Below are 62,409 nucleotides of genomic sequence, written 5' to 3' on the forward strand. Positions count from 1 at the left end.
GATGAATCAGTCATCACAGATTACATACCAAAGGAGTATACATCATCTACAAGCTGGTTTAGATCACAAAGATCTAAACCCTAGCTTTCTCTCACTAACACATAGTCTCTCTCTCTCTAGAATTCACACCAGGAGGATGAACGAGTGGGAGAGGTGCACCAAGCTACAAGAGTTTCACAAAGCTTTCTCTAAATCGTTGCCCTAATCTACACAATACACACATATATATAGGCTAGGGACTAAACCTCGGACAAACCAATTCTACACCAAAACTCAGACAAAAGTTCTCCCTAGGAACTTCTTGGGACAAATTGTCCCTAGGAACTTCTTGGGACTAAGTTTGGACACTTGTTCAATAAAGACCCTAAATGTTGGAAGCCTTGCACTTATCACCAAAAGTGCATTAACAAACTCCCCCTTGATCAATGCAGGTCTCCATGTGGTCTTGAATTCTTCGTTATGGTTGACTTTAACTTGGACTTCTGCTTTGGTTGACCAGAACTGATAAGCGACAGTTACCCGGCAGGAACTGCACTTACATATATCATACTACTTTCTAGTATATTTATGTTCTATGTATCAAAACTCTTGCAAAATTATAATCATATCGATCTCTTGAACAAGTTATAAGATGCTCATTAACAGCCAAACTTTAGTTTTGGCCATTGTTTTTAGCCACTTTGCCTTATGTAAGTTGATCAATCTCTCAACTCTCTGAAAAATTATACTATACAAAAGGATTGTCTATAAATTTTATAGTCTAGTTAATCCTATAAGAACATAGGCCACTTATCTTTATGTGAAAAATTATACTATACAAAAGGATTGTCTATAAATTTTATAGTCTAGTTAATCCTATAAGAACATAGGCCACTTATCTTTTTGTAAAAACTCACTCTTGTGTGTGTCTCTCTCTATATATGAGATGGGTTAAAATGAGAACCATCATGAGTTGCAAGAACCGTGAAAACTGGGCCATCCAAAAGGTTTTTCCGAAGTTTTTTTTCTCAAAAGTCATAACAAAAATCACTTGTTCTGAAAAAAAAAATTAAAATGCCGTATACCCACATTTACATGAGGCGTAAAAAAATATTTATTTTCGTACAAAATTTACGCCCAGGCGTAAAAAACTTGCATCAGTCAAAACTACCAAGTCGACAATTTTTTTTTACAGATGTGTTTATAATGCTTTCATCTACGTTTGTGCAAAAAAAAATCTGGCCCAATTCACGCGGGAACAAAAAGTTCTCTCGGTTCTCGCAACTCGTGGTGGTTCTCATTTGAACTGAGCCCATATATATATATATTCGATACATGTTACTAAATTGACATGCTTAATTTGTTACTTAGGTATTTGTGGAAACAACAATGGCGTCGACAACATAAAAGTGGATCTTGCATCAACCAATCTCAATTATCATGAAGTAAATCAACGAGCATCTACAAGCTATCCAGATCGTGGAGACTATAACGATGGTATTTGTGTCACCACGTGGGATGGTTGTGGAGGTCCAATAATTTGCTTTTGTTGCGTAAGTCCACACGGTTATTGTGTGCCGACCGAAGAGGAATGTGAAAAAATATGTAGTTAAAGGAAAAGATGTTATCATATGGTAATTTATATAAATTTAAATGATGGCTTTGTGTTAATCACATGTGATGTGTTATTTTTAATTATTCTCTTCCGACTCATTTTATTAGTAAAGATTAATGTTGATAAACAATTTAAACTAGTATTTTATACCCCGCGCATTGCGGCGAGGCAAAATAAATTATGCAGCATAAGCATACACAACGGAAGTTTGGTTCGTATTTCGTTACGGTATTGACTTGAGTAAAAGATGAATGTATTTTTATAATCAATTTTACTCATCTTTTAAATTATATTAACTAGTAAATTTCTCCGCGCGATGCAGCGGTTCCAAATGTAAAGTAACTCTAAATTTTATCGTAAAGACCTGAATTGTTTCTCAACAAAAGTTACGTCAATACGTAGATAAACTGAAGATGTACATAAAAATAAGCACGGTAACGTATTATATGTCGCCCAACTTATTTGCGAAAGAAATTTAAATCGAACACCAACCTGATCTTATACCGACACGTACATAAAAATAAGTAAAATTTTCTGTTTTTTAAGTTAAAAATGGTACCGTGTTACGGTGGCACCGAAATGTAAAGTAAGTCGAATTTATAAAGTCTAATGAAAACATATTATATTTGACCCGACTTGTTGTAAAACAAAGTTTATGTCAAAACATAGATCAACTCAAAACGTAAAAAAAAAGGCAAAAAAAACATATTATATCTGAGCGTTCTCATTTTCAAAGAAACGTAATGAACTTGAATTTATACCGATACATACATAGATATAAGCATATTATAATTTTTTTAGAAAGTTGAAGGGTTGTAATTACCAATACTAAATGTTGAAGAGTAAAAAAATAAAATAAAAGAAAACTTACTAAAAGACAAAAAAAAGAAAATTATAAAGTTTTTAGAAAGTTAAAGACTTATAAGTGACAATAGAAAATGTTGAAAGGTAAATACTAAAATAAAAACAAACTTACTAAAAGACATAAAAAAATTAAGAAAGAAATTTAAGTGGAACACCAACCTGAATTTATACCGACACGTATATAAAAATAAGTAAACAAAATTTATGCTTTTTAAGTTAAAAATTGCACCGCGCGTTGCAGTGGCACCGAAAAGTAAAGCAAGTCGAATTTATACACTCTAATGGAAACATATTATATTTGACCTGACTTGTTATAAAACAAAATTTATGTCAAAACATATATCAACTCAAAACGTAAAAAAAACAAAGTATATCTGAGCATACCCATTTTCAAAGAAACATAATTAACTTGAATTTATACTGACACGTACATAAATATAAGCATGTAAAAAATATTATAAAGTTTTTAGAAAGTTGAAGGGTTGAAAGTACCAATACTAAATGTTGAAGAGTAAAAAATGAAATAAATAAAAACTTACTAAAAGACAAAAAAATTATAAAGTTTTAAAAAAAGTTGAAGGGTTGTAAATGTTAATAGAAAATGTGGAAGGTAACGATTAAAATAAACAAAAACCTACTAAAAGAAAATAAAAAAACAAAAAGGTGTCACCCACCCCTTATATAATGGGCTGAATTACCATTATAGCAACATGAAAACAAATTCTGGAAATATAACCCACCCCAACAAATTTAAATGTGAAAAGGACAAATCTTACTACTTCACTGAATTTAATTCAATGGTAACATATCAAACTTTATGAAAATACTAGAGGGATGATCAGGATACTTTACTTTACAAAATATGATATATTTTCTATTATGTTTTCATATATTAGGATGAGTTCAAATCAATACAAACAATTAATTGCACTTATTAGAAAAATAAAAAATTACATTTAAAATGATTTTATTTTTTGAAGATTGATATATTTTCTATTATGTATTCACATATTAGAACGTAATAAACCAAACCTATACCAACTGAATTTACTGTTACAACACGCAAGAGAATTCCACTAGTTTGTGGTTTATAAAACATATATATTCAAGCTTGATTCGTATAAAGTTACTTAGAAAATCAAGTCAAACTAATTTCAGCACGTTTGTTCTACAGAATTGAGTTAATTGCCCGGATGGTCCCTGTGGTTTTACATTTTTTCATGTTTAGTCCTCATCTTTTGGAAATAGCAGGTATGCTCCCTATGGTTTGTCATTTTGTTACTTGGATAGTCCCCTGACATTACCCAAGGACTATCCGAGTAACAAAATGACAAACCATAGGGAGCATACCTGATATTTCCAAACTAACTGACATCTACTCAGGGGACTATCCGAGTAACAAAATAACAAACCATAGGGAGCATACCTGTTATTTTGAAAAGATGGGGACTAAACGTGAAAAAACGTAAAACCACAGGGACCATCCGGGCAATTAACTCTACAGAATTTGTTGCTGCCACTTGGCTTCAAATTTTGAACATCAACGACGTCGTTTATTAATTGTGCATACCAGCCACTATAAAAGCATGCTGCATGCAATCAACGACGACGTTTGGCATTAAATTACATTCAATTCACATAATCACATCCATCCAATAAAATCTTGTAACAAGCATCAAAACATCCTTTGCATCAAGCCTATGTATTTAAGGAAGGGTTTTAAACCAACAAAAACACCACACCAAAAATGTCTGATATGAAGAGAATCAAGCTCGGATCACAGGGACTCGAGGTTTCAGCGATCGGATTAGGTTGCATGGGCATGTCGTATGCATACGGTCCTGCAAAACCCGAACAAGAGATGATCGAACTCATCCACCACGCTGTTAACTCTGGCGTCACTCACCTCGATACCTCTGACGTCTATGGACCTCACACCAACGAAATCCTCATCGGCAAGGTAATCCGATTGTTTGTACTTTTATAGTTATTAGTGGCAGAACCAGAACTTTTTTTTGGTTGTGGGTCGTCATAAGGTTCTTTTCTCCTGTGAGACAATCGTCCAAACTTATATTTAAAAAAAAACTAAGATCTTGATGTTTAAATAAATTTTGGTGACTGGTGTAGTAAACCCTCTTGACCCGTGTCTGGTAAGATGATTGACCATTAGCGGAATCAGGACTTTTTTTTAGTCTGTGAGGTCATCATAAGGTTCTTTTTTCTCTCCTGTGAGGAGAATCGCAACTTATTTTTTTTAAGTAAAAAATGATTTTATTTTAAAAAAATTAATAAATTCCGGTGACCGAGGGGTCACCCTCTTGATCCCTCTGGTTTCGCCATAGCTTTGTTTTTATTTTTCTTTTTGTTAAAAAATCAGATTTTATATTTAAAAATTCAATGCATTCCGATGAACGGGGCCAACAGACCCTCTTGACCCCGCTCTGGTTCTTTACGAACAATGTCGGTGTGATTTGGTTATGGATTTGATTTAATTTGTGTGTAAAGTAATTAATGATATGGTGTAGGCGTTGAAGGGAGTTGCTAGAGAGAAAGTTGAAGTTGCTACCAAGTTTGGGCTGAGATTTGGGGAGGGATATGGTGAATTGCAAATCCATGGGGAACCGGAGTACGTTAGGGCTTGTTGTGAAGCGAGTTTGAAGCGGCTTGGTGTTGATTACATCGATCTGTACTATGCTCATCGTATCGATCCAAAAGTGCCGATCGAAATCACGGTTTGTTTTGCATTTTACTTATCTTAGTGTCTTAGCTTTTAAACATAAGTGTATATTGAACACTAGGTTGAAAACTCATGTATTATATGAGTTGATTAAATCCAACCTAATAAAACCATTGTTTTTCAATGAAGATTTTATATGTTGGATATTATTCCATATATAAATAAGCAAACTTTTTGTGCATAATCACTTATAACATGTGCTTTGAGAGTTTTTCAAAAAAAAAACTTGATTTTTTAATTTTAACCCAAAGGTTTTTATCTTTTGTAATTTTAACCCTACATAATTTGTTTCTTAACTTTAACCCAAAAATTTCATTACTTTTAATCCAAATGTTTTTACCTTTTGCAATTTTAACCCTACATAATTTGTTTTTTTAACTTTAACCCAAAACTTTTCATTATTTGCAATTTAACTTCACAACTTTTGTCACTTATACTTTCATCTTTGTCAAATTTTCGGTTTACGTATAGTTCTTAATTTTTCGAGTTAATACGACGCAACGTACAAATGCGGTTCAACTTTTTTATGTTTTGTTTCAAAATTTGCAAGTTAATACGACGCAACGTACATGTGTGGTTCAACGTTGTACCTCTATTTTTCATGTTTGACAGGTTTGTCGCAACACGCAGACCCTAGGTCGAGTCAGTGTTGGTGGTCGATAACGGTTGTGTGACATTAGTACTATTTGACACCGTTTCACGCCCCCCCCCCCCCCCCCCCGGCAACGCGACGTGTGCTTTGGGGGTTTTCCAAAGAAAAAATCATTATGCATATGGTTGTCGTAACCTTGGCTTTGGAGGTTTCCAAAAAAAATTGATTTTTTTTTTACTTTTCACCCAAAAGTATTTCATAAATTACTTTTAACCCAAAACTATTTGTTTTTTTACTTTTAACCTAAAACTTTTTATTTTTTGCAATCTATCCTCACAACTTTTTTAATTTCAACTTTGGTCCTTTACAGTTTTCATTTTCCGCAAATTTTTCGCTTTATGCTTGGTTCTAAATTTTGTGACTTAACACATCGCAACGTGCGTCTTTGGTTTAACTTTTTTATGTTTCGTTCTAAATTTTGCGAGTTAACATGACGCAACGTGCGTGTGTGGGTGAACGTTTTTACATCGTCTATTTTTTCCCCGTTTGACAGGTTTAACATAACGTACGGGTCCTAGATCGACTTAGTCATAACTAAAGAATCCCCGCCGCATTGCGGCGGGTCTCAGTTCTAGTTATTATACATTTGTAAAACAAAAATAATAAAACTTTAGGAATTATAAATAATATATAACGAAGATTGAAAATTTTTAATAAAAGACAGTAGTTGAAATCTTATGTTTAGTTACTATCAATAAAATATTATATTATAATAAGATGTATCATATTTCTAGATATTTAATTGTTTAGTTTAATTTTTTTTTTTTAAATCATTATCATTTAATATGAGAGAGAAATATTTAATAAGAGAGAGAAATTCAATTGTTTAGTTTAATTGGTGTTTAAGAGACTCAGAGCATTCTCATCCAAACCACTAAAAACTGTGTGAGGGGTTTTTAAAATATAAGAAGTATAAAAAGTGGTTGTGAGTGGAGGAGAGAGAAAATGTTACTGTTCATCTGTATATTTGGGGGGACACTGTTCACCCCCTATACTTTTTTAATATATATTGAAAGTGGTTGTGAGTAGAGGAGAGAGAAAATGTAATATATATTGAAAAGGAGAGAGAAAAAGTATTTGTTTTTAGTGGAAATATAGTGATATAGGAGTTGTTTTTTAGTGGAATGTATGTATATTTTTAGTGGATTGGATGTGAATGCTCTCAGGTTGGATTCCTTTCCTCCCTATTATTTTTTTACGGCACCTGGTGATGATGGAAGACTAAGCGAATAGGTGGAGATCGTTATTTCGATCCTTGAACTGAGCGAGTTTTTACCTCACCGCACTGTCGTGCCTTCGAGAGAGTGTTCACGGGCTTCGGCCATAGGAGAGGGTTTTCCCCAGTTCGGATGCAAGTGTATCCCGATGTGGTAAATTTCGCCAGCAGCCCATTTGGAGGATTCGTTGACCGTTCAAAAAAATTGGAGAACACAATATGTGATCTCGAGAGTGATTATAAAACTGGTCTGGCTGATTGATCGGACAGGTTGGACCGGGAATCAGGCATGGAATTGGTTCGGATAAGCTTGATCCATTTGAATTTGAATCGGCCAGTTAACAGTTGGTCTGGATTACCATTTTTTTAGTTTTTTTATATTATTTTTATCTCTAAAACCTCATTTTCAAAATAATTTAGTACTCTCTAGTTGATTTGTTAAGTCCAAAGTTGCAAAATCACATCAAATACATATAGTATTTTGTTTTTGTAATAGATTTAGTTTTATGTTATTTGTGACATGATCTCGTTTTTTTTATTCCGGTCTGACTAGTTAACTGATAACACGATCAGACTAGTTTTGAAAACCATGTCTCAAATCAAAAACACATGGAGTGCTATGGCTAAGTATTGTTTAAATGAAAATATAAGATTTCAAGGTGATATTTAATCAAAATGATATTTTTGATAGATGGGAGAGCTAAAAAAACTTTTTGAAGAAGGTAAAATAAAATACATTGGTTTATCTGAGGCTAATCCAGCAATCATCAGAAGAGCACATGCTATTCATCCAATCACAGCTGTACAGCTGGAGTGGTCTTTGTGGACTAGAGATGTAGAAGAAGAGGTTATTCCTACTTGCAGGTAATTAACCCATAATCAGCTTTAGTTAGTTACTAATATTATCAAGAAAATGAGAAATTACTAAGGCCGTTCATTATTCTGGTTAACCGAATAGCCCCGACCCATCTATTTGTCTTATTTGTCACTTGGGTCGGGTGATTCGCTTTGGTTTTTTGGTGAGACACAAAGTTTTTATCGGGCGACCATGTGAATGTTTAATGTTAAAGCTTTTGTCCATAACCCATATACTAATTCATTCATACGAAATTCCAATATGAACAACAAATAGTTTAGATTTGTATATGGTTCATTTTACGTGAACCCTGTATTTTGGTGGTTTAAATTGGATAGCGAAGTTTTTGGTTTCGATCTTGTGTTAATTATTAATTATTGGTTGGTCGAAACCCGGATAACTTAAACATAATAGCACAATTAACCGAAATCCACTCTAATGAACATTTGACACACAGTAGAAATAACAAGCAATTATGATGTTACGCCTGTCCGTTTATTTTTCCGCAGAGAACTAGGGATTGGGATCGTACCTTTTGCTCCTCTAGGTAGTGGATTCTTCGCATCGGGTCCAAAGGTGATGGATAATCTGGCGGATGATGACTATAGAAAGGTTTGTGCTTATTTTTGTGCATTTGGCAAACATGCCGGACCTAGTTTATTTTTATGCGGGTTTAGTGGTGGATCCAAAAATTTCATCTAGCGTACAAGAGGTTACAATATAAGCGGGTTGGGTTACGGTCTTACAAGTCAGACCAAAATCGGTCAGATTAATATTTTTATTTCATAATTTCCACAAAGTAAAGAAAAAATAGTAATTATTTTGCTAAAGAAACAATAATACATTTGTTATTATTTTGGGAGTGTGACATGATGTATGGGCCTTCTCATTTTTGGGCTAAATTGTAACTATTTTTAGCCATCTTTCTAGTTTTGGGCCATTAGAGTCTCTAAAGGGCCAATTGTGTCAGTTGTCCACCACTTCTTCCTAGCATTTTTTTTTATTTGTTCAATAACTAATATATAATCAGGATTAATGTATTATTGAAATAATTATTGTTATATAATAGCTTTTGGATTTAACAACTTAGGTTTCATCTTTCTTAGGTTCTACCGAGGCTACAAGGCGAGAACTTTGACCACAACAAACGTGTATTTGAGCGAGTTAGCGAAATGGCCGAAAGAAAGGGATGCACGCTGGCCCAACTAGCACTGGCATGGGTTCTACACCAAGGGGATGATGTATGTCCAATCCCCGGTACAACCAAGATCACGAACCTGAACCAGAACCTTGGAGCCCTTTCGGTTAAACTCACATCTCAGGACATGGCCGAGCTTGAATCCTTGGCTTCGTTCAAGGGTGATAGAATGCCTGAACAGATTTTGGCGCATTGTTACAAGAACGTCGACACTCCACCTTTGTCCTCGTGGAAAACCGAGTAATCGCATGGAGTTTAATAATGTTGTTTTGGTGCCTTGTTGTGATGAACTATGTTGTCTTTATTTTGTTTGAATGTTGAACTTTCAATCTTATTGGTGAAACATGTTGTGTTATGTTCCACCATATCTATGACCCTAATTTCGGCTCGTAAGTATAAGTTGGTCAGCTTGGTTTACGCCCATGTTAGCCCGATGATAAATTCGAAACTCGTAAAATAAACGATCTAACTCATTTTGCATTAGGCTCTAAAGAAAAAAAAAAACCAACAAAATAACCGGAATGGCAAACCTCTTACACTCTTATATACAAAAAATCTCGCTTATTCTTGCGCAAAATCTAATAACGCGAACTTCACATGCAACCCAATCTTACCACCATCCATGACCAGCTTACCCGCAGTCACTAACCAATGACCTGGCAAGTCGTGTGGCCCCCGCGCAACCTCATCCATGTCCACAAACTTACGCAGTTTTGTGGACCGGACTGGCACTGGCGGGCTGTCAGTAAACCCACCCGAGTTAACTGTTGCAGGCTGCTGCTTCTGTGCATTAGCAACCGACCGTTGTGTGAAACTAAAGGTCGAGCTTAGGTTGGAAAAAATACTAGATTTCCGAGCTACTGTCGGTACACCAGCCCATTCAGTCTTACGAATGGTGCAGTTGGGCAGGTGGGTGAATAGTAACCGAAGGTGTAGTACTGTTTTAGGCCACTTTCCTTTGATGGTGAGCTGGGCCCCGGTTACGATATACACGCCCCCTGCCGGTTCTTGGTTTAGCCAGTTTGGGTCATGTTTGACTACGGATGAGCACACGTTTGAAAACCGCTTCCATCTGACTGGTTCGAGAATTTGGGAGCGAGTCTCGTATTCATCAGAACCCCGCCATTGTGATTGTCTACGGGCTGTGGGCGCCTTTGAAAGTGCATGTGTTATGGTATCTGGAAGACTGGAGAGATGTTGTACGTGCATTGCTAATCGGTTGCTTTTTTTGCCTTCCAAAAATAAACGAAGACCAATCACTGGTTTTTCATCACACGTAACCTGAAAAAAAAATAGACGGTATAAGAGTTTGGATCAAACCTAGGGATGTAAATAAGCCGAGCCGCTCGTGAACTACTCGAGATCAGCTCGCTAAAAATTGAATTGAGCCTAAAACGTTCGGGGGGAAGTTCGTTTGTGTTCGTTTGTTTATTAAACAAACGAACACAAACAAGAAATTCCGTTCGTTTAGTTAAATGAACAAACATGAACAGAGGGCGCGTTTGTTCATTTATGTTCGTGAACGTTCGGTAACGTGTTTGTTTGTGTTCGATAGTTCATTAGTGTTTTTAGCTTTTATATTTTATTTAAATACTTCAAAATTCCGACAATAAAATATTTAATAAGTGTCAATGTATTATATATTTTGTTCATGAACGTTTGTTTGTGTTCGTTTGTTACCATTTGTGCTCATGAACATTAGTTTGTGCTCAATTGTGTTCATCGTCGTTCGTTTTCATTCGTCGCCTAAAATTAACAAACAAACACAAACGAACACGAACAAGTTCATTTCCTTAACAAACAAACACGAACATAAAATCTTGTTCGGTAAGCGTTCGTGAACACATATATTTCTTAACAAACGAACACGAACAAGGACTTGTTCGTGTCTCTTCGGTTCGTTTGCAGCCCTAAATTACATAATTATTAATTACTTTATATTTTTTATTATTGTAAAAATAACTTAATAATATATATCATGTTATAATGATGATTATAAATACATATAAAAATAAGTAAAAATGTACATAAATAGATCTCGAGCAAGCCCTAAGCTCAGCTAGGCTCCTTTAAACCCCTAGTCAAATCAGGCAAACACATTTTTTAATCATTTCTTTAATCTATAAATACATTATTAAAAAAAAATTAAAGTTATATTAATAAAGCGATTTAAAAGGGTGAAGATCATTCGACCCACTTTTTTTAGTTAACTCTTCCACATTAACCCACTTGAATATAACGTACCTGGGTCGTGCTGACGTATATCTTGGGACCCAAGAAACTAAACTGAAGCCGAGGGCACGAAGTTTTTTTCCTTTGATGCCTAAGATTTAATTCACAAAATAAAGGGGCCCACTGTCTAGGAACTTGAAACTCCAAGAAATATTGCAAGTCTTCTACAGCAGGCTTGTCTGCACGATTAACAAAAAACGGTGCTGTTAACATAAACTCTAACCGACATAATTATTACGTTTAAATAACTTACAGCGTAAATATAGGTTTATTGCGTGGCTGATATAACCACTTCCGGGAACGCCATTAAGAAGAGAAGTAATCGGTACAAACTTGAAAAGCATTGCTTCGGGATCAGTGCCAACTGTTTGAAGCCATTTCGAATAACTGTCCGAAAACACATCACCTCCTCTTTTACACTCGATAACCGTAATGCCCTGTTGCAATGTAGACCATACATCAGTTTTTTTTCCCGTTTTCCAAAATTTTTATGTGTAACTTAGTCCGCCAAAAGAAGTAAAATGCCATTTACATCCTTGAGGTTTGGCCGCTTTTGCGACTTTCGTCGAAAGATTTGTTTTTTCGCATATGGATCCAAAAGGTTTGAAATCTTGCCATTTTCATCCGACTCGTTAACTCCATCCATTGTTTAGCGACAAGTCAGGGGTATTTCCGTCATTTAATCTTGACATTTTGATATAAATAAACAAAACAAACAGCTAAAATGACGAAAATGCCCCTGACTTAACGTAAAAAAATGAATGGAGTTAACGATTCGGATGAAAATGGCAAGAATTCAAACCTTTTGTATCCAGATGCGGAAAAACAAACCTCTGGACAAAAGTCGTAAAAGTGGCCAAACCTCAGGGACGAAAATGGCATTTTACTCACCAAAAAAATGTTGAATACATTTTCCAACTTACATCCTTGCTTGAAGTTTCTGTAATATTGGTGAACTGCTTGGTGTGCGGCTGCAACATACGAGTGAAGACATCCGGCACCTAAAAAACAGTCAAAAATATCAATATAAAGGTATAAAACGTACATGATAATTCAAGATATTAAAAAAAAATAGATATTAAAGATTTAATTACTTTTTGTTTGCCGTTTCTTGTTTTCCTATCTAATAGAGAAGGACTATTCCCGTCTGAAAACAAATTATCTCCAAGATCGTCTAAGTATCCTCTAAGTTCTGCAGAAGAAATTGTCGAGGATGGTTTCTGTTTAACGCATATCAAATCTTGACCGCCAACAGCCATCCCGACAATAATGTGTGTGCCGTAAGTCTGAATAAACCTGACATATATAACATATCTCGTTAGAATACGTGGAATAACAGACGGGTCGGTAACGGGTCAAACGGATTATATTAATTATACATGATTCAAAAAGTTCTTATAAAAATTAATAAGAAAAGTTTTCATTCGGCTCGTTAACTCCATCCATCTTTCCTCGTTAAGTCAGGGGTGTTTCCGTCTTTTTTGCTAACTTAAAAGGCAATTCGGTCTTTTTCATATTATGTAAAAAAAAAATCGAATGCCCTTTAAGTTAACAAAAAAGACATAAATACCCCTGACTTAACGGGAAAATGGCAATATTTCAAACCTTTTGGATCCAGATACGGAAAAAAAAACCTTTGGACGAAAGTCGCAAACTAACGGGAAAATGACAATATTTCAAACCTTTTGGATCCAGATACGGAAAAAAAACCTTTGGGCGAAAGTCGCAAAAATGGCCAACCCTTAGGGACGAAAATGGCATTTTACTCTAAAAAATAATAAGAAATATCCATAAATAAACTTGTAAGCCTTTGAAAACATGTTAGCCGACTTTCGCACGAGTATGTTTGACCAATTTCATGATTAACTAACTTTCTGCATTTGACCTGTTTGCCACGTCATCAACAACATAACACAAATTGACCATCGTAGACCTGTTCGACCTGTTTCTACACTTACAAGACTGAAAATGTAAAACGTATTCACCTAGCGAGTAGCAACGGGTTCCAACAAGTTGGAACAGATTTCTTGACACTTTCTTGGAGTACTAGCGGCGATGTTGTTAAGTGCAAATAATACAAAGAGATAAAATAGCCGTCAAAAGCAAGATATTTGGCATCCGTTGCATCATTTAACCATGATCCACTAAGATCAAATAACGCATTGAAGTATCCAGACGGTACTTTTCCTTGTATTGACGATTTTTGATTAAGTAATTCTGACATCTGAAGAACAAACATCAAAAAAATAAATTCAGAAATTCAAATTAGCAAAGGTCCGCTGCTGCTAAACGGCATTACAACAATGATGCAGGCAGAAGATCGAAAAAATTAAGAAATGACACCTAAGCAATTACTACAGTAACCATAACGGAAACCTTAGTTGTTAATGGCGAATAGCGACAAATAGCGATAAGGTACCTGTATGCTACATGGCGAATAGCGATAAATAGCATAGCAGGCGCTATTTTTTAAATGGTGATACACCAGAAAAAAAAAATATGTATATTATATCAAAATCATAGTTGTCAATAGCGAACGTAGCGATCGCTATAGCACGCTACGTAGTGTATAGGTCTAGGCTCACTATTAGGGTTGTAGATAGCGATAACAACGACAATTTTTTTCTTCATATAATAGCAATTAAATATAGTTATAAAATAGCTGGATTTTAAGTTTTTCTTTTAAATATACATGTAAAATAGCATATATACCAGGACATTTTGATATAATATACATATAATTTTTTTAAGTTTTTTTTTCTAGTGTATCGCTATTTATAAAATAGTCGCCCGCTAGTTATCGCTATTCGCTATGTAGCATATAGGTATATCGCTATTTGTCGCTATTCGCCATTAACAACTATGATCAAAATACCCTGGTATATTTAACAGAAACCTAAAATCCAGCTATATTTAATCGCTATTTATTTAAAAAAAAAAACTGAAATACGGCTATTGATGACTACATACCTAGTAGCGACCTTCGACCTATACGCTATGCTATTCGCTATAGCGACCATAGCGACCACTATTGACACCTATAACATAGAATATGCTAAAAGAAGATTCATTGTACGATTTCTTTTTTCATGATATTTGATTGCCACCAAGAAATGTCACATTGCACTTCATTTTGAAAACACTAACAAGGGCTAAGGTCATACAAAAGCAACCTGTCCCATAATGAACATCGGTAGAACGATGACACGAGCAGAAGCTGAAGATCAAAAACATAAGAAATGCCACCTCAGCCATTACTACAGTGCAGTGGCGGAACTAGCTCAAAAGGTTAGGGGTATCATAATTTTTTTTAGGATCAGGGGTAGCCTTTATATAACGGAAACGAAGTTGAGTGGTATTTTTACACTACGTAGATGGGGTTGAGGGGTAGCCCGTGCTACCCCTCCTAACATTTAAGTCCGCCACTGCTACAGTGACCAGACCATAACGGAAACAAAATCTGAAAGACTGATGATCATCATGGGTCCATAATAATAGAAGGTACAAGTAACATTATAAAACAAAAGTGAAAGCAGGTCCTTAATTATAACTATAATACTCTATGCTCTTTAGTTCTTTATGTCAAAAGTTGAAGTTCATCAACAGTTAAAAGTAAGTCAGTAGTGCAACTTGCCTTACTTTATCATATTTCACAAGATTCCAAAAAATAAAATTTTATTAACACATAACTGATCAGTCTAATCATAAAACAGTTCTAAAATTAACCAAAAAAAAGCTTATCTTAAAAAAACAATAAAATCTGATTAACTACTTCCCTAAGTAGTTAATGCGGTAAAATATCGGATATTGGTCAAGGACCAATATTTGAGATATCGGATATCACGGTGGGATATCGGTAATTTTAATATCATGCTAAATTTATATATATAGCAATTTAACACTAACAATTGTAACAAGTAAGAACTGACTAGGACTTAAAACACTAACATTTAACACTAACAACTAACAATTAAGACTTAAAACACTAATAGCAGCAATACAAAGAAAAATGAACTAGAAATAAGAAGAATGGTACTGATATCGGGAAAATCGGTGATTTATCGATCAAATATCGGTCCTATATCGGACAATGTTGCTGATATTATCGGTACCGATATTCTGACCAATATTTTGTACCGCTATCTCGGCAGAGTACCGATAACCGATATATCACTGATATATCGGTTGATATATCGGGATATTAACTACATAGCTACTTCCAAAATAAGGCGAATGTTATATAACTAACTATGCAGTTAATATCGGTTATATCGGTCATATCGGTCCCTTGGTAAAATATCGGTCTCAAATTCGGTCAAAATATCGGTACCGATAATATCGGCGATATTGACCAATATTTGACCGATATTTGACCGATATAACCGATATATCACCGATATTTGACCGATACAACCGATATATCACTGAATTATCAGTGTTAAATTGGTATATATATAAATTCTGCATTATATTATAATTACCGATATCCCACCGATATCTCACCGAGATAACCTATACCTCAAATATCAGTCATATCCAATATTTTACCGCATTAACTGCATAGATAACTAATGCATCACAATCTCTACTGCAATTGTGAAACCAATAAACTCTAATTCCCCATCAAAACTTGAACCTTAATCATAGCAACAAGTAGTGACAGAAACTCAATTGCATAAACAATTCACAATTCAAAACAAAATATTTCCTCCTGACCTTACTAAACTCCAAAACATCGGATTTAAACCGAATCCGATCACCTTTATCACACCGAATATCCTCCGAAACACCTGAAACAGTACCTCCACCAGGAAGAACAATGTCTCTCTTACTCGATTCATCCAGCTGCACCAACCGGCCGCCATCCGGACACTTTTTCGCAAATCTCAGCCGGAAATCACTCGCGAGATCAAACCCTAACCCTAGCGATTCCACAGCCCTAATTTCAATCGGCTGGTTACAATAATCCATCAAATTTAGGATAATTAACGGATTAATAATAGAGTAATGAGCATAAATAATAAGGTGATAATTGATAGGGATGTTTGAACTGATTGAATATATGAAGCAGAAATTGGTGGTGGTAGTAGTAGTAGGTTTGTTGTGATTTTTTTTTTTTTTTTTTTTTTGATTTTTTGAGTGGTTTTAGCGAGTGCTGTAACTGCAACGGCGCTGTGTGGACTTTTTCATACCCATCGCTCGCTTAACGACCGCCACCGGCCACTATAGTCTATACACAATAGTCAATGAATTCTTATTTTTTATTAATATTAAATTATATGTACGGTGACTTATGGTCAAATTTATAACTTTTTTATTTTTGTTTCTGAGAAATTTTTAAATTTATTTGACCATACGTATTTTGGATTTCTTTTTTTAAACATAAACTTTGATAAAACACTACCAAACCCAAACCAAGGCAATCGAAACTAAACTACATAATTACAAATTTACACCAATTATCTCAAGCTATATTCTTTGGCTTTGACATACTTTTAAACCAAAGATACCCTACTGACTTAAGTACTTTACTCCGCTCACAATTTCCTCTATTCTAACACGTCATTTGTATTGATGCTCGGTTTGCTCGATTATTTTTTTGTTTGATGCTAGCTTTAGGTAATGTAATACTTACCGGTTTTAAATAAGATTTATATAATAAATAAGATAAAAGTAGATACATTTATTAATTTAACTTTAACATAGAAAGTGGTTAATTGTTAGTGTGGAACTGGAACTGTAGGATCAAATACAAACCACATTTTGTATACAAACTGTAAGAATCATTTAAAAAGTGTCATGTGTCATTCAACCAATTATAGAGAAATGGTAAAATGACAACCTAAATAATATCAATTATCTTGAATTCCTTATAATTATGCTAACAAGCAATTAATTCTTTATTTGGATATTTCTTTTGTTTTCAATGTGCTGATAAAGAAAAGTGCTGGTATCATTTCATATATGTGCTAAAATCAATTATCTTGATTAATTTTCATGTGCTAATATAATTTAAAAGTGCTATTTTTATGTATGTATTGTTTTGGTATGTGCTAATTTAACTTTTTTAAGTGCTATGATATGTTCTTACGGTTTGTAGGATAAATGTGATTTGTATCGAAACCAACCCCCCAATTAGATGTGTTCACCATGTTTTACTAGTAAAATTTGAAACCAACCCATACATGATATACATGATGACATACAAACTTGAAAACGGCACGAGAATCGTGTCACTGTTAAACACGTAAACTCGAATACAACACGAGTTTTTGCTTGTGGAGATGAACACGACATATTTGACCCAAATTTTATTTTATTATTTTCTTCATTTTAGTAAATACTGAAAAACTAATAGGTCTAAAGTCTAAACTATGACATAAAACACATTTTTAAAAAATAAAAATGAGTCAACTCATGAACCATCCTATCAGCCCAAGCTATGACTTGTTTGGCTAAATATTTCGTGTGTTTGACGTACAATTGAACATGACTCATTTAACACAAATCGAAACATGTAAATTTGATGTTAAATTCATATCATGTGTCTAGGGCTTGTTAGAAATTCGCATCTTTAAATTTTATCTATCTATCATTAAATTTGATGCAAGTCTTTCTATCTATCTTGCTGCTCTTGCATTTTATCTAGTGAGCATGGCTGTAAGGCCTATTTAAATTTTGCTCTGAAAAAATACCAACCGAATGATTACATGACTCCTTAAATGGTGAGTCACTCTTCTCAGTTGGTCAGTTCTAAAATCCAAGTCGAGCCTGCAATTAACAGGGATATTGGCTTCTAATAATCTTAAGTAGACGTTATTGGCCATTGGCAGTCCTACTTTTTTATTCCCCCTGTCAGTCTCGCTTTTAACTATTTTTCCCCCACCGGTCCTCTGTTAAAAAAAACTTAACGGAGTTAAGTTTTTTTTTCTAAATTACAAACTGATGTTTTAGGGCTTTTGATCAGAACAAGAATACGAGTCTATTGATGTAAAACTTACCTCGATATGGTGCTCTAAACGACTATATTTTTGTTAACTGGAAATTTAAACACCTGAATTGAAACACGGTTTTCGTCGTTTGGAGCACAATTTCAAGGTAAGTTTTACATCAGTAAACTCGTATCCTCATTCTGATCAAAAGCCTTAAGACATCAGTTTGTAATTCGGAAAAAAACTTAACTCCATTAAGTTTTTTTTAACTATGACCGGTGGAGGAAAAATAGTTGAAAGATGAAAAATAGTTGAAAGGTGAGACTGCCAAGGGGAATAAAAAAAGCTGGGACTGCCAATAAACAATGAAATCTACTTGAGATTATTAGAGACCAATATCTCTAATTAATATAAGGAAAACATGTCAGTCAAACTTACAACTTAACCAAAGTTCCAAACCGTCCATAAATCGGAGTTTAAGGTGTTAATCCATGTTTTTCTAGTTGATTGAAATGATTAAAAAAATAGAGTAATAAACTCATAAATAAGTCTTTCATCCGGTGATCTGACATTATTAAAATCGCCTAAAAACAACCACATCCCCAATAAAGAGTTTTTACTACCCGTAGCTCTTCTCACAACCGTATGCGCTCAACCGATTCAAAGAATCAATTGAAAAAACTCGCATTTAGAGCAATAAATTCTGAATTGAGTGTTACATTCGGTAATTTGACATCACTAAAATCACCTAAGAACAACCACATCCCTGATAAAGATTTTTTTACTGCTCGTAGCTCTTCCCACAACCCTATGCACTCAATCGATTCGTTTAGTGCGTAGACATTCACCACTTTTGACGCTTCCTCCGACCCTCATAAAAAGGTTAAAGTAAGTTCAAATGACATTTTCCCACCCTGATAAAAAAATCTTTTTTGAATTTTTTAATAAGTTTTATCATATATTCCCTATATGATAATTTAACTACTTGATCTCAAATCTCTCGTCTACATCCATGCTCATGTAAATAGTTAAAATACTCGAACTCTTGGTTCATGTAAGCCTGTTTCCACGTGTCACATCCTTAAACAATCTCCCATGATTCAACCATAAGGGGACTAAGGGTGAAATCACTAGTGATGGATTCCATCACTCCCACTATCCAATCAACTAATGTCATGTCATCAATCCAATTTCCATCACTAGTGATAGAAATGTAGGAGGGGTGGAATCACTAGTGATGGAATTCTATCACTCCCTCCCAATTTTTTTAATTTTTATTTTTAAATTAGAAATTAACAATAAAACACTAAAATTAAAAATTTCATTAATTTTAAAACATACTACTTCAATTTTACATACTAGAAACATACAATTTGTAAAAAAAAAAAAAAAAAAAAAAAAAAAAAAAAAAAAAAACCTACTCCTCGAATTTAACATACTAGGAACATACAATTTAAAAAAAAAAAAAAAAAAAAAAAAAAAAAAAAAAACCTACTCCTCGTCCGAATCCGGAAACTCCAAACCTAGAGAACCTACTAGTTTGATTAAATCGTATCTCAACCGAAAGTGAGTTTCTTCGTTACGCAATTGTAAATTGATATCTTGTGGAACTTGAACTTGTGTAGGAGGATCCGGTACCCAATCCGGGGATATTGCACGTCCGTCGTGTTTGATCAACATATTGTGCAATATGATACACGCATACACTATGCTATGTATTGCTTTCTTGGTCATCGAACGAACCGGTCGGTGTAGTATACCCCATCTACCCTTTAAAACACCAAACGCCCTCTCAACATCTTTTCTTGCCGATTCTTGCAATTTTTTGAACGCCTTTTCTTTAGCCTCGACGGGAAATGAGGGAGCTTTCACAAAAACAGACCAAGACGGGTAGATACCATCGACAAGATAAAAGCCTCGTCTGTAATGTCGACCGTTCACATAGAAAGGAGAGGAAGGTGCGGTACCATCCGTTACGCTTTGGAACAACGACGACGTGTGCAACACATTGATGTCGTTGTTTGAACCTGGGACACCGAAATACGAATGCCAAATCCATAAATCATTCGACGTCACCGCTTCTAGTATGATGGTTGGTCTTTTGATGTCTCCCCCCACATACGCCCCTCGCAACTCTCTTGGACAATTTTTCCACTCGATATGTGTACAATCGATGCTACCGAGCATCCCGGGAAAATGCCATCTAGCCTCGTGTGCGGCATAAATACGTGAGATGTCGTGGCTCGTCGGTTTACGTAAAAACTCGTTAGAATACAACTTAATGACCGCATTGCAAAAAAATTGCAAACACTCACGTGAAGTTCTTTCAGACATAGCTAGGTATTCATCATATTGATCGGGTGGGTTACCTGTCGCTAGTTGGCGAATGGCGGACGTGCATTTTTGAATCGGTGTGAAACTTGGTTTGCCCCTCGCATCGTAACCTTCTTGAAACCATCCCTCGCTTGCCTCGATGTCTCCAACAATCTTTAAAAATAATTCTTTGGGTAAACGAAAACGATCTCTAAACGTTTCGGAATTGTATAGCGGGTTTTCCACAAAATAATCGTTCATCAAAACTTCGTTGGCACGTATACGATCACGGCCGACCATCTTCTTCTTTGGGCGGGACGACTCGGCATCAAGCTCGTTATACACCGACACAAAATAGTTTAGCGTGTCGTTGTCGGAAGACGACTCGGTATCGGTGTCGCTAGACATCGGAAACGTCGAATCGGTAGGGAATTCCATTTGAGAAAGATTTAAAAATTGTGTGAAATGGTTTAAAATTGTGTGAAATGGGTTTAAAAGATAGAGTTTGGTGTGGAAAAATGGTTAAAATGTGGATATATATATAAATAAAATGGATTATTATTATTTTTTTTTTTTTATTAAAGTTACCGTTCAAAACCAACGGTCATCATGTGCAACGGTCATTTTTTAAACTTTTCAACGCGTTATATGGTTAACGCGTTAAACTTATTACGCGTTATCACATGTGCGGCGGCGGTGTGCTCAAAGCCGATCACGCGTGCTCAAGCCCGATAACGGGACCGCCCCGTCCCCTCTAATAAGCCAAAACAGAAAACGTTTGTTTGACCACTTACTATATATACACAACATAACATGACACGTCCCTCAACACGTGGCAAGCAAAACACGCCACGTATATCCCCTTAGTGCCACCTGTAAAAGTAAAGCTATACAAATCAACTAGTAGTCATCTCCAGATTTCATCAACCAACCTCACCGGAAAACGCCGTCGTTTTGATCCGACTGAAAATGGACCCGGTTCACGCATCAATCCTCCCTGAAGTTCCCGGAGAAAAGACCAAAATCGGCACCTCACTCGTCGACACTGCGGCCGCAACCATCCAGTCGTTTGGCCCGACCAAACAGATCCACCAACACCTTTGCGCGTAAGTCGAAAGTTACAAACGGGTGTTCATCGGTTCGGTTTTTGCCTTTTTGGCAGTGTTTTAAAAACCGGCTTTTAATGTATTGGTTAGGCCCGGAAATGGTTAAATCGGGTTGTACCGGACTTTTCAACCGGGTTGACTAATTAATCGTGTAAATTCATAAAATACAGGTAAACTGCATTTTTCGTCGTTTAAGTTTGAGCAAAATTACAAGCGTTAATGAAATTACACTGGATGTCCTTTATGTTACAGTTTCTTATTATGCGGTGTCTTTTTGCTGTAACATAGTTAATTTTTCGGTCAACTCTTAACTCGTGCAACTCGTTTCACGAGAGGAAACAAGAGGAAAGATATATTTTGAGTGAAAATGACCATTATACCCTCATTTGAGTAGCACATGTCGAGAGTTAACATTAAAAATTAACTGAGATAAGGTGATTGGAAACTGTAACATAAAGATAGCACATGTCGAGAGTTAACATTAAAAATTAACTGAGATAGGGTAAAAGTACACCGCATGATTGAAAACTGTAACATAAAGGATATCCAGTGTAGTTTTGTTTGTTGGAGGACAACGCCTAATTTTCCTCAAACATAAAGGACAGGAAATGCGATTTACCCTAAAATACAAGTTCAACTAAAAAATAATTCAAAACTAATCATTCCATAATAAAAAGGTTATTCCAAAATTTAGTCCATAATAAAAAAAGAAATAATTTAAAAATTCACTATTGTTAGCTTTTTTTTTTTAGCGCAGTTTTACTAAGAAATTAAATTTTCACCTTTTTAGAGTCATATATAAAACATTAAAAATCTAAATTTTAACCTTTAGCCCGGTATAATCGATAATTTACCGGCGGTACAACTTCTTTGTCATTCCTTTGGTTTATCGGTATGATTCGTGCTGGCCAAGCTTCCAGCATCCGGTTTAACCAATTCAACCGGCCAATATATAAACTAGTTTTTAAAACCTTGGTTTTTGTAAACCGGATCAACCGGCCAATATATAAACTAGTTTTTAAAACCTTGGTTTTTGGTTTATTCAGGTTTCGGTATGGTTTATTGGTTTACAAATTCAATGTTCTTATTTCGATTAAAACAGTAACCGAAACCGTAATGGTTATTCGGTCGGGTTTATTTCGGTTACGATATGGTGTTTAGTTTGATCGGTTTGAAACCGAATAATCAACGTGTTAATTTCTTTTTTACACTTATTTTTAGCTGATCCCAAGCCTATTTTCTTATCACTTCGGTTTATTCAGTTTACAAATTCGATCCTTCGTGTTTTCGTTACAGCCCGAACCGGAATCCAAATTGGTTATTCGGTTTGATTTTGAATTCAATCGGTTAAGGTGTTAATCTGTTCGGTTTTCGGTTTAATCTGTTTGAAAACGTGTTAATTTTCTTTTTACATTTTATAGAAAAGAAAAACATGTTTTTATACGATATCAAATAGAGGTGTAAAAAAACCCGGTTTCAACCCGAACCGAACCGGCGGTTTGTAATACGATATCAAATAGAGGTGTAAAAAAAACCGTTTCAACCCGAACCGAACCGGCGGTTTGTAGACTGGTTGGTATTCTTGATCTTTGAAACCCGTAAAATAAAACGGTTTTTTTGCCCCAAACCGGTTAGTACCGGTTTGGTTCCCATCGGTTAAAAAACGAACCCGTTTTCTAAACGGTTTGGTTAAAAACCGGACCGGAAAACCGATTTGTACACCTGTATTTTCATTTGTTTTCCACAAATTCAATCATTCGATTTTGGTGGCAAACCGAACCAAAAAAGTAGGTTTGGTTCATTTTTGGTTCGGTTTGAAACCGACGCACCAAAAAAGGATTGGGTGGTCAGTTTGGTACATTTTTGGTTCGGTACATTTTTGGTTCGGTTTAAAACCGAACAAAGAAGGCTTTAATTTACTTTTACATTTTCTTTTGCCATTTTGTTAATTTTCGTTTAGATTTCACTTTTACGCGGACGACATGACTCGCCAAGTGGAAGCGCATCACTACTGCGGCCATCTGAACGAAGACATGCGACAATGCCTAATCTACGACCGGCCCGATGCCGATGCGCGGTTGATCGGGCTGGAATACATAGTAACTGAAGAACTGTTTTTAACTCTTCCGGACACGGAAAAACCAATGTGGCATAGCCACGAGTACGAGGTGAAGAGCGGCGTGCTCTTCCTTCCCGGTGTTCCCGGTCCGGTTGAACGAAAAGATCTCGAGAAAGTGGCGAAAACGTATGGGAAGACCATTCACTTTTGGCAGGTGGATAGAGGTGATGAACTGCCGCTCGGGTTACCGCAGGTGATGATGGCGCTAACGCGAGACGGGCAACTCTACCCGAGCCTCGCTAAAGGTATCGTTAATAATTATTTAGCTTTTTTCATGTAGTCAAATCCAACTACAATTTTTGATAACCTCCAAATAGTGGTGGGAAGAATTTAAGAAAAATAAAAAAATTAAATAAGTTTCTTCAGGTTATTTGGTCGAACCGAACCGAACCGAATTCGGAGTTGGTTTTGGTTTGGTTTTGTTGAGTTTGGTTCGGTTTTGAACTTTTTTTAGTTAGGTTCGCTTCAGAACCAAGTAACCCGAAAACAAAACCAGAACCGAATACGGAGTTGGTTTCGGTTATGAACTTTTCTTAATTCGGTTCGGAACCAAATAACCCGAAAACCAAAACAAACCAAACCTTCGGAGTTGGTTTCGGTTTGGTTTTGTTGAGTTCGGTTCGCTTTTGAACATTTTTTAGTTCGGTTCGGTTCTCGCTTAAGAACCAAATAACCCGAAAACCGAAACTTTTTTTAATTCGGTTCTCGCTTCGGAACCAAGTAACCCGAAAACCAAACCAAACCTCCAACTTAGAATCTTACTCGATCTATTGCAGATGTGGAGTCTCGATACGGCGTCTCCTTCGAGAAGGAAAGGGCTAACAGGGCATACATGGAGGGTCCGACTCACGGAATCCACCCAAAAGCGAATGCAGCCGGAATCGGGCTCAAGACGGTGCTACGAGAGATCGAATGCAAACCATCCGTCCAGTCGGAATCTGTTCCTAGGGTTTTTGTTTGATAAATCCTTTTAAAAACTGTGTTGGAGAATAAAGATGCTGATGCTATGAATGAATCTATCAAGAATAAGTAAGAACGTGAGAACAGTTTGGAATATAGTTTATGTTTCATCTTGATTGAGTGAAGTTGCATTTGTTACCCCATAACTAGGGCTTTAAACGTACGAGTCGGCGAGGGTGGGCTTGAGCTCGAGCTCAAAATAAAATGAGGTCGTCTTGATCTTGAAGTTAAACGAGCCAAGGCGTCGAGCCTAGCTTAGCTTGAGCACGGCTCGGTTGCAAAATGAGCCGGTTTTGCTCGGATCGTTCCATATCGAGTATTTTTGGCTGCCTTTTACAAGCTTTTTTTTAGCGGACTTGTGAGCCGCGAGCTTTTTAAACATCCCTATGGTTAGCTGTGAGACACTGAGACCCGCTTATGCTTATGAATAGGTAAAACCGTAAAAGAAAAGGCAAAACCGAAATGGTCGGTCAACTGTGAGACAACTTATGCTTATGAATAGGTAACCGAGACCGCTTATGCTTATGAATAGGTAAAACGGTCTAAATTCAAAAGAAATTAAGGTTTTAGGGTGGAGGGTTTGGGGAGTTGGGTGTTTTGAGTGGGAGTCACTGATTGGTGACCACCCCACTGATCGAGTTGGGTGACAACTTATGCTTATGAATAGGTAACCGAGACCGCTTATGCTTATGAATAGGCAAAACGGTCGAAATTCAAAAGAAATTAAGCTTTTAGGGTGGAGGGTATAGCTTCGGGGAGTTGGGTGTTTGAGTGGGAGTCACCGATTGGTGACCACCCCTACTGATTGAGTTGGGTGTTTGACTTTGAGAGAGGCAACAAAATTCGGTGATTGTTCACCGGTGAATTGAGAGGAGAGGAGAGACCAATCAAATGTTTTTTTTTTTTTTTAATTGAGGGGTGTTTGACTATACCTAGTGATTGAGTGTAAAATGGGGAGTAGAATGGGGAATTGACATAGCATGATATTATTGGGTAGGATTTCACTCAAACACCCTAGGGTGATTGACTATACCCTCCACCCTTAACCAACTTGAAATAACTAAAAGTGCAATAACTATTGTCGAGGGTACGGTCACGTAGAAAAGACACTAACTAAATTAGAAAAGACACTAACTAAATTACACGTAGGCGTGTGTGTGTTTTAATGAAGTTTTCCTTTCGAAAAAAATTACACGTAGGAGAAAATGGTCAATTGGCTTTTGAAATTCAAAAGAAATTAACGTTTCAACCAATGTAAAAATAACTAAAAAGTGCAATAACTACTGTTGAGGTAATGCCAATAACTAAGCCACACGTAGGCAAAGACAATAACTACGTGTCGTGATTTCACGAATAAATAAATTAAAAAAAAGATGTGATTGGTTGGTGTGTAATGGACCCCACCCCTTGACTTCTTCATACACGTTACTCCTTTGGCGATGGGCTTCATTGGCGCCCCACATTGACGGAGGGGAGTGGTGTTTGTTGCCCTAAGGTTCATAAACTCGAGTTCTATTTTAAAGAACAATTTCTTTCATCTGTGTTCAACGGACATCCATCAAACCGTTTATTTTCTTTCATGTTCATAAACGAACTTTTCATCCAACCGTTATCGAATGGTTCACTGATCGTTTGATTCATTTACAGGTCAAATGTGAGGGTTCTATTCGTTTAGAGGTCAAAAATAAGCCCAAACATGAGCCAGAAACTTGAAGCAAGCGGGCCAAAAATAAGCCCAAGCATGAGAACTTCTTAGAATGCTACATATTCAAACGGCCCAAGACAATATGAAAGCCTGGATCAATGTATTATTTCCAAGAGGTAGTCGGGTAAATGGGATTCGTCAATCTTTACAAACTTCAAATTTAATGATATTGTGATTAAGCATTAAATATGTGAGGGGTGTTACATATGGGCTCGTCAAAAGTTCAAATCAAACTGAGCTTAAATGAGCTCGAGTCCGAGGTGAATATACATAATCTGTTATGAAGCTCCTATAATAAACGGTTTGAACTTGGGATGTATTTACAAAGCTTGACTAGACTAATAAGTCTAAACGATATTGTTATTGAGTTATTTGTATAAACATGATGATTTTATGTAACATAATTCATATATAACCACAACTAGGATTTAACCCCGTGCGCATCGAATTGTTTTATAAACTTTGTTAGATGTAAAATAATAATGGCAGTTAAAGAGTTGCCACAAATTAAGTATAAACTTTGTTAAAATATCAAAGGCCCGTATAATAAATCGGTAATTCCAATTAAACCAAAAATATTTCCCAAAGTGTCATCTTGATCTATGTATTCTACAATTCTTTTGCAATAGTCAACAAAGGCTAAAAAATGTAATCATATACCTAATGTTGGCATCATCAATATATTATTACCCGTGCGTTGCGGGAGAGATCTTGCACGTGTACGTTTTCAATATGAGCAGGTTTTGAAAACTGAAACATAGGTAAAAAAACACGTTGAAGTGGTATATTCAAAATTTGAGAAAATGTTATTTTATCTGTAACGCTCGATTTAGAATAAAAAGTTAAACTTTATAGCCAAGCTTCGAAGTTTAAAAGTTAAATGTATATTGTAACTTTGTTAAAAGTTTAGGGTCTATATTATAATTATAAAAATATAATAGAAATTGAACTTTGTAGCCAAACTTCAATGTATAAAAGTTAAATATATATTGTAAGTTTATTGAAAGTATAGAGGCTATATGATAATTGTTCTGAAATAAAAAAAAAAAAAAAATTGAGGGATCAATTTGAATAAGTTAAATTTTTTGTGGTAATTTTGTAAAGGTAAAAACCTCAATTTAGCTAAGGAACTATTTTTAAATTTTAGTGTAAAATGTCATTTTTCACCCTTGAGGTTTAGCCACTTTTGTGACTTTCGTCCAAAATGTTTTTTTTTTTCGCATTTGGGTCCTCGAGGTTTCATAACCTTGTCGTTTTTTCGTCCACTTTGTTAACCCCACCCCCTCTCTAATATCTCTCTCTCTCTAGCTCTATCAATACCCCCCCCCCCTCATTTTTCACCTCGTAGTGTAATTTTACCGAATTTTTTTAGTGTAAAATATTGGATTTTTAAGAGGTCGGCCCCCTTAATTGACATATTACTATAAAATTTATATACAGTAAGTTTTATAATATGTAAGTATGACTAAAATAGCTAAATATAATGAATATAAAAAAATTATACGTAATATCAATAAAATAACTAAAAGATTAACAAATAGTAAACAAGATAAACACAAGCTTTAATCTTTTTTATACCAAAACACTTACATTTCACAACGATAGTTTGACTTGGTTGACTTTTTACATCAAAATAGAAAGTAAGCAAACAACAAACTATATCGTTACCCTTTTTAAATAAGAAAACCAAGTATATCCATAACATTACATCCAAAGAAGTTGAAGAAAAATCTTATAAGAGAAAATTTTATTTAAAAGTAGTATATTTTCTATTTTGTACTCCATTGAAGTTTGGTGATTACAACTTTTATTGCAGCATTAAAAAATCTTTCATCACTCCTTATAGAAATTGTTGTTCAACATCAATAGGTGTAAAATACAAATCAAATATTTGATTTCGTCTTCTACCCCACATCTGGAACACTGTCCGATGCAATGCCTACTGGCGCGAGTTGTTTGGTGGCACGTCATGATCTGGCTCAAGTTGCATGTGTATGGGATGTATAATAGCATTAGCGGGTTGTGGGCCTCGTTAGCAGCTCTGAGCGGGTCGAAGAATTGGAAAAATCTGATTGAAGCAGCCTTTTTAGCGACCCTCTAGGAGGTTTGGAAAGCTAGAAACGAGTACGTGTTCAACAATAAACATGTTACAATGCTCAATACGATATGGGCAATCAAGAAAAACTTGTTTATTTTGGTGAAAACTAGATCAAAATATTGTAATTTTAATTGAGAGAGGTGGAACGATTTCAATATTCAAGATATGATTGTATAATTGTGTCGGGCTTTTTAGCGTCGTGCTAGCCCGTTTCTATATTTATATAGAAGCCTACCGTTCAAAAAAATATAATTTGATTTCGACTTTAGGTTATTCAAACCAGGGCCGTCTCCGAAAATTCTAAAAAGATTTTGGGCCCTGTGCGAGATTAAAAAAGCCGGGTCTAACCTAACCTTTTGCAGTAAATAAGGAAATAGCGCGAAACAAAGTAAGCCCACTGAACAGAAAAAACGCCTAGCACGTACACTCGAACCCAACACCTGAACATTAGAAGGGGAGTCGGCAACCGATTCAACTATGGTTGGTGCCGACATAGCCTTTAATTCACACTTATATGCTTTACAAATACGATCTTGCTTGAATTTGTACAATTCTTTATTTGATCTAAAATATAATTATTAATTAAAAAGCAATCATAAACAAAAAATAAGAAAACAAAAACATTGATACATGAGTTGTTATAGTTATTTCCTAATAAGAAAGGCATAAGTGCAGTATAATCTGTTACAATTAATTCCTAATAAGAAAGGCATAAGTGCAGTATAATCTGTTACAATTAATTCCTAATAAGAAATGCATAAGTGCAGGGTTATTTAAAACTTAACAAACTTAAAGATTTAATTTGTATAGTTAAAGGGGTTAGGAATAAAAAAGACACACTTAATGTTTAAGACTTGGCACCTGAGCATTTACAATTTCATTAAATACACCAAGTTCATTGGAACTTCCATGAACAAACTAGACATTAATCCTAAAAAATAATACAGAAAAGGGACTCGAACCCGTAACCATCTGGTTGGAAACAACTGCTCTTTCCACTAGGCTATAATTAGTTTTTGTAAGTGTCTTCATCTCTAATTATATTTAGGGGTTCCCTCCAGATCTTTTATATTTATGCTTCTAAAAAACGTACGGGCCCTTCTACGTTTTTGGCCCTGAGCCGTCGCCCACCCCGCACATGCTCATGGCCGGCCCTGATTCAAACCGATGAACAGTCCTAGTTCTAACAAAATATACGGATGTCAATGGTACGATGAGACACATATGATTGACGTATATTCCGACAAACATTTCAAGGACGATCTATCATGTCCCTTTCCACTCATTTCTTTCTTTGATTGTATGAGAAAGTGTTGCAATATTCAATGCTTTAAGTCCTCTCATCTTATTCATTTCACTTTATTTTTTATTTTATTATTATATATATAAAATAGGAAAAATTACACGTTTTGTGCTTTATCTTAACACCATTTTGTAGGCGGTGTCATTTTCAACGAATTTTGACAGGTTTTGCTCTTTATAGAGAATTTTGTTGCACGTTTTGTCTTTTAACCCTAGCCCAGTTAGATTTTTCTGTTAAATCTCATCACGTGCAAGTCACATGATGGTAGTTTAGTCTTTTTACCTATAAAGGACGATTTTTTGTAAATACTTGCATATGTATATATATACTGTCACACCCCAACCGATGGCGCAAACATCAGAGTGAGACAAAAACGAGATTGTTCATTGTAACATAACACTAAAAGTGACAATAATTTAGATAAATTGATTTCATTGCATAAAACTTGTCATGTTACAACACATAAAATTTCAAAATACAACATGTTTGAATACAACGAAACAATTACAACAAAACAGAGTACAAAACTGATACATCAATTTAGAATCCAAAGAGGTCTATGTGTGTATCTAAAGCATCAACACTACTCCAGTTCAATATCATCAGCGCCATCCTGCAACATCTAAAGTATAGTTCAACACACAAAATGCATTGGCGAGCACAAATGTTTTCATACATAGCATAAGTAAATAAGTTTAAACAAATCCACTTGGCAAGCTAGTTATTCAAGATAAACTATAAACTGACATGTGCATAAACTAGTCAACCCAAAGTTTAAACGCAATAAGCTCTTAACATAACCCAACGTTCACACGCGGTGCGTTACTCCTATGGCGTTATACATGTTAAGGTTAGGCTCGTACGAAGTTAATTGCAGTTCAACACGAAACGTACAAACCCAGATTAAAGCATCAAGTATAACGTATGCATGCATATAATGATTGTTTGTGCATTTTAGTATAAAAGTATGAGTGTAAGTTTAATAGATTAACATGTTACACCCCAAAACGTGGTAAAAGAAAAAGGGGTTCAAGTATAATCACAATTTTGCTTAATTCTTCAAAGAATTCCAGTGAGCGTAGATTTGGTAGGAGTTGACGAACGTAGTATAGGAATACCGAGGTTAAGTTGGAACTAGTATAGGAATGTCGAGGTTACCCTACAGGAAAACGAAGGTGTGAGTTGGAGTTGGAGGATTTATGTAACAAAATCGTAGTACTAAGTACGTTAAGAAAATAATAATTAAAGTAACAGGAGGGTATTCTGACTATCAGCGATAAGTAACACGAAATTAGAATACGAAAACGGAAATACAAACAGTTCCTTAACAGTCAGCTTAGGGCGGATGCACTGTTCGTGCGGACGGGCCATCCGTGCAGATGAGCCGTCCGTACAAACGGACTGTTGTGGGTCAGATTTCTATTTTGAACTTTAAACTATTTAATAGTTACGTTCGATAATTCTGCTTAGTCTGTTAATTATAGTATACGTATATTAGTAGTCTGGAAATAACTGAAGTTTCATAGAAGTCATGCATGGAGGTTTTTGGACTCTTTAAATAACACCAAAGCACAAATCAGTCAAACTGATCGGTTGGTCATGTTTACAGAATGGAATATAGAATATAAACGCTACTAGTTACGTTACAGAATTAACCATATTAAGTATAGCAATCTGGAAGTCAGTTGTCGGTTAGAAATCGTCACAACTTGTCTGAACAGTATGTTCGCACGGATAGAGGGAATCCAGGTTTGTACGGATGGAGGTGTCCATTCGTACGGATCGACTGTTGGTTCGTGCGGATGGAGCTGTTCTTGAGGTAAATCAGCTCAGTTTTGCTTGAACTGACCCTCTATTCTATTGAAATCAGTCCTACTACGAATCCACAGCTATTTTCTCAGCTTGTGAGCTCGGGGGGACTTGGTTTCAGTTACGTTTAAATCCGATAGTTTTGTAAACAAAGGTTTTCGATAGATTAGCTTCACATTTGGTTGGTCCTCAACCTAGTTGAGAGTTTAGATCAGCTGCCAAGGCAAGGTTGATGTACCAACTGATTTCGTGAGTAATCTATGTTAAAATGCTTGTAGAAAACAAAAAAAGGAAGAAGAAAAATAGAAGTTATGAGCCCACACTCACTTTCAAAATGACTGATGTGAGCTTCGTATGATTCTTAAACAGTAGCAATTGAGAGACTAAAGTGGGTGTGGAAGGTTGGAAGTGAATAAGGGGTCTTGTATTTATAGAATGAAATGAAGGTTTAGGGTGAAAAGGCTTTTTATTTACGGATGGGCCTTTATTTACGAATGGGCTTGGGGCGGATCGGGCCATTTGGCGCGGACCTGGCTTTTGGTGCGAATCTGCTGGGTTGGGCTGCAGATCCGTGTGGACCTACTAGGCCCAAGGCCCAGGATGCTGAATCTTGATACCTTTGCTGATTTTAAGTACTTTTAGGCGTATTTTGGCAATGTAGAAGTGTCGTGCATGAATAAAAGAGTGTAATAATGTATTTGGTATGTTAAACAAGTAGGAATATGAATACGTATGAAATTGCATGGAAATAAGCATTAAGTATGTATGTAATATGATTAAGCACCAGGTATATATGAATGATGTATAACACAAATATATATATATATATAAGATAAAGTTTTTTCCACTATGAAGTACGAGTACAAAGAATTACCAGTTTCCATAAAAGCAAGGTATAAAGGACTTGCTAAATAAAGAAGGTTACAAAATGCGAGGCGTTAGAGTCTCCCATCCCTTAGGGAATTTCGTCCCGAAATTTAGGAAGATGCAACTACCAAAAGATGCGGATAGTTTGCCTTCATATCACTTTCGAGTTCCCAAGTAAACTCACCATCGCGTTTTCCTTCCCATCGAGCCTTAACGATTGGAATTCGACTGCCACTTAATTGCTTGACTCCTCGATCCATGATCTCGACAGGTTTCTCCACATATTGTAGCGTTTCGTGGACTTGTAGATCTTCGAGTGGGACTTTAAGTCCTTCTTCAGCTAGACATTTCTTCAAGTTCAAAACGTGGAAGACAGGATGAACATTGTTGAGTTCTTCAGGTAGGTCCAGTCTATACGTTACCTTGCCAATCCTTTCGAGAATATTGAAAGGACCAACATAGCAAGGAGAGAGTTTCCCTTTCTTACCAAAACGAACTATACCCTTCCAAAGGGATACCTTGAGAAGTACAAAGTCACCTACTTCGAATTCCAATGGTTTGCGACGCTTGTCAGCGTAGCTCTTCTGTCAGCTACTGGCTTTCAGCAAGTTATCTCAAACCTGTAGAATCTTGTCCGTCGTCTATTGTATAAGCTCGGGACCGGTGATTTGAGTTTCTCCGATCTCGTGTAAACAAATAGGCGAACGCCACTTACGACCATACAATGCCTCGAAGGGTGCCATTTGAATACTCGCGTGATAATTGCTGTTGTACGAGAATTCGATCAAAGGCAAGTGCATATCCCAGTTGCCACCAAAATCGATTACGCATGAACGAAGCATATCCTCTGGAGTTTGGATGGTACGCTCGGTTTGACCGTCAGACCGAGGATGAAAAACAGTGCTAAGGTTAAGAAGAGTACCCATAGCGGATTGAAATGTTTGCCAAAGACGAGACGTAAAGCGACCATCATGATCGGAAATGATGTCAACGGGGATGCCATGACGGCAAACGATTTCATTTATTTAGATACGAGCCAATTTCTTGACTTTGTAACATTCACGGGTGGGGAGAAAGTAAGCTGATTTGGTTAATCGATCAATGATCACCCAAATACTGTCATGACATGAAGAAGTACGAGGAAGTTTAGTGATAAAGACCATCGCAATGCTCTCCCATTTCCATACAGGGATTTCTGGTTGTTCGAGCAAGCCAGAGGGACGCTGATGTTCAGCTTTAACCTTAGAACAGGTGAGACATTTTGAAACAAAGGTGGCCATATCTTTCTTCATTCCAGACCACCAATAGGATGTACGCATGTCGTGGTACATCTTATCAGCGCCAGGATAAATGGAATACCTCGATTTGTGTGCTTCCTTCATAAGAAAATATCGAAGGTTATCACGATTTGGAATCCAGATGCGATTAAGATGATATAGAATACCATCGGATTTGGACACAAGACTTTCTTCGGCACCACATTGAATCTCGTTGTAGAGGTTACCGTCGTTAACGGACGCGTATTGAGTGTCATGAATGCGGTTTTGAAGATCGTTGACGAGTTGGAGACATTGAATACACATGACATGAGTCTTAGGACTAAGTGCGTCGGCCACTACATTCGCCTTACCTGGATGGTAGCGAATTTTACAGTCGTAGTCATTTAACAAATCTACCCAACGACGTTGACGCATGTTCAGTTCCTTTTAGTTGAAGATGTGTTGTAGGCTCTTATGGTCGGTGAAGCCACACACTTAGTACCATAAAGGAAGTGTCGCCATATCTTCAAGGCAAAAACAACCGCACCAAGTTCAATGTCGTGCGTAGTGTAGTTCTTCTCATTTATTTTGAGTTGTCAGATCGACACACACACTGATGTGTGTGTTTGTGTCTCAAAGTTTTGTTTTAATAATCAATCTTTCCAATTGTCCCCTTTTGACCCCTCATGTTTGAGTATTTAATATTAAATGGCTATTGTCTATCTTAAGCCAAGATATCACTTGCATTCTAACTAGGTTAGTACTTTTAGTTATCATTTTATAAAATAAACAAACAATTATACTCATATACTTATTCTTAACACGTACACATATAAATAGCCTAGTTATTTTGATTTCATGCTATAACATAGAAAACATACTAGCGAATATAAAAATTCGAATTTTGGGGCGTTACAGTATTATACACATTTGTTTTTTTTTAAGTAAACTTTAATTTTAATATATTAATTTCAGAAAGAATAAAAATAAAAAAAATCAGGTTGAACGGGGCGTGTTCGGGTCAACCCATGGAGTTTCGGGACATGATCAGGTTCATATGTATGATATGATTTTCGGGTTCGGGTCGAGTTGAATCCGCCAACTCGATCCGTTTAGCACACCTAAATAAACCCTTTGAATCCCCAACAATAGGAAAACTAATGATTAAAATACAAAATTATAAACAATTTTCTTTAATTCTTTCAACCTTATTACACCTAAAATGGCCTTGTTTGCTTATCTTTCTAACACCTTTGTAGCTTATTATTACTTCTGATAAATGGGACGACACCTCGACAAATTTTAATAAAACGAATAAGTGAATACAAAATTGTATGTGTTAAGCCATCAGAAGACATAACCTAACATTGTGTTCCTGAATTTAATAAACAAAAGAAAAGAAGATAAAATGAATAAGGAGAGAAAAGAAAGTGAGTGGAATGAACAAATTTAGTTAACTACTATAAGTTCGAAGAAAATGAAAAAAAAAATGTAAAGATTTTATGTGTTAAAAATCTTTTACTTCCAATTTGAAAGGATTTTAAATGAAGGAAATTTCCATTTCTCTCTATTTCATTCCTCAAGAAAACTCTCGAACATGATTTATTTTGACATATCTCCAAATCTTTTCTTTTCCTTTGATAAATAAAACTTGGGAACACAAAGTAAGTGTAACGTGACCCGAAACGAAAACTATTTCAAGCCTAACAAGTGGGCTTCAAAAGTCCAACCTAATAAATCCTAAATTGGACCCTATACAATAAGATCTTATACCATGACCCAGATTTTATATAATTCAATTAAACCACATACGACCAAAATGGTGTTTGCTTACCTTATACCATATGATCCAACAGATCATACCAATAAACCATAGTACCATACAATAAATCTCAAATTGAGCTCGTAATTGGCCCAATTATAGCTTATCTCTTAGAAAATTGTTCATAACTTTAGTTATTTATTTTGTGTATTATTTACTTTTTGTGACAATTTTTTTGATGTCCTCAAATAATATCAAGATTTATTTTTGTTAATGTATAAGCCTAACAAGATAACTTTGAAACTTTTTACGAACATATAAAGATAGGGTTGTAAGAAAATCGAATATTCATTTAACCGTTTTTTACATAAAGATCATTTATGTTTGCTTATTTAATAAATAAACAAACATGAAATCATATTATATTCGTTTATGTAAATTAACAAACATGAACACGTGTATGTTTTCAGTTCAATGTACATGTCTCATTTACTTATTAATGTTCGTATATGTTCATTCATTAAAGTTGATTTAATATTAGTTCTTTTTTTACATATTCATCAAAACTTATATGGTGTCCATCAACTTATTTTATCTAGAAAAAGCCCATCATATGCATGAAATTATCGACGGCTCACAATCTTAACAAGTAACGAACAAAAAAGTAATATGTTCGATTATATGCTCTTACATATATATTTTTTTTCGATAAAGATTAAACAAACATAACATTTTTTATATTCATTCAATTCATTTGTAGCTCTATTAGAACATCTATCAACCAAATTCAAATATTTATAAAGAGTAAACTGCCATTTTGGTCACTGTGGTTTGGGTACTTTTGCCATTTTAGTCCAAATCTCAAACTTTTTACATCTGGGTCCCTGTGGTTTGCATTTTGTTGCCATTTTAGTCCAAAATCCAACCCCCCCTTTTTGACTGTTGAAAGCTGCCTATTTTGTCCTTTAGTGCAGGTGTATAATCGTCCATCTTAAGCATTAATATATATATAAATAAAATTAAAAAAGAAGATTATAATAAAATTCCAAAAACCCAATCTCTGCAATTTTTCTCTCTCTCTAAACAATTTCTCTCTCTCTCTCTCTAAACACACATCTGATTCTCTCTCCTCTCTCTCTCTCTCTATAACACCACCGCCATCAACATTGGAGACTCTTCTTCAGCCACCACCGCATCACCTCCACCAAATCATCACCTAAAACAACCCACATCCACCATAACCCAAATCAAAAGTCACCGCCACTGCCGGCAACCACCTGAACAACAACAATAATCAAAAGCCGGCAACCACCCAAACCAAAAGCCATCGCCACTGCCGGCAACCAGCTGAACCAAATCTGAACAACCCTCATCCTCTACTTCTCCTCCCACCCCCACCACTGTCCCAACACCCCCACCCCCTAAATAAATCCGAATCCCAAAGTTGAGTTTCACCATAACCACTGCCATTACAGTCGCGCCGACCACCACCGTCAGTCGGCCACCACCACCAACATCGTCATCTTCAATTAACATAGTCACCCTGCCACCACCCTGATCGGCTCCCCTGAAGCGAAAAACAAATGAATCGGAAAAAGAAAGAAAAAGTTAAGGGTGTTTGAGCTTACCCGGAAAATCGACGTCTCCGACTTCACTCTCTTTCTTTGCCGCTGCAACAGAACACCACCACCGTCTCAGACGGCGGCATCGCCGTCATCGGAAAAGAGGCCTAGCCGCTGTTTTTCATCGCCACTCAGCCTCTTTCTCCGCTATTGTGTGAGTATGATGGACTAGGGGGTTGCAGGTGGGTGTTGGGGGTTTGTCGGAGGTGGGTGTGCTATGCGGCTCGCTGGATTTTGCAGCTCCGGCCGTTTGCTCGAGAGGAGAGGCAGAGGGTGTGGTTGTGAGTGTCGGGAGAGATAGGGAAGATCTGATTTGAAGCTGTGGTGAGTATAAACTAGGGTTTCTCCATGGAAGAAGGAGATGGCGGATCTGTGTAGAGAGAGAGAGAGAGTCTGTGTTTTAGTTGAGAGAGAGAGAGAGTTATATATATATATATATGTATATATATATATATTATATAATATGTAATTAATTTTGTTTTAATTTATTAAAAGAGTAAATTAAAATGACCAAAATACCCCTGCACAAAAAGACAAAAAAATCAGGTTTCAATACTCAAAAAAGGGGTTTTTGGATTTTGGACTAAAATGGCAACAAATTGCAAACCATAGGGACCCAGATGTAAAAAGTTTGAGATTTGGACTAAAATGGCAAAAGTGTCCAAACCACAGGGACGAAAATGGCAGTTTACTCATTCATAAACAAATAAAGAATATATAAAGCAAAGTGAATAAATTTGGTTGAAATAAAACAAAATCACTAATTTATGATATGGTTTAAAAGTCTTGTTGTTTAAAAGTAACTAAATTAATTCTAAATTCTATATAGTATTACCACCTTTGCATGATGGATCATTCTAAATAACACATTAATACATTAGGAGGGTTAAGTTATTATACAAGTGAGTCTTAACATACAAAATACCTTTAACGTAAAAAGTGAGAAAGGATTTTTTTTTTATTTTTCCTCATCTTATTAAACGCGCATTTTAGTCTCAGTAATTACTTTATTACCGTAAAATCATGAAATTATTATTTTTTTTATATTTTACAATTAGACGTCATTTTTAAGTAACAGGAAAAAAAAGTTAAAAAAATTAAAAATTAAAAATCTCTCATTCAGTTCTTACAATAAGGGTATTTTATATGTTTAAGAAATATTTATGTTTTAACTTTACACTAATACATCAACTCCAAATCAAGGGCCTTAATTCGCAAACCATGTCACCTCATAAACCATTACCACTGTAACCGGTAACATATATAATCACAAAAACAGATCACAAAAGGTAAGCTATCATTTGAAAAATAGCCGCACAAAACTATAATCTATTATATCATATTAATATTAATATTTTATGAATTATCTATTAATTTCTCTTTCATGCATATAGTAATTTTAAATACATATCAATATTTTATCGGGAATAAGCATAGGTATTCGTGTCCGTCTAATAAACAGTATTAAAAATAATAATAAACTGTGTTTAAAGGGGTTAATTATTGGGTCAAACATTATTAAGGATGTACTTCAATGATTAACGGCTTAACACCACCTTTAGATCTATTTGCTTCTTTTTTTTTCCTTCCAGTTTATCTATTTGTTTTCCTTTTTCAAATGACAAATTATAACTTTAAATAATATGAGCTAATTTTCAGTATAATTTTCAAAAATTAATGCTTATAATTCACAATTTTGTTTTGTGATAATACTTTAAGAGGCATATATATAGTCTATTTATAACATTTTGTAATGATCAAGTTTTTTCTCAGCATCATTAAATGGGTTATAACCATATTTGTTGACGAGTTAACCCATTTAACATGATAGATTATATGGGTTATTCGTGTTACAAACCAGTTAGACGGGTTAAACCCATTAAAACACGATTTTAATGCACACCAGGTGGATTGGTTAAACATTGGTAATTTATTGACACTTTGAGATAACAAACATGGAAATATGTGCTGCATGTATGTAGTCTTGTTCTATGTTTTTTATTTTCATTCTCAAAAGTGACATCAAATTGTAGTTATGGAAATTTAGATGTTTACAAAATTTTTAGAGACGGATCTATGTTATCTTTATAGAATTATAACTCATGTAAGTATAACAATAGGAAAAAAGCCAATTTTATTATAGACTTATATATATATATGAATCATACCACTTTTAGACCCTTTGTTTCATTCACTATACTATACTTGAATCTTCCTCCAAAAGTGAAAGTGAATATAATCAATAAACATATATAATATTATATGTTTTCTCTTCATAATTAATAGTGAAACTGAATCCACAAAGCTATTTTTTTAACATTTTACCTATAACTATTATAGTAATTTTTACAATTTAGCAAAATCTATAATAGTAATGGTTTTGACTTGTATTCTTATAAATTTATAATCAATAAACATATATAATATTACATGTTCTCTTCATAAATAGTAAATTTCATATATATATATATATATATATATATATATATATATATATATATATATATATATATATATATATATATATATATAGGTTTAGGATCCTGTACAAAGTGCTTAATTTGTAAGAAGTGTAAGAAATATTCCTGGAATGACAAGTGTCCACCCTCTTAATTAATTCAAAAGGGTAGTTTTGTAATTGTACATTTTTGTCATTTAATTCAAATTCAACATAACTGATCCAAAAATAACCGTCCATGAGATTGTTTAGGGATTTGAACGAATTTTGTAATTTCCATACGATTGTGTTATACGTATCTTTCAATCATCATTAATTATAAATACATAAAGGATTATCAAATCGATATCCCCATTCCAGTTGTTTAACGTCTGCGCCTTTTTTCGATTCTGGTGTTTTATATCAATTTCAATGGAGTCCAGCGATGCAGGTTAATGTGTATCATAGTGTTTTATTCTGGTGTTCTATTAAGTTGTATGGTGTTATATTCATAGAAGGTTGCTGGAGATTCCAGATAAAACACCATGACTTGAATCATGGCGTGGTGTTTTATCTGGTGACATTGTTCATGGCATAGTGTTTTAATCATCTGGAGACAAAACACCACGCCATGAACAATGTCTCCAGATAAAACACCACAGCATGAATAATGTCTCCAGATAAAACACCACACCATGAACAATGTCTCCAGATAAAACACCACGCTATGAACAATGTCTCCTGATAAAACACCACGCTATGAATAATGTCTCCTAATAAAACACCATGACTTGAATCATAGATGTTTAAAACACCACACTATGAACAAGGTATCCAGATAAAACACCATGACTTGAATCCTAGTCATGGTGTTTTAAAATCTGGGAATGTTTTGTATTTATAAAACACTACGCCATGAACAATGTCTCCAGATAAAACACCACGCCATCAACAATGTCTCCAGTTAAAACACCATGACTTGAATCTGCGATTACGTTTTAAAAATCTGGGAATGTTTTAAAGTATGAAGAAATTCACTGATTTTTTTTGGAGATTGATGGCGGTTACATATAATTCGCTGATTTTTAGGAGTTTGATGGTTGGTTTTGAAACGGTTACCATATTTGAAATGTTGGAAAAGTCACTATTGCCCTTCAATTTTTACATAAGGTCCTTCTAATTAAAACACAATTTACATTTTATACCCTATTGATCTCAACCATTAGATCAAATATCCAATGGTTTAAAACACTTCTTACCCTTCTTACATTTTAGACACTTTTTACCATATCCCTACCCTATATATATATATATATATAGGTAAAGGTTCCTATAAAAAAGACCAAAAGTGTGAGAAGGATAAGAAATAATCTACACCATTAGATCTTTGATCTAATGGTTTAGATTAATAGGGACCAAATTGTATATTTGTTTATCTTTTTGGACTGAATTGAAAATTCTAGGGGTAATAAAGTCTTTATATCAATTCAAAAATAGGAACTGTAAATCAAAATCCCTACAATATCTCTCTCTCTCTCTCTCTCTCTCTCTCTCTTCAGAGGATCTCCGTCGATCTCCTATGTCATGCATCATCCTACTGCCGGAACAATCAATTGATCTGATACAGTGATCAATGTGAAGATGAATTCTAGAGAGAGAAACCACAAGTCAATGAAGACGAATATGCATCATCCTACCGGAACCAAACCCTAGCATTGAAATCGAGATTTGAACTAATTTTGGATTAGGTTTTGGAGAATTTAAGATTGAAATTGATCGAACTTTATCAATCATTTCATCATCCGTCTTGATCATTGATTAATTATCGCACGACCAGATGATCTCTCTATCTCTACACGACAGCAGCGGCGGAACGGTAGTGGTGGTGCCGGAAGTGGAGAAGATGATACAGAGGTGTTTTTATCTTTTTGTGAATGGTGTTTTTTTCTTTTTTTTCTGAATGGAGTTATTATCTTTTATGAATGGTGTTATTTTTTACTGAATGGTGTTATTCTTTTCTGAATGGTGTTATTTTGTTTCTGAATGGTGTTATTTTCTTTTTCTAAATGGTGTTATATTTATTTACTGAATGGTGTTATATTCTTGTACTGAATGATGTTATATTATTTACTGAATGGTGTTATAATTCCTTAAATCAAGGATTTTCTCTCTCCAAATCCTTAAATCAAGGATTACCATATTTGAATTTGTTAATGCATTTACAATTATACCCTTTTCAATTAATTTAGATCTAATGGTTGAGATTTTTTCTTACATTTCTCACACTTTTGGTCTTTTTTACAATAACTCCACCCTATATATATATATATATATATATATATATATATATATATATACACACACAAGCATGTTGTATGGACGTTAACTTGTTTCATTTTGTTAAACTTGAGTTTAAATGTCTTTTATCTTGGTGATCCAGCTTGTTTTTTACCAAGTTGTTTCGACCCTCACATAAATTCCTTTATTGAAAAAAATTGTCCATGCCATCGTTCTAATATCATGTTGGAGCATATGGAAAATGCGAAATGATGTGATCTTCTCAAGTAACCGGGTGGATATCTCCAAACTGTTAGCTGAAATCAAGACCACTAGTTTCCTTTGGGTGAAAAATCGAGGAAAAATGCATTATCTAGTTTCGTCGGATTGGTGCTTGTTCAGTTTGTTGTAATTTCATGTATATTTTGTAGTCCCTTGTTTGTGTTGCTTCTCTAATAAAATCAGCAGTTCAAAAAAAAATCATAAATTCCTTTATCGCCAGTGTAATAAACTCTATATCATCACAAATAATAATTTATACATAGCTTAATTAAAATGATATTTTAACACTTTTAGATTTTACAATTAAATGCAATTTTATGTATCTTCATATAATCAAGAATATGATGAGAAAAATGATAAATAATTTAGAAATTAATAAGTGTTATAAATTTTAACTAATAAAAAAGAATGAATATAATATTAACATTAGTTTCTATCCCAAGATTCCTTTTTCCTATTGTTTTTGAACCCTTTAGATTTGTTTTTATCTCTTTTGATCTTTTCCTATCTCCACTATTACTTTTATTTTATTTTAAATAAGAAAAGAACAAGAGAACCAGAAAAATACAATTCTCCCACTCTCTCCCACACCGCTATCAACATTAAACAAATATAACAAAATTGGACATTGAAACGTAATTATATTCCTTTTGTATCATATAATGTATTTATGTTATTTTAAAGTATGAAATTATTATTTAAGTGGTAAACTGCCAAATAAATATTTAAACCATAACCATAAAATAAAAAAGATTTACAAACATATAAAAAGGTACAAAAACATATTAGGCCGTATCAGCTAGGATATGTTGTCTCATTATTTATATTTTATCTTTGATTTACTTGCATTGAAAACATATATTGTACAAACATAGTAGTGTATATTATTACGTTAAACACCGAAAAAGTTAAACATAAAAATATGAAACAATGATCTCAACTTTACTAGTGTATTTTTTGATAATTTATGTTTAAATAAATGTAAACGTAGTCTGTAAAGTTGTAAGATTTTTAACTTGTTATTGGCAAAGTTAATTTAAGAGTTTATCAAAATCAACCTTTAAAAAAGTTAAAGACTATTTAAAACCATAAAATAACACACATGATTTCATAGCCCTTTAAATGAACCTGAACGAAGGAATGTTTATGTTCATCCGTTAAATATTTAAATATTTAAACAAACAAACATAAATGAACAAGTCCATCACACACACACATATATAGAGCTTGATCGCCTTTGTATTAAAATGTAAAAAATTGGCATAAACGAACAAACATAAACGGATGTTCATGAAAGTAAATGAATTGAACGAACAAAATATGTGTTGATCATGTTCGTTCGATTAACTAAAAATGAGCAAAAAAAAACTTTGTTCATATTCCTTCGTTTATTAAATAAACAAATTTCCCTTCAAATGGTTTACAAATGATTTATTGAATGTTTAGTTAATTTACAAGCCTCGGTGATGATCAATTGATATTTGATAGTACAAAGAGATTGCTATTTTTATGATATTAACCGCATAAAGCCGGTTAAAAAGGGCGGCCGACCCCCCGAACTTTTCGCTCAATAGTGGAGAGTATGTAGTTTTTGTATAGAAATTTTTGGGTATATACGTTTTCAACCCCCTTTTTATAGAAATTTTTGGGTATATACGTTTTTGACTCATGATCGGAAATCTCAAGTTTCGCCACTGTAAAGGTTTGATAATAAAAACAGATATAAACTTATAAATATATCAATTTTATATATAGATAATAATCAGAGAAAAAAAGGAACAACACTTTAATCCATATATTTGATATTTTAATAAATCCGTGGGTTATCTTTTAGTTAAACTTTTTAAGTCTTTTAATCATTTTTTATTTTATTTTTTGTAATAATATGGTTAGCAAGTAGCAGACACTTTACCCTTTGAAACCGGGGGTTAATCATTGAGACGCATTATGACAAACAGTGCCAGTACTGTAACAGAGTGTTATATGCTAGTTGAAGCTTAAGTTCCTTTACCAACTTTTAAATATTCTTTTAGTTGCTCTATGATTATTAATCATTTCTATAATAAGTTTCTCACCTTTATTATTATTACTATATTTATTATTATTATTATTATTATTAAAATTAATATAATTATTACAATCTTAAAAAACTTGAAAATATGGAGAACAGATAATCATGCTTTTTTACAATTTAAGGAAAACAAAAAAGTATAAGCATATGATTAAAAATGTAATGTTTATTCATCTCCCTTGAAATTTAAAAAAAAAATACGAACAAATTCCGTTTATGTATAGAAACTACCCAAAACATATACATGTTTAGATAAATAGTTAAAAAAAACATATGAACAATTAGTGTAATGTTCTTTTTATGTACATAGCATATGAAATTTGTTGTAAAAAGTAAAAATAATATAAATCATTAATAAAAACAGTTAAACGATTTAGGTTTGTTTTCACACTAATTTAGTTTGCATAATAAATAATGAATTTCATCCTAAATAGATTAACTAACTGTAACCAAATATTAAGTTATCTTTTGGTGTGATTTGTAGTGTTAACAAGATATGGAAATATATTTAAACAATTAAATAAATAGTATATCCGGTTTTGAAAGAAAAAGTTCAGAAATTTAAGTTCATTCACTGATCCGGCATGCTGGTTAAATTGATCGCTATCATATAATTTTTTTAACGGTAAATTTGGATCATTGACGGATCACTAGAGTATTATTGTGTCATCAGCAGAACCACCCGATCATATCTATCTCCACTAGACAAAATGCCTATACACCAATTAGCTATGATCATATAATTGACCAACTCAAAGAAAGACAGTTCAAAATGACTCAACCAGATAGATCGTATAAACTGTGTTCACACCATCACAACACCATAAACAAGTCCTTTAACACAAAGTTACATCTAATAAACCCCATTGGTGTCAAATGAACATTCCTTATATTTTTTGATGTATTTTCATTGCTTCCTCTTCACTTTCCTCCTCCCTGTCTTTTCTTTATGTTGTTATGTTATTAAATATATTACCTATCTTCAACTCACACCTGCCCTCTCTCTCTCACACACACATTACCCTTTATCTTCCACACACTTCAGTGAATTCCAAAACACAAAAAAACCACCAGTCCCCCCCCCCCCCCCCTCTTCAAGTTTCAACCTTTCTTACTCAATTCTCCAAGAAACAAGACACCCTTTTAAACATTTTGTGAAAAGAGTGTAACCCATTTGTAGATTTGAAAAAAGATTGTAACCCATTATGGAAAATGAGAAAGTTTTTATTACCCATGAAGGGAATGGAATCCCACAAGGCTGGAATTCCAATTCCAATTCCAGTTCCATCTTTGGAATGGGAATTCAAGAAAATGAAGTTGAAGTCAATTGCATCTCAAAACAACAACAACAACTACTTCCCACTTGTTTTTTCAACTCCAATTGTGTCAACTCAATTGACCAAACCAATCTCTTTGAGTCTACTTTGAGTTCACTTGTGTCATCACCTTCAAATTCCCACTCCGGAATCCCGAATTCCGGTTCCGGTGAGAGCATTGTTCTAAGGGAATTAATTGGTAGACTAGGAAGTATATGCAATAGTTCCAACAATTCAGGAACCAATATGTCAATAAATGATCATTATATTCATGGGAATTCAATTCCAGGGAATCACCAATTACCACTAGCAAAGTTTTCAACTTTTAGTGGCAAGAATGAATATAATAATAAGAAGAATAATCATGGAATGGAATCAGGAAAGTTATCAAGAGTCTCAAGTAACCAATCTTTGATAGAAAATAAAAAGTTTAGCAGGATAACAATGGAATTGGATTCCATGGAGGAATCATCAGTTTCTGAAGCTGAAACTGGAATAAAAGTACAAGGTACAAACCCTAATGGAAGAAAGAGAAAAGGGGTACCCAAAGGAAAAGGAAAAGAAAAAGAAACACAATCTAGTAGTACTATCTTTGCTAAAGATGACAAGGTTAGTTTAGTCATTTCATCATATCATTAGTTCATCAGTTTATCAGTTGTTACTTTTTGGTCTTGTTTGTTAAGAAAATCTTTGTGTTGTGCAGGTTGTGGCAGAAGTGGAAAAAGAGGAATTAGATGCAAAAAGGAGCAAGTCAAATGAAGATAAAAAGTCAAATGAAAAGTCAACAGAACCACCAAAAGATTACATTCATGTTAGAGCTAGAAGGGGTCAAGCCACTGATAGCCATAGTCTTGCTGAAAGAGTAAGCCATACTTTCCAAAATTTGCAAGATTATTGAAAAAGATTGTAAACTGTAGTTAGGGGTGTGAAGTTCTGACATAACCTGAAAACGTGAGTCGAATCTAACACGAAATTTGTGGGTTTGGGTTTAGTGTAAACAGGTTTGGGTCAGTTTCTGGTTGAACCCGCGAACCGGACGGGTTGGTTGGTTGACCCATTTGTATTGTATTTTTTTTTTAAATGTGTTTTTATGTCATTAAGTTAAATTTTGTTGGGTAATTTACACAATATAATTTTATTAAAAGAGAAATTGATATATGATTTTATAATAAAAATGTAAGTGTTTTATATACATTTGTATTTTTTGTTGTAATTTTTTTTCTGAAAATACTAATATGCAAAAAAATAAAATAAAACGGGTCACGTTCAGGTCAACACGCAAATATACATGTTGTGTTCGGGTTCATGTGTCTGACACGATTTTCGGGTCCAAGTCGTGTTCGGGTTCGTGTAAAATTTTCAAGTTTCGGTCGGGTTGGATCCGCCAACCCACGGACACGACCCGTTTAGCACCCCTGAATTTATAATCAAAATTCACAAACCCAACTCACATTTGTTTCTATCTTTTGATAAATTCAGGTTAGAAGAGAGAAAATTAGTGAGAGGATGAAGTTTCTTCAAGATCTTGTTCCTGGTTGTAACAAGGTAAACATAAAGTTCCAATTTTTATTATCTTTTTAATTTTTTTTTTTTCATATTTTGAAGTCAAAACTGAAGCATTTGGACTTTGAAGTTGTAATCTGAAATGGGATTTTGTTTCTATAGGTCACAGGAAAAGCTGTTATGCTTGATGAGATTATAAACTATGTACAGTCATTGCAAAGACAAGTTGAGGTAATTAAGAAACATTTAATACTATATTAATATTATATTATACTATAAACACTTAAACTTAAACATAAAAATATATTTTTTTTTTCGTTTCGGTTCGGTTTTTTTCAGTTATTGAAAATGGTTATCCGAAAACCGAACCAAAATTTTCGGTTATTAAAAATCCGAAAACCGAATCGTCGGTTTTTGTTTCGATTCGGTTTTTTCGGTTTGGTTTGGTCGGTTATTTCGGTTTTCTGCTCACCCCTTATATTATAGTACGAATTGAAATTCGTTGATTTGGTTTTAAAGTTGTTTCGGGTTCTCATCGTTCGCAGTTCTTGTCGATGAAACTGGCGACCGTTAATCCTCGTATGGATGCAACTATGGAAGCACTTGTATCTAAAGATGTAAGTTTTTTTTATATTTTTTTGTTGAATTTTTTGACCAATTATAGGGGTTGTTTGGATGTTAGTTTTGAAACATGTTATCAGACAATTAATCAACTTGTTACCTGTATCTTTCAGTATGATTATTTCGAGTTTTCGACTCGTAATAGTGTTAGGACACATGACATTTATTTAATACTTTGGGAGTAATTTTGTGTACTTTTTTTGTGCAAATTTTCAGATGTTTGAGCCTCAGCTTTCTTTGCCAAACAATGTGGACCCGTTCGATGCCTCGGTACAATCATTCCCTTACGGATTCCATTCCCAAATAAATGGTATGATTCCCGATAGACCCGAGAATCAGTTTTCCATGAACCCATTGGTGGCGGCAATGCACCGCAACTCAACTATTAAGCCATCTCACATTGATGGTTTTGCTGAGGTAAATTGAAATTGATTTAATAAAATATAGAGTAAATTGCCATTTTAGTCCCTGTGGTTTGGGTCATTTTGCCAGTTTAGTCCAAAGGTTCCATTTTTAACATCTGGATCCAAAAAGGTTTCATCGTTGCCATTTTGGTCCAACTGACTTAACTCCATCCATATCTGTTAAAGCTGCCAAGGGCATTTTTATCATTTCATTTTGGTCCAACTGTCTTAACTCCATCCATATCTGACAAAAATGCCCTTGGCAGCTTTAACAGATATGGATGGAGTTAAGTCAGTTGGACCAAAATGGCAACGATAAAACCTTTTTGGATCCAGATGTTAAAAATGAAACCTTTGGACTTAACTGACAAAATGACCCAAACCACAGGGACTAAAATGGTAATTAACTCTAAAATATATTTCAAGATTATATATTGCAAGGTGTTTATAAAAAAAAATGTTTGTTTATTTAGGGTTCAACATTTTGGGGAAATGACCTTCAAAGTGTTGTAAAGATGGCATTAGGCCAGGATCAGCCACAAAGCTTTCATGGTGAGTTGACTTTTTTTTCTAAAGTTTGACTTTTTGTGAGTTAAAAAGTCAAAGTATCTTATGTATGAACTTTCCACAGGTCAAATGAAAGTTGAGCTATGATGAATGATACCATCACACTTTACAAAAATGATGGATTATTAATGAGGCCCAAAGTAAGTGAGGCATCTATAATTCTGTATAGAGAGAGAGAGAGAAGGCACATTGATGTCTTCTACAAAATTTGATTGTATAATTCTAGACTAATTTCAAGAATCCAGTGGCGGCAACAGGCGGCGGTGGTGGTGGTGGCGGCGTGGTGGTGGACCGTTGTAAAATTAGTTGCTAGTAAGAGGTTGTAACATGGTAAGGAAAATCTTGTAGGGGTTGATGAGATAAAAGAAGTTTATTATGCTTCAACCTTTTTTTCTTCATATTTTTCTTACCATTTTGATAAATTTAATCATCAATTTTCATTATTCATTTCCGAGTTTTGTTTTTGTTTGATTGCTTATTCCTATAGGTCTTAATTACTCTAAACGCGATTCGTTGAGTTGTCTCGTTTTTTTACTCTCTCACGTACGTTAGTGCTTGGACGTATTATGAAAGCGACCTTGTTATATCGCAATTCCGGTATCCCAACACTAGTCATGAACTCAATGATAAGACTAAGTTCACATTGTATACATAATATTAGAAACAACGATATTTAACACTAAGGATAAAGAGAAATTTTTGGTTGTATTTATAAGTTATGACAAGAAACATGAGTCTAAAACATGTAGATAAACTTTATGTGTCTACTTTATTTTCATTCAAAAATCAATATACCATCCACTTTTTAACTTTCTATTTTTTTAGAGTACTAAAAAATTTACTTGAGTATGTGAATTTTTTTTAGAATTCCAATTTCCTTTTCTTTTTAAATTGCAGAATATATGTATATATGTAGTGGGCATAGTTTCAGGGTATCAACATAGTAGGGACAACCCACCCCCCCCCCCCCTCAGTTTTTTCGTTTGTAGTGTGTATTTTATCGAAAAAGTTTTAAGTGTAAACATATTGGATTTTGAGATCCCCACACACACTGCTCTTGTTTTTTCGTTTAAGTCTCACCACTGCATGCAGGGCCGGCCCAAGTTGGGCCGGCCCCCGCCCAAGCCCAAGTATTTTGAGGCTTGGGCTTTGGGTCTCCAAATAAACCGGGCGCTTTTAAAAAAATTAGTAGGGGCGCTGCATATGGAGTATTGTATTCGGGCGGCAATTGCGATTTACTCAATTTTTTTGAGGGAAAAAGGCCTCTAGTTTTTACTTCGCTTTAGGCCACCAAAATGGTTGGGCCGGCCCGGCCCTGACTGCATGGTTTATACATTTCAGTTCCCAAATACGTAAAATATATAAAAATTCTCACGTATAAATCTTATTAAATAGATATCACAGGCATTCAATATAAATATATAAATATCACTAACAAATAAAATAGATTGAAAAAAATGTCCTATAGCAAAGATTGATATCAAATCAAATGAAGAAAGCCAAAATATTTGTTAGATTTCTAGTCTTTTCAAGAAGCTTTTAGGTTTTATCAAGATTTCACAAAAGATTTTGCACACACACTCATCAAGATTGCATTATGGTCGTTGTTTCAACATTATGGGCCAAAAAAAGATAAAAAAGAAGAAAAAGGAAGGTTTTTTCATTTGATTTTCAAGAAAAAGGATGGTGTGATTTAACTTGTAGAAATGTCGATATCAATACAAGAAATTTGATTTTCAAGAAACATCTAACCATAACTAAAGATGTCACTTTTGAAATATAAGTTGATTTGACTTCATTAAAATGATTAAGGCTTTTTTTTATATAATGATGTTTTATGTTTGAAATTTGCATTTAGGCATTACTATTTTTTTTCATCTCTTAGTATCATAGCTAGTCATATTAAAAGGTTCAATATTTTTGTTATCAACCTTTTGAATTCTTTTAATCCTTGTAACTTATATAAGTTACATTTTACTTCGTCTTGAAACTATAGTATTTCTATATATAACTACTACTAACAACAATAATGGCGATGATAACCACTCGCTTTTATTCATTGTTATTTGAAACACCGGGGTAAAACTCAAAAATTATAAACGGTGTTTATATCAAAAGATAAACCATATAAGTTTCATATGATTACACCTGTGCATGTAACTACATGGATCTTTAGGTGCAACTAAAACAGTTTTACCTGACTGGTTCCAAGTTTCAAACCAAACTGTGAACTAAGCCGTATGGATCTCAAACTGGCCGACTTACTTTACATTTGGTCGTATAATATTATATCGGTCATCTTCCCACATTTATAAGTTATAATGTAGTTTCTCTAACCCTTGAAGCACTATTTGTGACAAGATAGCATGTTTAGATTTCCTTGTTGTTTGTTTATTGAACGTACATCTATTTGTGGGGACATGGAGCATTTAAGTCCATCTAGCTGTGATTAATAATCAATGAAGGATTGATGTCTACAAACTAGAGGAGTTGGTATGCATTTGAAAATGGTTATAAATTGTAAAGTATACATCATTAATGCTTTTGATGTTTTTTTTTTTTTTTTTTGGAACAGTAAATTTGGATCACTGACAGACCACTAGAGTATCATCATGTCACCAGCAGAACCACCCGATCATATCCATTTACATTAGGCATAATGTCTATACACCAATTCAGAAGAACGCCCAATAAATATAGGAAAAAACTCTTGTGAGAATCGAACCTAGGATGTTTACTGAGTAGTAGAGTACGATCTAAGCTCTAGTCCAGGACTATTGATATGAATACAACAGGGTCCACATGTATTATACATACACCCTGACCATGTTAACTCAAAGGAAGTTAATATTCACACGCCCTTCCCCTCTATCTCTCTATATATACATAGATATATAGAGAGGGAGTGAAAATGAATATGAAAATAAGATTTAGAAGTGTGAAAATAGGAGAAGCCTAACTCAAAATATTTGGTCTTTGGATGTTTTATTGAGTAGTAGAGTACAATCTAAGCTATAGTCCAGGACTATTGATATAAATACAGCAGGCCCCACATGTATTATACATACACTCTGACCATGTCATGGCCCATAGTACCATACTCGCCTACAATTTTGACCACTAGACTTGGAGATTTTGTAGCTTACACATTGATGAATATATATTATATACAACTTACAAATACATCATGCACACTTGTTTTGTATAATATATCAAAATACATATAACAACATAGGAGGAGGAACCATCATAAGAATTTGGAAGTGTATATAATAACACTTAGACTATATTCTACGCTTTGTATTTCTTAAATGCTTCTAGCTAATGAATTACAAAATAATAATACGAGACCTAACAAATTATGAGTTTTTCTCTCACACACACTATAGTTAACAACTGCATAGCATCACGTACACGTGTTTATGTGATTTTCACGATTCTCTATAATATTTGCATTCAACGCACCCCTTCCCCCAAAAAAAACATACACACACATATGGTGTGTTACACGCAAAATCAATTTTAGGTAGAGAATCAAAGAAAACCACACACACACGTGTACATGGTGTTGTGCATATATGGTGAGTGAGAGAGGAGTCAAGAATTTGCTAAGTCCGTTATCTAGAGCTGAGCCAAATCCAACTAGAAACATTCTCGAGTGAAATAATCAGATCACGTTAAAGATCAATATGTTTGGGTGGAGGATTTATTGGGTGGCATGCCTACTGTGGATGCATTGAACAAAAGAAGAATTCACACGGATTCTCCCCTTTGACCTTTGTGTGGTGTTGGAGATGAATCAATTGATCAGATTTACTATTCGTGTTATGTTGCTTCGGTTATGTGACACTATATTAGTACGTGGTGCAAAATTAAATCCAACTTTAATTTCCCGGTCCAAGACCTTTTTGAGATTCATAAGCACATGGCGGTGGCAAACCACACAAGAAAATTCATCTAATCCATCATCCTCGTTGCTTGTTAGAGTATTTGGCGTGCTTGGAATAAATGGTTGTTCTTAGGAGAGCCCATCACGATAGGCAATATCATTGGAGAAATCAAGTCTTTGAGCTTCCTTTGAAGCAAGAATCCGTCTAAGACAGTGTCCGTCTCTTGATTGGGTCAAGTGGAAATCTTTTTATGTGTAATCTTGTTGTTTTGTCTGCTCTTGTTTCCTTGTAGTTGTTTGTTTCACCTTTTGCTTGCTAGCTGGGTCGTTCTCAATAAAAAAGTTGATCGAGAAAAAGGAAGCTATAAGCACTAAAACCTTAGAGTTTGGCTCGTCCCGAAATGTTTTGGTTTTGCTTACCCTTGATGTTTTAATTTGTCATGAATGTTTATCCTATCTCTAGAGAAACCCTTCCCATAGAATTTTGCCTGTGATAACTTTTAAAAATTCTAGCGTGTTCTTCTTTTGTCTATTTGTTCATATCTCTAAGCATTCTTTAGAGAATTTCAGTGTTGTTTTTTTTTTTTTTTTTTCATTTTGATGCTTAAATGCTTTAGAATTATGGGTGCTAAAAAGGTCATTTTTGTGGGTTGGTGGGTCAAACCTAGCACAACACAAATCGAACTAGAAAATTATGACAGACATATGAATCCAAACATGACACAAACATGACCCATTTAATCTAACTTTTTTTATTATTTCGCATATGAATTACCTAAATTTACATTTTTACAACAAAAAACTACAATTATATATAAGACAAGTACATTGTAATTATAAAATTTTATTGTTAATTTTTCTTTTGACTTTAGATTTTAGCGTAAAATACCCAACCACTTTAGTTAACAAGAAATAAAACACATATTAAGAAAATGAAATAAAGAATAAATGGGTCAACCCTCGAACCTGTCATGTTAAGACGAACCCAACCTGGTTAGCTAAATGGGTTTGATCTGAAATTGACCCAAACCCATTTATTCTAAAAACAAACCCACAATTTTCGTTTTATGCTTGAAATACTTTCACCCTAATATGTCGTTGCTTTTCCTAATTATAGCAAGAAACCACAAAATCAGTCAGTAATTTTGAATTTCTTCAACTTCAAACTTTTTTCTATATGATTTAAACAAGCTTTTTTTTCTATATGATGTAGCTTAAACAAGGTTTAAGTTACACACCCCTACAACATGCATCCCGACAATAAAACAATCATTAGTTCTTTCTTTTCAAAATCATTTTTCATAGAGAAGTAAGCAAGAGCTTTACGATTTTGACATGCCTTGATGCGTGTCTGCCTCTTGACGGTTCTCTATGTTCGATCTTTTTGTCGGCAGTTTAATAAATATTTTTTCTATAAAAAATGTTTTTGAGTTTGTTTATACTCGAGTCATAAATTAAATGAATGATACTTACGTTTCAATGAATTGTGAAGTAAATGATCATAAAAATGTACTATCAAGTTAACTTAGACATTGTACCTAAAAGTTGCTACCACTCTTGCAAATGTAAAGTACATTCCAAGGCAATTTATGGCAGTTCATGATGATTGTTAACAACAAAAAGCCAAACCAACTATTACAAACCTACCCAATCATTTTCCCATTCAAACAATGTTTCCAAACAAGAAATTTGTTTTACAAGATCCAAATGTTGTATTCCAAAACTATGTATAACTTCCATTGCATGTTATACATACCATTAGAGCATTATGTCTTTGGATTTGATCTTAGGGAATGTCTTTAGATTTGGTCATTTACCTTGTTTGAAGAGGCAAAGAAGAAGTATGGTACAAGGGAATGCAATTGAGGATAAGGGTTCTTGTGGAATAGTGAAATGGAGTTCGGTCCCACTTTTGAGTTATTATCCACCAAATTGTGGTTGAGCCAACTTTCTTCAACATTGATATTGACTTTACATTGTTTTAGAATACAATAATTTTGGTTGAAAGAGTAAGGATTGCCAAACTTGTCCTTAGATTCCAATCTTCCTTAGTTTTATTTTCTTATAAAAAGTATCAAAACAATGTTATATTTGGCATTAACAAGCAATTCTATAACTTGAAAAATGTTTATAAAACATTATTTATTTTAACTTGTTTCTCAACCTAAAAGGCTTGCCTAGTTGAAAAGTGGATCCCCCTTTTACCATAAAGTAAATTAAAGAGTTACTTTGACTTGGTTAAAGGTCAAAGGAAAAGAGATGATTTCCGATACAATTTTAAGTGCAAGGAAAAAACATAGGAGAATAATTTGTTATCTACTAAAATATTTAAAATGTTAATGAGGGATGTTACAAATCTAAAAAAAAATAGACGTGAGTAATATTATTAATTACATAATTTGGTAAGATATTGACGAACATTACGTCCATGTAAACAAAATTTACATAGATGATTGTACTGGTAAGTAGTAACAAGTAGTAACCAACGTTTGTCAATCGAACTAACTTAGTTACTTAAGCAAATCACGAGGTTCTCCTTGCGTTCTTGAAAGCAAAGCTTCTTGATCAAGTCTTTGTAGTCCATACCTTCTAATATTTGGTTTTCATAAATATCATCGCCAATTCATTAAGTTTTTTTCTTGGGCCATTGTTGATCGCAATTAAGACTTCAACAACTTCAATTTTAAAACCTTCTTTCTTTCGATGTCACCGCTACCGGAATTATCAAAAGCACTTTATATGCATTTATAGCATTAGGAAAATGCCAGGAAAATGACCGAGCCAAATAATATTGTTTATAGCATTGAAAGGGCTAACAATGTGACTCGGTAAGTATGTCTCAGTCAACTTCAAAATTGCTGTGAAACAAGAATGCAATTCCATGAGTCAATCAGCATACATGTTTGATGAGGCGAGCGATGAATAACTGATGATGTTGATGTGATGATGTTAGCCAAAAATTCACAATTCCATGGCTCCCTGGATGTCGTTGGCCGCTGATGTTTGTTGATGAATCAATTTGTTGTGCATTGCAAGCTTGGGGATGGAGTCCAATCGTCTCGTGCGTGGCCCAACCTGCACAGACCCAAAACCACCCTTGTTTTGGTTAATATATACAAACTTTTAAAAAACATCCGGGCCCCTTTGTAATCTAGGCCTCGTGCAGTGGCCCAACCTGCACAAACCAAAACGACTCCTACCTCTAGAGAGAAGGTCATAGATTTAAATCTGAAAAATAGTGTAATTTTGAATTAACCGATACAAAATAGGAGTAAAATATGCCGTTTAAAAAAAGTAGTAACGTGTTAGGTTCACATGTGTGTATATCACAACTTAATTGGGTGATGTGTAAAATAAAAATGTTGGATCATTATCACCACGACCACATATAACTTTACAAATATCATTTAGAATGATTTTTAAGTGAATAGACGAGGGTTTTGTTGATTCCATTATTGTGATTTGGGAGTATAAAATTCAATACATTGCTAGGGTTTGGAGTTAAACTGAAAATTTATATTTAAGGAATTGTGATTTAATTCTTTTTATCCTATTCACATGGAGTAATGATCAATTAGTAATGATGTGCTTTAATCTCAAATCGAGATTTAGGGATACTGTTTCCGATTTTAGAAAGAGTTAATTGCTCGGATGGTCCCTGTGGTTTCAAGTTTTTTCACGTCTAGTCTCCACCTTTTGAAAATAGCAGGTATGCTCTCTATGGTTTGTCATTTTGTTACTCGGATAGTCCCTGAGTAGATGTCAGTTAGTTTGAAAATAGCAGGTATGCTCCCTATGGTTTGTCATTTTGTTACTCGGATAGTCCCCAGAGTAAATGCTGGGGGACTATCCGAGTAACAAAATGACAAACCATAGGGAGCATACATGCTATTTTCAAAAGGTGGGGACTAAACGTGAAAAAACGTGAAACCACAGGGACCATCCGAGCAATTAACTCTTTTAGAAAAAAACATGAAGTTTCAATATACATACAATAGCTTGATGTCACTTACCTTCCACTCTACACACATACTTGCATTTTGCACATTTATCAGTATGTTTGACGTGTTTTTATCAGTGTAATTTGATTCTTACATATATGTAAACTTGTGATTACATATATATAATCATGAATTTACATATAATAAATTACAAAACTACACTTAAATAATCGCACATATATAAAACAAGCAAATACTAAGAAGGTTAATTATTAAGAGTTCTTAACTTTTCTGGAGTTTCGAAATGATTTTGACCCCACACATACACACACATATTAATTTAACTAAATATTACATTTTTTGTTAAATTTTATTTAACCTATCATATCTCGTTCTCATTTTTATCTCTATCTCGCTCACAAACAATTATTTTTATTATGTTTTTTCTCTGTTTTAGATAACTCGTAAACACTTATAGAGATGATGAATAGTTAATCTTTATATTTAGAGAATCCTTATTCATAAAACACTAAATTTTAGAGATTGGTGATTACAATGGGATGCAAAACAGAGAATCTTCAAATTTTTATAATGAAAATAAAGATGGAGACCAAATGTGAATACTATGATCCGTAATGCATTATAAATGAATAGTTAAGGGGCATTGATAGTAGATATTTATTTTTGTGGGGTTCACATTTCACTTGGTATCAATTATAATTAGGGAAGATGGGCCAATAACCAGCTGTCCACAATTACATATTTATAAATCACACTCTTTGCCTTTCACTTTATGTCCTCTATCTTCTACCCCTAACAAGCTTTTAATTGGGTTGAAATCTTGTTTCTATCTAACCATCATTATGTACAAACATATTCCATCTTTCAATCATACACAAGGGGAAATTAACTTGTTAGTGTAGCGTTCACTTAGTTCGAAATGGGTGAAATAGAAACCTTTACTAAACAAAGACAGGCCAAACGGGTTAAGCTGTTCAAAATATAATTTTAATTTATTCGACCTTCTAACGACATTCATTCAAATACTCATTATTGTTGTGATAAACCAATAATATTGTTACTGTATGATCCACCAAGTCAGTGACTTCTTACCATTCTGGTCTCTTTAAAGCTCTCGGAACGCAATAATTAATTAACTATATATGAATACTAAAAAATAGATAAAAAGTGTTTGTTTGTCGACCAACCCAACCTTTTTGGCACGCACAAAAACCGACCCGTTTCAAACCTACTTTTACCCATCACCTAGCCCAAGGGCGTAGCTTTGTGGGGGCAGGAGGGGGCGGCAGACCCCCCGAAATTTTCGCTCGTTAGTGGAGAGTATGTAGTTTTCGTATAGAAATTTTTGGGTATATACGTTTTTGACCCCCCCTGTTTTATAGAAATTTTTGGTATATACGTTTTCGGCCCACCGGTTGGAAATCTCAAGTTTCGCCACTGACCCAGCCCGCACATCTACCAAGTTAATAACAATCTTGAAGACAGTTTTTCACTTGATATTTTGTTAATAGAGTCCCTATCTTTTTACAATATAATAAGAAATAAATAAATGGGTAGAGGATAATTGTTTATGAGATAATGTATGCTTGTATGGCTAGGATAGTTATCTAGTTTGTTCTCTACCTGTCTTCTGGTCCAAGATTACATTAATACTATTAGTGGTCCACAGGTGGGATAGAAGACAAGACCAGAAACTACCTGCTTAATGGTCTCCACTCTCCAGTGACATGAATTAGACACCACACAACAGGATTCAGAGGGGGCTACAAGATGGTACTTGTGAACTCTCTGTCTATGTATGTATCCATGTATGTATTTGTTTTTTTTTTTTTTTTTTTGTGTGTGTATATATATATATATATATATAGAGAGAGAGAGAGAGTGAGTGATCGGTTAATTTTATATAGCATTATCTACATATTAGATACTTGATTTATTATTATTTTTTTGAAAGGCAATGTTAAGAACATGGGAGGCTTTGATGGTGTGCGGGGAGGACCTTCGCACAAGGCCCACGATTTCGAGGGGCATGCGATTTAAAAAAAAAACCGATACGTATATGTTATTTTTTTAAATAGTGAACACATACCACTTTCAATATAGGCCCGTTTACAAATCATTTTTTATGGTTTAGAATTTAGTCCACTTGAAATTATGTTTATAAGCCCAATACTGATCTGGTCTTTTTTAAATAATAACAAAACATAACAGAATGGCACATTTTTTCAATTTCGAACAGGGTACGCGAATTCTCAGAGACGTCTATGGTTAAGACCCAACCAGGTTCTAAGAAAGATGATATGAAACAATACATTTATAAACCATTTAAAAGCTATTCCATGGTATGGTTTTCAAGTTTTTGTTTAGTTTGTTTATGTTATTAAAATATTTCTTTCTAAATTATTTTAGATTTTTTTTTGTTTGGAACAATTTTTTTATTTTTTTAAACACTATATTTTTTAGAACATTTTAAAAGATTAACATGTTTACACTATATTTTTTAGAACATTTTAAAAGATTAACATGTTTACAAAATAGATGGTCATCATTTGTTTTTATTTTAATTTACACTATGTTCCCGAGTCATTTAACAAAGGGAAGGGGAATGAAAATTTTCTCACCTAATCTCTCCAATTTGGGAGGATGAATATATGGTCATATTTGGGCATATTTTCTTCCCTTTTCCTCCCCTCCCTCTGTTAAATGAAACTCGAGAACATGATTTTTCATATTTTCATCTCTCCCCCCCCCCCCCCTGTTAAACGAGTCTCGGGAACAGAGTGTTAGAGTTTGTGTTCCTTAACCCTTGCAACGTGCTTCTTTTATACAAAATCCACCCGATGATGCGGAGCGCAGATAATAATCCGCTAGTTAATGTTATGTGGATTAAAAGAGGCGATTTTGTTTTAAGAGCTGAATTAATGGGTGGGCAACAAATGGATTCTTGCTGGGCTCGTAACGAGGAGTAGCCCACTATTGGATTTGGATCACATGGCCCATGAGAGTTTTTGTGAAGAAATTAGAAGACTGCACCGACAGTTTTTGGAGTCGTTGGCACTTGGCAGTACCCTCTTGGCCCATAAATTAATTTGGAACATGGAGATTCAATCATTGATAATCATTTTGTTTCTTTTTATGTTTCCAGGGGACTACGGTTTGGTCACTTGAATTGTGAAATATGGATTTGTATATATTTTGGAGTTAACTGTCATTTTTGTTCATTTGGTTTGTTCACTTTTGTCATTTCAGACTAATTTTTAAAAATACACCAATTTCCTCCCTGATACACTGAAAATGTGTCACTTCAGTCCAAAAATTAAAACCCAGTTAAGTCAGATATGTTAAATAAAGGGTATTATTGTCAATTCATATATCTTTTATTTTCACCTTATTTTATGAATTGACAATAATACACCAATAACCTGTCTGACTTAACTGGGTTTTAATTTTTAGACTGAAATGACACGTTTCCAGTATGTCAGAGAGGAAACTGATGCGTTTTTGAAAATTGGCTTGAAATGACAAAAGTGAACAAAGCATAGAGATAAAAATGTCAGGTAACTCTATATTTTGTGTTATTGTTTGGTTGTGTCCATAGTAAGACACCTGTTGACTTGTAACATGCACAAGTCTTGGTATTGTGTTATTGTTTAGTTATCAATGTCTCATCCGTCATTGAGGTGGCAATTTCAGGTTGTGTTCTACAGTGGCGGAGTTTGAGCAAAAGTTCTAAGGGGACGAAAAGTTATGGAATCCAATTTATATATTGCATAAATATTTAAGCAAAATAATTAGAGGACAATCCTATATAATTTTAAAATTTTCGGATGAAAAATATAAAATTTTATATTTCTAACCAAAACATTGAAGGGGGTGGGTGCACCCCCCCCCCCCCCCTCCCACTTCACGCTAAGCTACGTCCGTGGTGTTCTATCTCAAACAAGTCAAGGTAAAACTAAAATGGGAAAGCGACAAAAGGAATCAACGGATCGAACGGGTTGGAATTTGTCCAAACAAAATCGTTGTATTCAAAGAGATACCATTAAAATAATATTTCTTTCGTTACCGTAATTAAGCACGAGTATATGTAAAAGAAAGTATTTTTAAAATGAAAAAAGTTACGGGGGTCATCCGTCAACCCAACCCAACCCATCCCAATCCGTTTTGACCAGATTTAACCCCTAGTCCCGAACCCTTCCTGACCTGTTCATCTTGCCACTATTATAAGCTTTTAAACTCTCAACATCCTTGTTAATTTTTATACAACTTCAAGTTTGTGAGCCAATCACACTATCATTCTGTAAGAGTATAAGCAATATCATCTTAGCATAAATAAATAAATATCTATGTTTCATATAAAATGTAGGGAAACTCACTTGTGCAGCAGCAGCAACAACTTCTTTTGCATCTTTGAGTCGAACAACCAACTCCGCAGCAGCCTGAACAGCTTCAACAGTGTCATTTACCTTAAGGCCTTTAATTTCATCCCTAATTTGTCTTCTCTCTTTTAAAGTTGATATATCTGCAGCAAGAGCATTTATAAAGCTACCCTAACTGCAGCTCTAGCAGCTACTTTCTTAACATCTTCCACTGAATCATACACATGATATTTGTGGTCCCTTATACGTGCCGCTACAGCGGGATTTGTCGATACTACACCCGTGGTGTAGTGAGCATTGACTGTATGATGATGTGTCACGTGTTGACGTTGGGTTATGATGATATGGGCGGGTACCAAGTCATGGTGAAATAATGTGATTTATAACTCGTGTATATTCATGAACTCACCGGCATTAGCTGACGTCTTTTAAGCATGTGTCACAGGTAATGATGGTTAGTTAGTTTTGTACATGCTGGTTATCTCGGACATGTGATGGCCGGTGGAATATTGTATCCCAGAGTTGTGTCTGGTAGAAATGTATATCCCGGATCGGTGTGGTCTGGTGGAAGTGCTGTTACATCAGGCTAGACTTAGTCTGATTAGATGTTGTAACTTGAGTTTTCAACAATTGTACAATACGTTTATTATCAGATAAGCACTTCCTGTATTAACTGTGTTAATTATAAAGCAACCTTATCGGTGGGATGTCACATTACGCATGGCCTAATAATTTATAAATATTGTTGGACCAAGTTGAAGATGATAACATTAATTAAGGTTAAATGTAGTGGCAGATAAGGAGTTAAGGAGTTGGTGTAATAATAAAATGATGGTTTATTTTTTCTTGAAATGGTGGCGGTGTAGTTGTAAGCCGACGGTTTGCTTTTTTATGACGCAACGTTCATGTTTGTTGACGTAACGATTGAGTGCTGGTAGGAATTTTGGTTGGTAATTGTATAAGGGTATAATTTGGGATTTATTTTATATCATTTTTTATTTTTTTGTGTTTGGTCGTATGGCTTATGATTTGGATTGATTCCATGATCATTTTTCAGTGTTCCTTTAACAATTTTATGGGTTTGCTTTAGGGTTCTCATATGTTTTATTGGATTTGGTTTTTATGTGTATGTATTATACATGAATATTCTTTAATGTTATATATCAATTAATACTATCAACACTTCAACACACTTGTTCTCCATCTTCACTTTATGATTCTCCATTTTATTATTAGGTCGTGGCTCGTGGGGTTGTGATGATGACTTTGTCTAGACAATGGTTATGGTGAAGGATCGTAGTGTTTTCCATAACATATGAATAGTTAATTACACTATTATTGATTTGATATGAATGAAAATTAAAGTGATAAACTTATGACTAACAAAAGTTGTGATATATGATAAAATATAAATACATAAATGTACAAAAAAAAAATAACTAATAAGTTTACGTTTGTTTGTTTAAGCATAAGCATACAAATAATTAAACTTTTTTC

The 62,409-nt window shown here is 34.4% G+C and overlaps 4 protein-coding genes across 4 annotated transcripts; 3 read left to right on the forward strand and 1 right to left on the reverse strand.

Moving 5' to 3' along the window:
* Positions 1-4,160: 4,160 nt before the first annotated feature.
* On the forward strand, positions 4,161-9,489 carry LOC110927263 (auxin-induced protein PCNT115). Its single transcript, XM_022170919.2, has 5 exons — positions 4,161-4,418; positions 4,984-5,190; positions 7,755-7,927; positions 8,429-8,531; positions 9,026-9,489. Exons 1-5 carry the CDS (start codon positions 4,206-4,208, stop codon positions 9,359-9,361), a joined length of 1,032 nt encoding a protein of 343 aa, XP_022026611.1. The 5' UTR covers positions 4,161-4,205; the 3' UTR covers positions 9,362-9,489.
* Positions 9,490-9,569: 80 nt separating this feature from the next.
* On the reverse strand, positions 9,570-16,549 carry LOC110927262 (MACPF domain-containing protein At1g14780). Its single transcript, XM_022170918.2, has 7 exons — positions 16,066-16,549; positions 13,335-13,573; positions 12,444-12,645; positions 12,273-12,350; positions 11,603-11,786; positions 11,362-11,528; positions 9,570-10,398 (listed from the first exon to the last, which is right to left on the reverse strand). The coding sequence occupies exons 1-7, from the start codon at positions 16,318-16,320 to the stop codon at positions 9,679-9,681; spliced, it is 1,845 nt and encodes a 614-aa protein (XP_022026610.1). The 5' UTR covers positions 16,321-16,549; the 3' UTR covers positions 9,570-9,678.
* Positions 16,550-21,506: 4,957 nt separating this feature from the next.
* On the forward strand, positions 21,507-24,875 carry LOC110927265 (oil body-associated protein 1A). Its single transcript, XM_022170920.2, has 3 exons — positions 21,507-21,700; positions 23,661-24,064; positions 24,596-24,875. Exons 1-3 carry the CDS (start codon positions 21,564-21,566, stop codon positions 24,778-24,780), a joined length of 726 nt encoding a protein of 241 aa, XP_022026612.1. The 5' UTR covers positions 21,507-21,563; the 3' UTR covers positions 24,781-24,875.
* A 20,365-nt stretch (positions 24,876-45,240) lies between these two features.
* On the forward strand, positions 45,241-49,133 carry LOC110927266 (transcription factor bHLH77). Its single transcript, XM_022170921.2, has 8 exons — positions 45,241-46,196; positions 46,291-46,449; positions 47,067-47,132; positions 47,253-47,321; positions 47,636-47,707; positions 47,928-48,128; positions 48,589-48,667; positions 48,747-49,133. The coding sequence occupies exons 1-8, from the start codon at positions 45,477-45,479 to the stop codon at positions 48,767-48,769; spliced, it is 1,389 nt and encodes a 462-aa protein (XP_022026613.1). The 5' UTR covers positions 45,241-45,476; the 3' UTR covers positions 48,770-49,133.
* The last annotated feature ends 13,276 nt before the right edge of the window (positions 49,134-62,409 follow it).

This window comes from Helianthus annuus, chromosome 2 (assembly GCF_002127325.2).
Source record: "Helianthus annuus cultivar XRQ/B chromosome 2, HanXRQr2.0-SUNRISE, whole genome shotgun sequence".
In the NCBI taxonomy this organism is placed as follows: Eukaryota; Viridiplantae; Streptophyta; class Magnoliopsida; order Asterales; family Asteraceae; genus Helianthus; species Helianthus annuus.

Coding starts and splice junctions, on each gene's coding strand:
- LOC110927263 (XM_022170919.2), top strand. CDS start 4,206: ATGTCTGATATGAAGAGAATCAAGCTCGGATCACAGGGACTCGAGGTT. Junction 4,419..4,983: donor ACGAAATCCTCATCGGCAAG/GTAATCCGATTG, acceptor GATATGGTGTAG/GCGTTGAAGGGAGTTGCTAG. Junction 5,191..7,754: donor AAGTGCCGATCGAAATCACG/GTTTGTTTTGCA, acceptor TATTTTTGATAG/ATGGGAGAGCTAAAAAAACT.
- LOC110927265 (XM_022170920.2), top strand. CDS start 21,564: ATGGACCCGGTTCACGCATCAATCCTCCCTGAAGTTCCCGGAGAAAAG. Junction 21,701..23,660: donor ATCCACCAACACCTTTGCGC/GTAAGTCGAAAG, acceptor ATTTTCGTTTAG/ATTTCACTTTTACGCGGACG. Junction 24,065..24,595: donor CTACCCGAGCCTCGCTAAAG/GTATCGTTAATA, acceptor GATCTATTGCAG/ATGTGGAGTCTCGATACGGC.
- LOC110927266 (XM_022170921.2), top strand. CDS start 45,477: ATGGAAAATGAGAAAGTTTTTATTACCCATGAAGGGAATGGAATCCCA. Junction 47,133..47,252: donor TTGTTCCTGGTTGTAACAAG/GTAAACATAAAG, acceptor TTGTTTCTATAG/GTCACAGGAAAAGCTGTTAT. Junction 47,322..47,635: donor CATTGCAAAGACAAGTTGAG/GTAATTAAGAAA, acceptor CATCGTTCGCAG/TTCTTGTCGATGAAACTGGC.
- LOC110927262 (XM_022170918.2), bottom strand. CDS start 16,320: ATGGATTATTGTAACCAGCCGATTGAAATTAGGGCTGTGGAATCGCTA. Junction 11,787..12,272: donor CAGAAACTTCAAGCAAGGAT/GTAAGTTGGAAA, acceptor ACATTGCAACAG/GGCATTACGGTTATCGAGTG. Junction 10,399..11,361: donor TATACGTCAGCACGACCCAG/GTACGTTATATT, acceptor TTTTTTTTTCAG/GTTACGTGTGATGAAAAACC.